The following is a 71,906-nucleotide window of genomic DNA, read 5'->3' on the forward strand; positions in this document are numbered from 1 at the left end:
AGCGATCGCCTTTGGCGTTACAAAGATGTAGCGTGCAAAAATGAGACAATGCGTCACTCAGTACTTATCCAAAGAGGGATAAGTTGTAAAGCACAGAATATATGTCGTCTTAGTGGGAGCTAAGATGGTCCATCATGTTTAAAAGGATCGTGCATGTTTACCCACAATCCATATAGTCTGTGGTTTAGTCAGATACAATATCCTCTTTGGCGCTTTGAATAGCGAGCAAATGGAGGGACTTGGGTTAGGTGTTGAGATAACGACTAGAATAAGATCTATACTGTGTACTGAGATTAGATATACGCTCTTTCTTGTTGAAAATATAACTCCACCGTAACATGTATTTCATACTACATGTACTTTTGTGACCAACTGTAAAGGTGAGTGAATGAATCCCTGCTTCCTCACCGTGTGAGACCTGTAGGTGATAATTGATGATCTTAATTTATTTATGCCCTTAGATAAGGGTGTACACCGATGGTTTCAATGTCGGTTTCGACGCAAAACCAAGACCCCATCGACGTCTGCCATGAGAGCTTAGCACCGGCCAAAACCGCTCGATTGAGGAGAGAAAACCGATATTATCAGTCTCGACGTGGTATGGTTCGGTTCTTCAGTTTGCCGTCGGTGTCTCTGTGACGAAGGGATGCCACGTCCATTGTCGAGTGAGAGTAGAAGCTTAGGGTTTAGAGTTGCAGAGGAAGGAGAAGATGCGGGAGGAAGAAGAAGACGCAAGGAAGAAGGAGAAGAGGGGATTAATGAAACCTAATTCAAAACAGCGTCGTTTGGTTTAAAGAAAAACGATGCCATTCTATATGTATATTTTTTTAACTTCCACTTTTAAAAACGATGTCGTTTCACTCATTTAAGTGAAACGACGCTATTTTATATACATATATTCAAACAAAAGAAAGGATCGGCCGGTTTAGTGGTTTCTCAGGGGTTCAAATTGCCGACATCGATTTTCCTTGAAATTCTCTCGATCGCTGACCAATTCTTCACCGGTTTCGGCCGGTTCCTGAATCCGGAAGCCAGTTCGCGTCAGAGACGGTCAGTCTGGCTGGTTCTTGTACAACCCTACCCTTAGGAGACCTTTGACTATATCTCGAGGTTGATGTTTAAATGTCTGCTATTTTGGCATGTTATCTTTGGCCATGAATGATACGGTCTAAAAAGAAATTGCTAAGAAAGCGACTAGACTAAAACTGAATTACATGAGAGCAAAGCAAAAACTATTTGGTAACACATCGATAATGGTGTGTACTCATTACTGGCAAGTTGTGTTGTTTCTTGCGAGTTGCGACATAGCTGTGAGTACATTATGTTTTATGGAGATTAAGCATTTCTCTGAGTCATTTGGACTTGAGAGGGATTTGGAATGCTTAGTCTGATGTGACCAAATTAGTTGAGGCATAATGAGACACTTTTAGGTATGTTGCTATGCTAGTCTTCTCTTAGAGAGATTTTATATAATGCTCCAATATTTCTTTTACAGCTGTGTTCGATTGTCGCACAACATATTTGCCAATATGAACAGGATGAAGAATATATTGAGAGATGCAGACCTTGGGTCTTACTCACTATGTTCGAGTGGGAGATGTAAGAATGGGACACCCATAGGGGACACCCATAGTGGACACCCCTTCTCCTTCTCTTGGGAGTTATGAAGGTCTTAAGCTATTTCATTAACCTTGATGGCTGGTCCTTAATGGCCAGCTGGAGGTTACACTTAGATGAGGCACTTGCATCATAAACAAGTTCTCTATCTCAAATAGTTCTCTCTAGTTCCGGCATTTAGGATGTGGGATTTGTGAGTGTTGCTCTACTCTTATCGCGTAGCACACTTTACCATCAATACGGGAGATTACGGATGAACAACAACGATGTCGGAAAATCCGTGGAACAACTGCACTCGATCCAAGATATTTCCGACGAGGTAATATCGCTTTTGTTGTGTACTTTAATCTGGTATTTCTAACATCTTCCAATCATGGGCACTCAGATCCAATGTACATAGTATATTGTAGAAAGGTAGTGAACAAGATTTGAGGATTTTTTGTTCTTTCACTTCAAATTAGTGGACCTAATTTTGGAGCAATGATTCATACGGTTAGTTTTGAGTTGACTGTACTATTTACTTTTCTTCAAAGATATATGGACTTCCCTTAAACACAACACATGGACTTCGATGTTCTTTCAAAGGTACTTACTGCTAGCTTCCTAGTTGTCTATAGTTTGTTGCACATGCAGTGTATTCATCTTCTTGTACTATAATCAAAATAGTCATTCAAGATTTCGAAAAGCTTAAAAAAAAAAAAAAAAAGGACAAAACCCTTTGTTTCCGGCTTGCTTACATTATTGGGCTTATTGTTTTATAATGATCATGCATTAAGGGTTGTTTATGGAATAACGTTGGAAAGCTTGCTTGAGTAATATAACTCCTTATTCTTGATTTTATCAGTCTTAGTCATACGGTCGCTCATTATGTCAACATATATATATATATATATTACTGAAGATAACAAAATTAAAGATGAAGAATAACATTTCTCGAAGCCTTTATTTTTATATGAATGTGAGCGACTAGACAAGCCCGTGAGGATGTCTGCAACAATGCATCAATATTGAAAGAAATGGACCTGTATGAGAAGCATCGAACACCAGTACTGAACCAGAATAATCTTATTGGAATGCTTTTAATTATTGGGATGCTATTCTTATCTTCAGAGTGCATGAAAAACCTTTTCCCAACTTGAACTGTCTCGTTTGTTCTAGAAAGGAAAACAACACAAGATATATATATATATATATATACACACCGGGGATAGAGATCAATGCGAGTAGTGTGGGATGTGTTTGGGATCAAAATCAAACCCAACCTTGCTTGTAGCGGCGGAAGAGGTCCTCTGTTTGGGCATTCTTGAAGGCACTGCAGGCAATGAGATAGACCCATATCAGCACCACCACTGCCACAATAAGAACTACATTGGCTTTCCTCCATTCTTTTCGTAGGTTCCCCAACAGACCAGCCCTGCATGAGTTACAATTGTAGCACAGCACACTCTGGTCATTGTTCCACAACAGGCAGTCTGGGTCACCCATTGGATTCACTGGGTTTAACCAAAATGTTGGGTTGACATAATTGTACCCACAAACTGTTGGAGGTTTACAACAACCTGACTGCAACATGAAAATAACCAAAACTCAGTTAAAAAAAAAAAAAAAAACAGTATAATTATAGTGATAGAAAAATGCTATTTGTACTTAACAAAAACTTACTTCTCTACGTGTCAGTTATTGATATGCTGAAAATGAATCTTGTAAGTTAAAATATAAGTAAAAATTGCAAATACATGTAACACTACTCGTAACAACAAAGAACGGCACCCTCACACCAAACCATAACAACCTTTTCTTTTTTAATCTTATGCAGTCAAGACAAAAGCCATGCCTCAATTATTGTAGGTTGATTATTAGTTTAATGTGTGTCTGTATTGCATTATTACTCATAAAAGTGTGCTGGAAAGATAACTGTCTATTGGCACAAACTCTAATGGGTATGATTTTTCCTTGCTTTAGAAGCATGGGGAGGACCCCATAGAGCATATGCTGATTAAAAAGTAGCCAGCTAATTTTGTGGACCACTTTGGGCTACTTGAACACTATATCAAATAATAACATCAATGGGTCCTCTTTTACTTTTTTTTTTTTTTTTTTCAAAGTAAAATTGGGTTTATTAGAGTAAGGCTGGATTCAAGTCTAATCCTCAGTGCAAGCATTTTTATTTTTATTTTTTAAAAAAAGAATTTTTTTAAGTGGGTACCTGTTTTTACTAGTAATTAGTATTTTAATACTTCAACTCTTATTTGATTAAGAATATAAGTAAAATAAGAAAACTTAACTATCACATCTTAGATAAGTCTTCAAAATTTTATGCACCCACCAAAGACTAACGGATTGTTTGGGAAACACATCACATCTCATCTCATCTTATTTCAAATTTCTCATAATTTCCTTTTCAATAATCATTCAAACACAAACATTTTTCAATTTCAAATATTCAATTTTTTTTATCGAATCACTACCTAATCATTACAATTTTACCAAACTTACAAATAAAATACAAAAAATAATTTAATTTTTTTAAAATTTTAAAATAAAAATTATATTATTATAATAATATAATTTTCAATTTTATAATATTTTTATTCGATTTTTATTCTAAAGTTCCATAAAACATTTAAGCGTAAAGTTGACACTGATGAGACGGAGAAGCAGAGACAAATGTCATGGGACTAGAAAGTCCTTGCGGCAACAGTTGACCATTTTAGTAAAGTGAAAAGGCTAAGACAGTGTCTGGATCAACCAAATCGACATTCTCGTATGCACAGGAGAATGCTGCTCGTGTTGTGTTCATCTAATAAACACTAACAGCACAAAAAATAAAAAATAGAAAGCTCCATAAAAGCAATGAAAAAGGGTATCTTTCCTGGAATTCCTTCTCTATAAAATTTATAATTGACCAGGGAAAAAATGTTTCTGCAAATTGCAACGCAAAATTCAAGGAAAACTTGCCTGAAGAGGAGAGATATGAGCGGCGAAAAACTGATCAGAGGTGATGTAATTTTGGGTAAGCTTAGCACAAACGTCGGAATCGGCCAAACAGGTCCGAATCTTACCCCAGTTCCCAGAGTTGGTGACGTGGTCCCTGAGCCAGGCGGAGAAGCCGTCAAGCCGGTACTCCCTGTACCCTGTGCTGGGGACGGAGTAGCTGCCATCAGGGCGGGTGACGATGAAGGCGAAGACGAGAAGGATGAGGAGGAGGGCGATGAGGACAGCCATACAGAAGAGGTAAAAGGCAAGGAGGCCTTGACGGTTCCAGTAGGCGCCGACGAAGCCGGCCAAGGAGACGAGGAGGATGAGGACGCCGAGGATGACCACCGGCCAACGGAAGTAGTGGATGCACTCGTTGTCGGGCTTAGAGGCGAGCCAGATGCCTGCCCCGATTATGGGGATGGAGGCGAGGAGGGCAACGAAGTTGAGGATAGCTGTTATGTTGTTGCTGACTCCCATGGCTTCCAAAGAAAAAAAAAGATATGAATCGGAGAAATTGAGGTAGAAAGAAAGTAACTGAAAGATAACTGAGAGTGAGAGACGAGGATGATATCTGGTGGTGACAACTTGAGTTATGACTGATGGGTGAGCTCCAACATCTATTCTTTCTCCAAATTCTTACAATATTAAACCAAACTAGCATAAGGTATTAAGGCTGACTCTTTCAACTATCTTCAACTGTACTAAACTATGCGGATTGGATAATTTTCCACCGTGTAAGTACTTCCTGTTGTTGGATTGTCATCAAATGATAAAGAGAAATTTTAATTACAGTACTTATTTAGAGATTATATGTGTAAATTTTTTATTAAATAGAAAAAAAATATTATTTTAATAAGAATATTATTATAATTTAAAAAATATTAAAGATAAAATTAATTAAACTTATAATATAATTCCTATTTAGAAATTGTACGTAGTATTGCTCAATGATAAATGATATTTATATAATATTAAAAAGTGTAAATCTCATAAATTTTTTTATTAAAAATAAATATAAAATTCATATAAAAAATTATTTTTTTAACACTAAACTTTAATGTGCACAAAACTTTAGACATTTTAAAACTTTACCTAACATTATTCTTATTAAATAGAATAAAGAAAGAGTATATTTTAAATCACTTTTTATTCCAATGATTCATATAAAAATTTTAAATTTTATAATATCAATTAATAAGGTTAAAGAAATAGTACTGTTATTTTTTTAAAAAAACAAAAAAGACATATGTTGGTGTCAAATCCACGTTTGATCCAACAAACATAAGGCCTAAGGAGAAAAGAAAGGGAAAAAGAGACTCTTTTGACTTTCAATTTATGTATTAACATTAGAGTAAACTACACAATTTCTCATTGTTTACACAATCTCTACACACCATGGTCCCGCGTGACTTTTCCCATTCTCTCCTCTCCACACAACCTCTTTGTCCTCTCTCTCTTTCTCTGTGTATATCCCACTTCCATAGCAATCAAAGCGGCAATGTCTTTCATAGGGGTAAGCTTAAGCCATCACTGCAAGTCTGCAACCTTCTCTTCTTGTTCATTTCACTTCATTTCGATCAAACCATTTCCTTTAGATCTAATGTTTGGTTCCCCTTTATTTCTTTTTTTTTTAAATATATATATTGGGCGTGCATCTAAATATGATATAGATCTTAATTTCTTGTAATTCAGAGTAACTCTCTTTAAATTCTGGGATTTTATTTGATGGAGCTTTTACTGGAAAAATTCGAATATATATTTGCCTTACTGATTTTCCCTTTTTATTGTTTCGAAATTCTAATTCTTATCAAAAAAAGAAATAAAGAAATAAAGGGGAACCAAACATTAGATCTAAAGGAAACGGTTTCAGGATCAAAACGAAGTGAAATGAACATGAAGAGAAGGTTGCAGACTTGTAGTGATGGGAAAAGCCACGTGGACTGGTGGCGTGTGGAGGTTGTGTGAACAGTGAGAGGTTGTGTAGCTTTACTCCTGAAGGAAGGGGAGTGATGGATTTTGAGGGAAGAACCGGTAGAAGGGAGAAAACCGGGTTTGCCACGTGAGTGTGTAGTGTGTGCTAGTGAACCGGGGGCTAAGTAGAGTTTTTCTTAACATTAAGGCCCCGTTTATATACAGAAATAGTTTTATATTATCTCATCATTATAACTTTCTCAAATTACCACATAAAATATAATAAACAATTCAACTTTTCAAATCTTAAAACAATAATAATATTAAAAAATAATATTATAATAATATTTTATTCAATTTTCATTTAAAATCATCTCATCTCATCTTACTATCCAAACGAGGCCTAATGCTTACACATAAAGTTAGGTTGGATGATGTTGTTCATAGATAAATATGAGTAATATTAGATACAGTTGTGAGTTGTATAAGTGTTGTACACTCATTTTAAAAAAGAGTAGAGCCAATTATGAAAAAATTAATTTTTTTATATAAATCTCATATTTACTTACTTTTTAAAAATAAGTACATGATATTTGTATATTCGATAACTGTAAATATAATTTATTTTTTATAAAAAAAAAATGATAAGATAAATGGCCTTGAAATGAGGTGTGCATGTGAACGCGGCTTATTCTATTGATGAATGACGGAATAGATGGCAGATAGTGCGGCTTTTGACTTTACTTCTTACCGCAAAGGCTAGCTTTTTTTTCTTCTTTCTTTTTATTTATAAGAGATATTCATTAATAAAATGTCAAGAGAGTTACTTAGCATCAACTAATAGATTGATATCATGTTAAGAAAGAACTAATACATTGAAATATGCATTTTGCATAATTAACTACGAAATAAAATGTCACCAAACTTTTGTGGGTATGAGTTTGTCTCATGTATAAGTTATAACGGGTTCAGTTTCAATGGGATCGAACTAGATGGGTTAGACCCAAGTCAAATCCCACTTTTATGTCTTTAACCATTTGAGAAATATTCTATTTCAATCTAGATTTTCTTATTTCTTATCATATTTTTTAAAAATGAATATCTATTTAAATTGTTGGCATATCAAACCAATTAAATATGATAAAATTTAAGATAAAAAACAACTTTGTTATGATCAATGCATTGTCTTCTTAGATAACTTCATAGCAACTAAACATCTAACCATATAGTGTATTAATTGCCTATCAAAGGCGTACGTCTTGATAATTTTGGAGAAGAATGATTAATTACTTTAATCATCCCAATGAGTCTCTCACAATTACAATGTCAATTATCCTAATATTGCAACAAAAAATACTAAATATTATACCTTCATCCTACTTTTATCTTACTATGATTAGTTAACATAACCCATCAACCTTTGAACATTTTATTTTTTAAATAAAGAACCATTTAAAAAAAAAAGTGATGGAAAGTGTCACATTTACATAATGGAAGAAACTCAAGATAGAAGTATAGTATATAACATTAATCGTTTGCAACACATACGTACACAAATGACTACTTTGTTTGTGAGGCGTGGACATTTTTTACCCCACCCCACCTCTACCGCCTCCTCTCCCTGCTTGTATTGATGAGTAGGAGGGTGGATTACCAAAGTCACTATCCTAGATTTGCTCATTCCAAATTGAAACACACTCTAAGACCATGTTTGGATACTAAAAATGTTTGAAAATATTTGATGATTCTGAAAATTTGTTTGAGATTAGGTTTTGAAAATTGAGAGATCAAAATTTGCACGTCCTCTTGCTTATAGATATGAGATACTTAATCTAAATTATCATCCCAATCAAGGCGCAAAGTTGGCTCAAGCCGTAGGACCTTTTGCTAAAATAATAAAGGAACCGGTACCCCCTACACTCTCTCTTAGGCTTGTGAGGTCACAAATATGTTCGCAAGAGCCAACTTGATCATCTTTCCCAAGGATCTCACGTTCTGATTTTCACATTCTTTTTCGGCAATCTCCTTGCCTACTTTATACTGTATGGAGCCACCGTCGAGCATAGTATTGCAGTGAATGGCGCTTAGGCCTAATAGAGGTCATCACTCCTCGTCCTAAACACCAACATGCCCCATGGCTGCATTTAGAAAACAATATGGTCTACTCATCATCGCATGTTGTGGTAATCTCTGATGTATTGAGCTATGAAGACAAGAAGACAATGGTTGCCTTAAGAAGCTATTGGATTCATGGAGGCTATTTTTTAAAATAAGTATTGTATTGAAATTTGTGAAATTGGATAGATAAAGTTAAAAAGTTGTATTTATTGTTGTGTTTGATTAATGATTAGGTAATGATTAAATGAAAATTTGAGAATTTGAAATAAAATATTTTGTGTTTGGGTAATGTTTGAAAATGACCTTATAAGAATAGTAGAGAAATGTTGATTTTTTTTTAAATTCTTTGTTTACCAAACATGGCCTTAAGACTAAAAATTGCCTCACATCCAAATCTATGATTATAAGCACCAACATAGGTATGTGTGAGAATATGTGTGTCGAAACCTAAAATGAGAGAGAAAGAAAGAAGTAGAGAAATGATAGAAAGAAGATAAGGAAGAACAATGGAGGAAAAGATGAAACGCAATATTGATTGAAGATTTTTGCTTATATATAGTTTATTTGCTTAGCTCGTTGGGCAAATAGGTTGCCTGCCTATTGACAAAAGATGTGGAGAGGATTAGAGGTGATTGGGTCTACTTATGGCTCCAGCCATATAAGTAGTTGTAAGCCTTGGAAGGGGCCGTAATACCAAGGTACAAGCTTTAGATTCCTTCGAAGTGTAACTGACAGCTGCCTATATGGCTGGAGCCGTAAGTTGACCCAGTCACCAATGTTATACTCTTGTTCCTTCCTCTCTAGGTCTGCATACCTCTTCATCCAATCTTGTGCTTTGTGGAAACTGTGCTTCAAAATCTATAGAATTTGATCTCTAGGCCGAAGGACTTTCTATCGACTTTACTTTGGATGTTCTAGGAATATAGGTGAGAGGGAGAGGGGGTAAGTATACATATAAGGCCTTGAATGGGGTCAGTTTTGTGGAACTAATTTTGTGTAACCCACTAAGACTAGTCTTTTGGCTAGTCTCTAGCGAAGCACTTGAGATAGTTCTCTAAACTCTTGTTGACTACCTTTGACTGACTATTTGATTGAGGATGATAGGCAATAAAGTTATTTGTACTCTCTATAGTTTAAAGAGTTTGCAGAAACCTACTAGTAAAAGAACTATCATGGTATGTGTGACACCCCAACCCATGCTTGGAATTTAGCGGTGATTGAAGCGTCGTGACATGCAATACAAGGTTACGTACGCCTCATACATGATAGTTAACATGCAATGCACCTAGCATGTTTCTAATAGTATGAAAATATCGTATTGAAAAAATAAAATTTGCAAAGGAATGAGCAATATATCATGGTACCAAAACATGTTCTATTAATCCCAAATATGTAGATTTTAACATCCATACAAAAGTAGAGTCCTAAAACTTTGATCCTTTATGTTTAAATGTAGTCTTGTGCAACATAGTTAAAAGCATTATCCTTTCTTTTCTAAGATCTCCTGGATATCCTTAATTGACTTCAAAACATCTTTTATGAACTTCTCAGCTTCTTATAGATGACTCGATTGTAGGACTCTCTTTGACTATTGGGGCTCATAGTGCTTATGTTTCACCATCGTGCTCATTATCTTCTAACCTTGCCACAACTTCTACCATTTTGGGGTAACATATAGAAATAAGTTATGTCAAGAACAAATATAGAAATAACATAAGCATGCATAAGGTAAACATGAACACGGATGCATGAGCATGAATGTGCAATTTCATAAAATCATATTTTTCTCCCATCTAGATTACTCTTTATAGAAAAATATTTGTTATCTGTTAATGATAAAGCTTCATGTACAATATTACCATTACAGATTCAATTGCATATAATCATAATAAGTACAAACAATGATGGATATCTCACGGTCACCCATATAAATCGTGTGCATCTGCTAGTTACTGCACCACATCGTTTCGACCAGCTGTGAATACGTCATAAGAGACACCCAGGAAGAATGACACGCTTTCACTATGAGTTATCTTAAACCCTTGGCAGATCGACACGCCTTCACCAAAAGCTCATAATTGGTACAGCAGCTCGTAACGCCTTCATCATATTTACCATATGTTGCACTCAATAGTGTTAGACACCATTATTTCGTTCTAAAAACCTTGTGGTCTCATTCAAAATCTGTTGGCGGTACTTCGTCAACCCAGGGCTAACACTCTACTTTTAGTCACTACAGAGTGAACATGAGAGTTCTATTAAGGCTTTTCCCTCATCCAAGCATTGGGTCGTGTCAAAAATTACTTTAATGCACAACCTGTAGACTTTGTATGGCATGTGAATATAACATGTAATCATAGCATGGCACCGAGTGTACAGGCCATGTTTATGTGATATATTTTCCTTGCTATGCTGCCATGATACGACCATATGAGCACAACTTATAACAATCCAACATGACCCTTAAGCAAGAATTGCAATAACCGAACATGTTACATAGGCATGATTCCAACAAGCACAAGATTCGAACATAGCATGTCAAATCGAGTACACACATGATTCAACATGGCAAGGAACAGAATATGTGACGTAGTAATCAAGGACTCAACAATCATAGATAGACACAAGTAATACATATGCAACGTTTATGCAAAAACATGATCACATTATCCAAGAGTCAGTTAGAGGCTAACTTATAAAACTTTTGATTTAATAAGAATGTCGAAGAATCAAGCAAGCTGAAAATATAGGTTCTAAGCGTTAGAATTTGTTTTAAATGAAGTTCCTGAACTTACACAATAACCCGTGCACTAGAGGATTCAAAATCTACTTACTAGCAACTCTCAACCCTAATCAGCCTTAGGGTCTACCCACCCTTCCAACCTCTTCTTTTAAATCAAAGATTACACACAAACACGCACCACAAAACCCTAGGTAGGCCGAATGACAATTATTTTGTCACCAAGCTTCACCTTCATGGCAAAAACCCTAAGAGATCGAGTAACACTAAATTTGTAACAAGCCTTTTCACTTGCATGGACAAAACTCCAGCTAACCAAATGGCATTTTGCTCATCCAAGAGGGTTCCCTCAACCACTTCAGTTCCTAGAATTTGGTATTAAAAACCCATAAACCATGCACATGAACTGATTCAAACATGGCTTATGTCTCCATGCTCGAGATTCATAAACATCACGGACACTCCTTTATCTCTTCTTTCTAGCTTTATAAATCCGGATTACAAAGTCACGAAAACAACATTTCTCCTACAAGTCGAGACCTCTAGGTTCACCCAACCCATGATATTTTTGTGACAAGAAACATAGAGGAGAGAATGAGTAGAGTTAGAGCTTTCTTACTGAGTGATGGCCTTCTCAGATAGGTGCTCCCCCAAATTCTTCATGTGGTTGTATGTGGAAGAGTGTTTGGAAAGAAATAAAATGAATGGGGTTTTATTCTAGAGGTGGGCAAGAAAGAGAGGAGGAGAGGAAATTAGAATAAACAAAAGTGACTATTCAGTTTCCCTCTCTCTAGTGTGTATCCCACTGGCCATTAATGGCTTGGTTTAAATACCCCCTCGTTTTCCCACACTTCTCTCTCTTATTATTACTCTACTTATACTATAAGAAGTCCACAAACTAACTCACGCATTGATGCTAAGTGGCACCCTTTTCTTGCCCATGCCAAAATCCCCTTATTCCATTTATCATTGCTCCTTCTCAGACTACTCACCAAAATCTCTCTTGCATGTACACCAAGTGGCCCTTCTCACAACAACTGAGACCTCTCTCTCTTTCCTCGTCATTGGTCTACTCGGAAGTCTAAGAGACTTACCATGCATGAGTGCCAATTGGCATAGCTGGATGCCTCTCTCCCTTCTTCATCCTATAGGCATCTTGGAACCCCAAGAGACACTCCATGCATGAGTCGCAAGTGGCCTCTTCTTGCCAAGGCCGATTACCCCTTTCTCCTCTGTCATCATTGGGCATCTCAAAAACCTAAGAGGCTCATCCGCATAGATGCCAAGTGGAAACATGGAAGGTGGCAGCCATGTGGGTGACATGTGCCCTCTGTGCGCCCCTTCCTTTCCACTCAAACTTGCCTCCACTTTTCAGACATCATTAAATTCTTGACCAAGCCTATTTCGATTGGCTCCCTAGGTCACACGTGGATCTCCTTCACTCAACCTTATCATTAGTCCATTGGAACTCTATGGGATAGGTTGCATGTGTGCCAAATGGCATAGCCCTATCCAATATTGTGTATCCATTCATCTTCCTTATAGATGCTTCCAAAAACCCTAAAAGACTTCCACTTATGGATGCCAAATGTCATTCTTGGACAAAAACCAAAAATCAAAAGGCCCTAAAGGGCTTGGGCAGCTATCCATTTCAAAGTGTAAGGAATATTCTCAAAAAGCTTTTAACAAGAAATCTCTAATAGTCACTGGCCCCATGGTCCACTAATTCTTAGCATTACTTAGGCCTAAATAAATGCTTACAGGACCTTAAAGTCCTAGCTTTTAATAAGGCATCATCGTATGAAACTATGGAGATGGGAAGGCCATGTAGTTGAAGATATGTTTGAGAAATAACTCAACTATAGTTTTGGCTATGAATGGATGGGATAAGGGGTGAAGTGATTGTATTTTGTGAGTCGGTCTATAGCTACCCAAAGGTGGTTTTTGTGCATGTAAATGGGGAAGGCCTTCAATGAAGTCCATGGTAAGATAAGATCATGGTTGAGAGGGGATAAGTAGGGGTTGGAGCAATCCCTTAGGAATGGTATTTTCTGCCAAGCCTTCACACTCTGACATACATCACATCCCAAATAAAAATTAACGTGCGCCTTAAGACCTAGCCAAAAGAAGTTCCTCCTTGCTTGATACAAGGTTTGATCATACCCTAAGCTCCGTTTGGATACAAAAACACTTTCAACTCATCTCATCTTATCTCATCATTATAATTTTTCTAAATTCTTATACAAAATATAATAAATAATTTAACTTTTTTAAATTCTAAAATAATAATAATATTAAAAAATAATATTTTATTCAACTCATCTAAAATTATCTTATCTCATCATTTAAATGAGTCCTAAGTGTTCTCCAAAGGGATACTATGTAATAGCTCTAAAAAGTTAGTTTTAAATGTCTCATCTCGAGGGATATAAAGTCTCTTGCAAAAAAGTAGGCCATCTCGAGAGGTACAGTGGGAGGGAAGAGAATTTTCTATTAGATTGGACAGGAGTTGGTGCACTCAGTTTGTAACATACGAAAATAATAATAATAAAATTAGGCCAATAAACAATTTAAATTTAGTTTAATTATTATTAGACATTTTTTTAATAATACTATTATTTTATTTTTTATAGATAAACGTACACAAATCTTTAATTAGAAATCTTCTTCATTCTAAATTATCAGTTTAGATTTTATTAAGTTGAATCCAAATCCACTGAGCGAATTGAGCGAGTTTCTCTTGATATTTACCACCGACTTTTATCTAAAACTCTCCCGCTTATTAAAATTTAGTCATTGATCGGATATAATTTACAAATCTATTTTAATGTTTCATCCCCAAATTTCCATTGACAGATCGTGTTATTAAATAATAATAATCAGCCAATCGACCGCACATAGTCCTCTTCAATTACAACCTCATCAAGTCAGTTCCTTCCTTCTGCATATTAAACATCAAACTCCCAAACTAATCAAACACGCCGAACACTTCTCCATCCTCAAATTCCTACACTTTGGCAATCCTAAATACGCAACAATATTTTCAAATCACAGTTAGTGATCGATTTCGAGTTGAACACGTTCAACACTTTCCTCTGTCCTTATGTATTCTCGATCATCTGCAAATTCTTGACAAAATCTTTATTCTCTGCCATAACGTAAGCAACTACTGACTCACCCAGTGTCGATCACACAAACCATAATTCTATCACACCCAAATGTTACGATCTCACATCGACTAAGTATGAGATTGGTTGATGGTTTATAAGCCTCTAGGCTCCCTTCTATTGTTTGCTAGTTTTCAAGGGTGAGTTCTACCTAATGGATTTATAACAAATAATATCAGAGCCACCCACATCTGAGGCCATATTACGATGATTGCAATCGTGCGGCACGGGGGGTGATGCCGACATGATAGTATTCGCTCGGAGTTAGGAAAAAGACCTAGCGCACAACCAGCCTGTGTGAGCGCCGGGACCGCCGTGGACGTCGGTTGCAGAGCGTGGTGGTTGTTATGATCCCATATCGACTACGTATGAGATTGATTGATAATTTATAAGCCCTTAGATACCCTTCCCTTATAAGCTAGTTTTCAAGGATGAGTTCTATATAGTTGGTTCATAACACCAAACCACTCCGAAGCACTGTAGCCCTTCCACAAACTGAAACAGCCATAAAATCTTCCAACCAAACCCATTCGTAGGAAATAGCCAGGAAACGTTGCCAGTAGCTCAGCCTCCATTCGTGCCCCTCCGTCAACGCCTCGCCGTAGTCCAAGCCCCAACGTCGTAACACACTCCTCTACTCTCTGTTGCATGGTTTTAACCTCTCGGTGAGCCATCCCTCGATTTCTTCTTGTTTCCTCCCACTTTTCTATCTCACAATCATAGCATCGACCTCTGTACTCCATCTGCTTGCTTCCTTTTGCTTTCTGTGAAGTCCCGATTTGAATCTAGCCACTTTTCTATTTTCTGGGACAGTGAGTTTAGATAAAAATTAAAAATTAAATAAAATATTATTTTTTAATATTATTATTTTAAATTTTAAAAAAATAAATTATTTATTATATTTTATATAAAAGTTTTAAAAAATTATAATTATTAAGTAAGATGAATCGAACTAAATTAAAAGAATTTTTATATTCCAACCGACCATTTTCCTCTCCCTCGATAATTTATTGGTTTGTTCCCTTGTCAGATGCGTACACTAGCAAACAAAGATGGTGGCTTTTCCTTTTCCAATAAAGTAAATTTTTTAACTATAGGTCACTTTTAAATGTTGTGTCATTGCGTTATTGCCATTTGCCCTTCCTTCTAAATCATGGAAGCATGTAATTTCTTTTAAGTGAGTTTTGACTTTACGTTAACTTGTTCGAGTTTGGACTCTTTTTTATACGAATGAGACGTATTTTATGAAAGTTAAAATTATATTATTAAGTATTAAATAAAATTAGATTATAGTAATAATTTACAAGAGTTTTAAGTATTATTAAGTTTATTTATGATCGCTAAAAAAAAAAATTTATTTATGATCGAGTATGTTTCAAGATAAACTACATTATAAGTTTTAAATAAAATTAGTAATTATTAGATTTAGTGTATGGCGGAATAATTATTAAATTGCTCCAGGTAGTGTGAATTTAATTAAATAAAATTTATGATGAGCTCTTCTAGAAAATTTAGTGATGTACGGTACTTCGTATAGGTGACAAGCCATGAAGTAAAAAGTTGAAAGCGGTATTATGAGATAAGTAGTTTGATCATAAATTATGATTAGTATATGTCAGCCAGTTATATATATATATATATATATATATATATATTATTAAAGTTGGTTCTTTGGAAGCTAATGTTTATGTACCACACATGTCTTGATATTTGCAAGCATGATATTTATCATGTTTTATTCTGCATATTATAGCTATATATGTATTATACATCTCATATTGCATAAGACATGTAAGATTTTATAAGACCAAGTGTAAAATAAAAATCAGATTAAGTAGATGGCCATTAAGATGCATGGTATCAATGCAGATAGTGTGGATGTGCAAGTCACAGACTCAAGCATGATTCACCATAGTATTTTATCAAATCAAATCAGCAGTTCCCCTTGTGGCCACAAGATGTGAGACCGATGCACAACCTTATACATAAGATTAAGTGTGTTGGCCAGTCAGACAAGTTAGTAAATCTAGATAATTCAGAAAAATCAATATACCATAAATATTTTCAAGTCATGCATGTCATCAGAATATTTATGAACAATTATGATTTTAATTCTCAACATAAAATATTTTATGAAAAATCTTATATTAAGTACGTTTATGTTATTATGAGTTTCTTATTAAGTCATCAACTCATTAGTTTGTTTTTATTTTTTTAACCACCTAGGTGAGTATGATAAGTACGAGTGGGCCAGTTGGGCTTAGAATGAGTAGTTTGATTTAATTCCAGACTTTTTAGTTAATTTTATTCAGACTTCGGTTATATTTTTCAAAACATGTTTTATTCAATAATTATCTTTATAAATTAAATAATTATTTTATTTTGTTATGAAAGTCTCTTGTCGGATTATTTTTATAAAAATACGTGACATCTCTAGCCTGCTGAACGGGGTATTACAGAGTTATCATTAGCATAAGTTCTTTTCAGTTCCTCAATCCAATCCACCGAGGGAGAAGAAATTAAGCACAAGACACTTCTTCATCAACAGATTTTTGGCCATCAACTACTAGGTTTTCCTTCCCCTTCTTGTATTCCACCACAAAGTCTACTCAAGTAACTTGGATATCTATTTATGTTGCATGGAACTACCAATCTTCTCAAGTATTTCAAGCTTTCTTGGTCATTTTAACCATGAAAAAACTGACCAAGCATGTAGAGGCGCCGCTTATGAACCGTCCACACCAAGGCAAATGGTTGCTTTTCGCAAGTCTACCTTAGCAACCATGGTTGGCGACATGTCTACGTCCCTAAGTAAGAGGTTGCCCATAATCACACACTGATCAATAGCCTTGATGTTGCCAATCCTCCATTGACGCTGCACATCTTTCGTCTCCAGTGAACCCTACGTTTCCTTCATCTCTTATCATTGCAACTCTTGTAAAGTTCAAATCAAGGGTAAATCCAAGCTATGGTTTTTTTTTTTTTTTTTTTTAAGCCCTAAAGAATTGGTGCCTGATTCCTTTGCCACCATGTTGTTTTTCTTAAGAATTTGCCTAGAATTTGAATACTACTCTACATGATGCTGTTGTTAGCATGTTGTAGAAGAATTTGTACTTGATTCCTTGCCAACATTTATTTTCTTATGAATTTGAATACTTTGCATATATGCTATTTGTTAGCATGTTGTAGACAAATTTCTCCCCCTTTTGGCATCATTAAAAAGGATCGTAATAACCAGTGCATAGACATAATTTATGACATTATTTTGTAGTGGCCTAGACATAGATGGTAGATATTTTGAAACTTTGTGATTGATGAAGCCGATTTAGGTTGCTAAATATACGAGCATGAAATTGATTTTGTATATATTTTCATGCTTTGTGCCTGAAAATGTAATTGTTGGACATGTTTTATGTATTTTAAAGTATTGGTTGCGAGAATTTATGAAAATGGAAATAAAAGAATATTTAAAAATACAAAATAAATAAAATTAAAATATAGACAAAGAATAAATAAAAATAAAAATATTATACTACTATAAAGAACTAGATAAGTAATCTAATACGAGATTAAGGCTTTAGGTAGGTTGATGTGAAAAGTAACATATTGGCCAAAATAATGTTTAAAATTTGAGTAATACTAGATATAAATCTTAGTGCGTAAGAATTGTGCATTCATTTTGAAAAAAATAACTTTATCATTAAGAAATAAGTTTTTTAATATGGTCTTAGATTTTTTTTTTTTAAAAGAAGTGTACCGGATTTGCATACCTTAAGCTGTACAAATTATTTTTCTAAATGTTTTTGCGTAACTCGTATGATTGCTCTAATTACAAAGAGAAATACTCTAATCATAAATGAATTATATAAAAATAATCTTATAAATTGATGTGATTTATTATATTATAAAGTTACTTTTATTGTAAAATAGATATAACAGATTATATGAAGACATGTCAGTTTGTGAGATTCAAGAAAAAATCTATTCATCATTTATTTTTTTACCATCATCTCATGATGTAGCATTAGATGATAGGTTCATAAGTGAATATAATAAATAGTTTCCAATCAAATAATGTTATATCATAAAATGATAAGAATTGAGATAATGAGCAGCATTACTCTTTTTTTTTCAAAGAAAATGATTTTTTGTCCACTTAATTTGCCTACTCATTTTGACACCTCATGTATTTTAATTTTTTTATTTAATAGTTAAGGAAATCATTATTAGTGTATTGATATTTTTTTCATATTTTTTAAAAATATCTTAAAATGATAAAAAAATCTGAATAAAAATAAATATATAAATAAATAAAATGTTTTTAACGTAACGGTAAGCTTGAGCGTTCACTTGAGCGGCAGAGAAGCACCGCTCTTTCCCCCAAAAAACCCTTCCCGCGTTTTCTCCTTCCAAACCCCAGTTCCTTTAGCCGAGAGGAAGAGAGCAAAAATGGAGTCATGGGTACCTCTCTTCGAGATCTTCCTGAAATCTCCGGTACCTGAAACCGAGGCATCTCGATGGTTACGCCAGGCTTTCAATGCGTCATCGTCTGCAACCCCAGTTACCACAAGCTCTTTCCTCTCGTTGCTTACAAAACCCTCCGACGCCATTGTGGGCGAGGGCTCTTCGTCTCCTACGCCTTCCTCGCCTCCTCGTACCAAGCGGTAGCTTACACCGACACAGCTATCTCCATTTTTTTTTTTTAAATTTTTCGCGTGATGTTGTGTTGTTAGACTTGTTTTGTTTGATCAACAGGGTCATGTTCATAGAGACTTTACCGACTATGGTCCAGGCTCGGGTTCTCTCTTTTCTGGCTTATGAGCGTCAGAGGTTTTGCGTGCTTGACTTATCAAGGCTGGCCCGGGACGTTTTGAGTTTGGACCTGGAACTCGATTTCTGGGTCAGGAGAGCTGCCCACAATCTGCTTGAGGTTTTGTCTGATACGAAGTATGAGTGGATTTCTGGTTTGAGTTTGGATTCTGGGGAAGAAGGCGTGGATGAAGAGTTCGAATCTGTACCAGGTTGGCTCAAGGAGGCGGCGGGTGCCAATGATGTGTTTCTCCCTTGGCTTCCTATTTCTCCCGACAAACTGAATGCAAAAACATTTCTTGGCACCAGTGAAGATAGTCTGGATTTTTCGAAGCACGATGGAGACGATGGAGATGAAGAGTTGAATGCTGTCATGGAGCAAATGGAGGTTGATCGTCCCACAAATGTTCCTGTTGGATCTGAAATTCAAGAAAAGGCTAGTTCTTTGAAAGCTAGGACTCTGAACTTCGAATCTTCTTCAAAAACTGTTGGTTTAGCTAATGAAATTCGCCAACTTTGCTTGGACAAGGGTAGGGATTCTTTTGTGGTTTTGGGTCTCATTGAACCTTGGCTGGCAGATGATGAAACTGCTTCAGTTTTAATTTCACATCTCACGAATGGAAGCGAAGAAGAACTTATTTGGCCGAGCCAGGTTCTATGCTCAGTCATCCTTCCCAAGTTCTTATCTCTTGAAGAACCAGCTTCTCGTGTGCTTGTGGCTGCAATAACAGAGTATTGCAAGCTTCATCAGAAAGCAGCCGTGTATGCTTTCTTGTTTCCGTTGGTTCTCAAAAGAGAAGGAATCAACAACCCCATCTGCGATGTGATTGCGAGGATCATTAGGGAATGTTTGCACCCAGTTCATGTTTCTGCTTTTTGTCAAAAGATATTGTGTGGAGATAAAGATGAAAGGAGGGTTATCTGTCTTCCCTGCCACCAACATTTAATATCTAATGAGTTGGTATGGACAGAATCATTGTTTAACCTGTTCCAAATCATCTTAAATCATAATGTTCATTTAACTCAAGATTCGGCTGATCATATTGTTTACCAGGTTCAGCAATTGGCTGTACATTTTTCCAAATCTCTAAAATTTGGGAACTTTTTGTTGTGCTTGGTCACCAAATGCTCTCCATTATTGAACTCTCATAAGCTCTCATTGGTTGATGCTGTTGAGCAGACTAGTACTCTAGTGACCAAATCTATATTATCTAAGCTGGCGCATTTGTAGATATTGAATGATAATCTCTGGATTCTTGTTGTTGCTATGAACTTCAGCCATTCTCGTTGCATACAATTAGATCAAGTTCTTCTAAAACCTTTTTTTTTTTTTTTTTCGTTTTTGTGATCTAAATGTATTAGCTAGGACCATTTTGGGGACTCTGTATGATCATTTGGTTAATATTGTTTTGCACTGTTATATAGGTTCCATTGTTTTGAGTATGCAATTCTTTATCAGGAGAGTTGAAAGCTGCTTACCAGTGCAACATTATTGGTTTGATAATGGTAACAATCCATAAGAAACAGACTGGGCTGGACTAAACAAAATGGGGTGGGCTGAAGGGATGAGCCATCATATCTTCCATATTCCCTCTACAAGAATGGGAAAACATTAACATTTTTGCTAGCAGGACAAAAAACAACAAAGAAAATGTGACACCCATTAGTATCATGGATGTATATTTCCAGTGCTAGGTACTTAGGTATGTCTAGCCAATGACACGATGTTGACCATTAGCCATACAATAAATAGAAGTGTTTTTACTTTTGACCCTTGCAACAATTGGGAGTGAAGATAGGAAGGAAATGGCTAGCTGACATTGATATTGAACAAGAGCAATGCTCATTAACCACTAATGCTTCTGTAATTAAAAGTCATAATAGAATAATTAGTTATGCCTTATTATTAATTATCTAAGTTTGGATATAGAAATCATCTCAACTCATCTCATCATTACAACATTCTCAAATTTTCACACAAAATATAATAAATAATTCAACTTTTTCAAATGATATAATTCAAGAGAATACAAAAAGTACACATTAAGAAAACTAAAGGTCTTTTAATTTTAAATAAAATTAATATTTAATCAAGCATATTAATTTTCATTTCATAATTCTAAATAAAATTTATGATTTTATTTGACAGATCATTTTTAATTTTGTAAGTTTAACTTAATTATATATGCATATTATATAATAATAACACAAATGAGATCAAATGGATGATATAACTTATGATTAATATGCCATATTAATCAGGTAATTATAAGGTTCATATAATTTACATGATCTATATGAGGGAATTGTTATCAAATTAAAAGAGACAGGATCTACCCTAAAAATCTCGATGAAAGGGATTCGATCTCCCTGATCTCATCTCTTAATACATTTGTACATGTTTTTTTTTTCCTCCTTTTTATGAGGAAAGCAACTTGGGGATCATATATAGCACACAGAAAGTCACATGATATGATGTGGAGATCGTAGAAAGTGATGCTTGAATTTATATTATATGACATTAATAATGCGCATTCGATGCAGCAATATATTATATATATATATATATATATGAAAAGATAAGCACCTAATTAATTAACGTCCATACTTACAGAGTAAATTTTATATCTTTGATGCTTGCAACTACAAATATATTAATCAATTCAAACTCTTCTAATCTCTTCAATCAATAGAGTAATGGGGATTTGTCACCTTTTATATGAATGCACTTAAATGTCGTTTGATGCAAGTTAAGCATGTATTAAATTAACTAATTAACAACCCCTTTTTTTTTTTAAATGTAAGCTTTAGGTCAAGTCCATTCTATGAACATATCACATTACCATACACATTTTATGAAGTACGCACCAAGGATTATGATTTTAGAGACAATGAATACTATGAATATCTTGAAAAATAAATCCAGTTGTTTGATTGAAAAGATTGATGTCATATGGAAAAATTTATGAGTTTGGACTATGGCTTAGTCAATGCATTTTGTAGTGGTGTGTTTGAAGCTAGGTTGTAACACAGAAGAACCGTCAACTGGGCTTGTTTGTTTTCATAATCATTCTCATAACATTTCATCTCATCTAATATAATCATTATAATTTTTTTAAATTTTTATATAAAATAAAATAAACAATTCAATTTTTTTCAAATTTTAAAATAAAATTAATATTAAAAAAATATATTTCAATAATATTTTATTAAATTTTTAACTTTTCTTTCAAGTCATCTCATTTCATTTGCGAAAACAAACTAATCTAATTTAATTTAACAAATTGGCAGCTAGAACTAATCTTTCACGAAAATTGCACTTTACCTATGTATCTTTGAACAAATTTTAATTGAAAGTAGGTTTTGAGAGGTTTGGGTGAAGTAGATTGATTGATTGATTGACCCAATAAAAAGTCAGTTTAAGTTGGAATATAATAAATGTTTAATAATGATGACGATGATTCTGTTGTATATAATTTTAGGAAAACTCAATATACAACCGCTTTGCATCACTGCCGCAGCATCGGTGCCCATGTGGCAAAACGAAAACAGTGTCGTTTTCGTTTTGCCTGTAATCTCCCTTCTTTCCTTCTTTCCCCCCTTTTCCCTCTCTGCTTTTTGGTTTCCTTCTATTTCTTCCCTCACTTTTCTTCTCCGAAACCTCATTTCCCTTCCAAACCTCTGACCCCTTCAATTCCTTCCCACAAAATCGACATTCATCTTCCTCAAGCACGGCTACCAGGTTCAACCGTTATTCGTCTTCCTCCACCCCCACCCCCACATAGTGCAGTGCCGCCTATTGCATCTTAAGACCGCTCGAGCGTAGTCCATTATTCCCAAGCTCGGTGCTGCCCATCTCGTGTTCCTCGACTCACAGTAAGTCTATCATCTTCACTCATTCCACTTCCATTTCGCACATTGTTAGAAATTAGGGGTTTGTAATTTGAAGGGTTGGGGAAGTTTGGGTATTTCGATTTTTCATCAAACGCTGAGAAATACAAGCATATTCGGGACTGAAATTTATGTTCTTGCATGTGTACATTGTCCTTGTACACGGGCTACAAAGCTGACATGCTTTCACTGATTGGTTAGAACTGTGTTAGAGTGAGACAGAGTTTTGCAAGGAATGAGGCTTTAGAAGACCATAATCTACTGCAAAATTAGCTTTTTCCGAGTGCTTTTTTGTGCCATCTATCTCGTATTAGCTCTAGAGATCCTGAGTTACTTTTGTATCCTAGTATATGGAGTTGTCACTTTAGAACCATAAGTTCATGCCCTTAAATTTAAATTATCTTGAGAGTTAATAATGATTCAACTTTAAATTATCTTTAGATAAAATTTGGGTTCAAGGAAATTATTTATATTTGGATACAGATTAGACTTTAATCTCGAAAATAAACAAGATGCTTTCAAGCGTGCAGTTTATATTGAAAAACATTATATAGAGCAAACACTTTTTTTTTTATTTTTCCACTTTTGTGCTTATTTTGTTAAATATATTTTGTTTCTATTTTTACTTTTAAGCATGCTCTCTGCAATGGTCATTGGTGTTGCACTAGTTAAGTGTGTCCACGCATGCACATACATATCATCCTCAGCTGGTATATTTTTTCTTCAGCTTCCATGCATTTTCATTTTCTCTTGTGTTTTTGTCTCTATGAATATGGAATAAGCATTGGCATCTGTTATAAACATAGGATAAAAGGTTGATGTAGATAACTAAATATTATGAGTGCAAGCACAGGAATGTGTCTCTCAATCTAGAAATTTGCCCATTGTTGCATGGACAGTCCACTTGGAATAAATGTGATTCTAGATTTCACAACCAACTTGTCCTCCTTGGGAGTTCATGGCTATGTCAGTGGATCTTTGGGCCTTATTTGGCTAAAGTGAACTGGTGGATTATGTGCATTTTAGAATAGCATAGTTTATGTGGATGCTTGCTAAAACCTGCATTCAATGGAGTAGACTGTAACATTTAATGGAGTAAGTGTCTTATTCTGCCGGTACTTGCAAGCCACATACTTAAGGAATGAAATGCATTTCTAGTTCCAGGATTCATAATGTCAATAAGTTCTTTTTTTGAATTTTTATCTCATCCTTTATATTTTCTAGACAAGTTATTTTCCAATATACATATATGCATCTACAAATATTTCCTCAATTGATAAACTGTGTTTGCTGTCATTATTGGATTTGTTTATTTGTGTACATACCTTATGGACCATGTCTGGTCCTTCCTTGGAGTGAGTTGTGAGAGATGAGTTTCTCAGTGTAGTTTGCTACTTGTAATTTTAGGCTACGTCTTACGTTTTATTGTCCTATCAAATTGACATTAATTTACATTAATTTACATTAATTTCTATTTTGCTTTATTAATTTACCTCAATGTCTAATTTGCTTTATTATGCCTACAGACAAACATCATGCGACGTGTATGATGCCGACCAACTCCTTCTGCTCCCGACCAATCAGTGTTCCATAATGCTTGGGCTCGATAACTATACACTGGAATTTTTTCCAAGCGCACTCTCATTATTGAGCCTAAGGTCAATCTAGGTGAGCTTCAGGAGACTATACTGTCACATATCTTTCAGTCTTGCCAGTGGGTATCATTAACCACTAGTCTCCCCCTCCGTCTATGGAGTTGATCTGGGAGTTTTACTCCAATATTCATGCCATCTCACCCGATAGTTCCTTTGACATCACTCTCCGGAACATCCAAATCCGAGTCAGTCCGAACAAGTTAACTGATTTGCTTAACACCCCTCATGTTACCGAAGCCCGATATCCATAAGCCAGCACCTCTGGTCCTAGAAACCCTGCTATCTACACCCACTTGTGTGAATATGAGGAGGCTTGGGATGGTCGGACACTCATTCCTACCAATAAGTTCTCCCCTGACTATCTCCTTCTTAGTAGGGTCGTCCTTACTAACCTTTACCTAACCAACCATCACAGTGATGTCGACCATGACAGAGCCACCTTGCTTTATGCACTGATCGATGACGTTCCCATCGATCTGGGAAGTCATCTTTAGAAGTTTATTTTAGAGGCTCATCAGTCCAACAAAATTCAGACCAAATTGCCTTTTACAAGTCTTGTCACTCACATTGCTCTGTTTCACTCTGTTCCTATTCCAGAGATAGAGCCTAAAATCCCTCTGAAGGCTCCAATTGGTCGTCAGACCATTTAGCTCAATCGTGCACACATTCGTCGATTCCTTTTTTATGATGAGGATCCTGCACCCAATTCGTAGCCATCCCGTGCAACGCCATCAGGTTCTTAGCCATCTAACTCAAGATCATTCACCCTTGCACCATATCCAAATCAGTCAGGAATACGGCTTGATTATTTGAGCCGCATCCAGACTCGTCTTGACCACATCGATAGTCGCATGAATAGTCATATTGATCACATCGTTGCTGGTCTTGAGCACATCGATACTCGGCTTGATAATTTGAAGGCTATCTATATCGCATTGAGGATCATCTAGATACTTGCACTGATAGCGTGGATGCTCATGTAAATGGCTTACATACTCATCTTGAACGCATGGATACTTGATGTGAGAGTTTGGTATATCGTTTCAATATCATTGGTGGTCGATTTGATATGCTCCAAAACACAGTCCTACGACGCTTGAACAAAATGGATGAAACATTACTAACAGACTGTTCAAAGGATGATGATGGGAATGTGAGTACCGTTGGGCACGCTACGCAACCTCCTCCATATGTTGGTCATTGATACTTTTTTTTTTTTTTTTTTTTTATCTATCATAGGATACAGGGGGGGGGGATATGTTGTAAAGGAAAAACATGAAATTTCCTGGGGCACAAATGATTTTTTTGATTAATTGTTTCAAGTAATAAATTGTACAGGTCATGAAAATTGTATTTTATCAAACTCAAAGTATTTTATTTTTCTTTTTACTATTTTCTATGTAAGTACCCCTTAAAGAACTTCAAGTTATTTAGATCTGTAAAATCATTATCACCTTTTGATTGACTAGAAAATAGAAATTTATAAGTTATTCCTCATAAAAAATTATGCCATGTTATTTTGCTGCTCAGATACACTTATTTATTATGACATGTCATTCTCATGTCTATTTTGGTTAATCACTGCAATAGTATCATGCAACAGCTTTTTAATCATGTGAGAGTGAGCTCATTTTGTCCTAAATTATTGTATTTTTTCAAGTAGTGAAATCTAGTGGCAGATAATGCATATAGTTATGCAGACTTCCTCTTTTTCAATTAGCCTCCACAAGCCCCTGCCCCTTCTGAAGAATCTAATAATAATGGTAATTGTAAAGTTAACTATGATAGTAGAAAGAAAAAACACATAATATAAATGAAAAGAAACAACACATATTGGGGAGGGAGATAGTTATCTTAACCATCAAAAAGATATTTTTGCTTACTAGGATAATTACACACATGAACATGGAGATCACAAAGTTAGAGAGGTTCGCTCGAAGGTAGCTCGGGTCAGCTCGAGCTACCTTCGAGCGAACCAATTCAAGTTCGAGCAAATATCAAGTGTCCAAGTTCTCCATGTTCTCAGATATGAGCTGAACATGGAGAACACCGAGTCATAGAGGTTTGCTCGAAGGTTAGCTTGAGCTACCTTCGAGCGAACCAATTCAAGCTTGAGCGAAGCTCGAGTGAATATCGAGCGAAGCTCGAGTGAATATCGAGCGTCCAAGTTCTCCATGTTCTCAGATCGAGCTGAACATGGAGGACACCAAGTCAAAGAGGTTCGCTCGAAGGTGAGCTCGAGCTACTTTTGAGCGAACCACTTCAAGCTCGAGCGAAGCTCGATCTAAGACCAAAACTCCAACCTACTAAAAAAAGTCTCATTTGCTAGAAAAATAAAATCTCATTCAATTACACAAAACTCCAACCTGCTATATATATGGCCATTCAACATAAGCATTCCCATATCTAACAGTCTCATTTGTTAAAAATAGTCTCATTCAATTGGACAAAACTCCAACCACTCAAAGCACACACACTTATAGTCATTCCCATTTGGTCCAAAATAACGAACAAATCAACCTACTATATATATATGGCCATTCAACATAAGCATTCCCATTTGCTTCAAAGACTGCCACAATTCTACATACATTAGAATATAACTCATATACATAGCCATAATTCTTGAAAGTTTTGATACATATTGGTATCCTCCAAACAGCTTCTAACTCCCAGCTGTACGAGACTTCAGAAATACAATCATTCTCAAATTTGCTTGTAACTCCAAGAATGATAGCATTAGTTTTCATAATTTCTATCAAGCCAAAGCCAAATTAGACTGTCGTTCCAAGTAATATAAATATTTTCGACAAAATTGAATATTTCGAAAATTGCTTGGAATGACCTTTCCAAAACTTTTTTTTATTAATTACTAAAACATACCCACTATAATCATATTATTGACGTGGTTGTGAGCCATCAAACTCAACATGCAATGGTTGTGATCCATCCAACCCAAATTGCATATGTAAAAAATATTAACTCATATATCAATGTCATGTCGACTAATGTCATTAAAATACCGATAAATTTTGGATCCACTTACACTTTCTTCACTTTGAATTATTGTTTCTTAGAGCTGAGTTCCACTAATGTCAGCCGCTTGTATGCTTTTTGGAATAGCCAAATGATAAATACTTGTAAAAGACACAACAATAATCATAACTCAAATATAAATTAAATATATACTTATTATATTACCTGCACATGTCTAACATTGGAGATGTCCAAATTGGAAGGATCAAATAGCCTCCTGCAAGTATCCATGACTGATGTATTTTCTCCATCTCGCTAATAAAATGGTAACCAATTGGTCAGATAGAATTTATAAAACTTAAATAAAGAAGGTAATATTACAAATCTACACAAGTTTGTGTTTTCCCTTTCATTGCACTTTCTTCGTCTTCTCCTTAAATTTGTGCAGGTCTCTCTCAATTCTGGATGCTCTCCTCAGAGATGGGAGGTCTGACTTTCCCTCGCACAACACGTGTACTGAGTACTTGCGTTAAACTACCAATTATAGTTGTGTCCTTTGTCGTGCCATCAACATTTAAACATTTTTGAGTCATCAATGAGGGTTCTTGGTTCACATAATACAGATCAATTATTGCATTCAACTTAGTCGTTGCATCCTCAGTATGCTTCTTCAAATCCACTACACAAGTAATCATTTTATAACAGATATTTAACAAACTTGAATATCTATTAGCATCTTCCCGCTGATCCCCTGCGTCATAACTGCTGTGGATTAACGTGTATTTTCTTTTGATGTCCTTCCTCCATCAATCCAAAATGTATCTATCTAGCATTGTCTTAATCCCGTTACATTTGAACACTGTGAAAATGTGCCGGCACACTATCCCCTTCATTTCAAATAAACCAAAAAAACATTTGGCGACTGCATCTTCCTTACTAAAATCCACTGAATGTATAACTAGCTTAGTGAAATCTTCTTCACGAACTTCATCCTCTACCAGATAGGTCTTTATTGTAGCATCCACCTTAAGCAAAATAGGGTCCAAGTCGATAATGCTGGTAAGTTGGTGCTGAACTTCTCTGAATTTAACATTTGTGTACAAATCTTGATATCTCTTTTCAATTGGAGATCTAGAGATGCAGGGAATTGTAACATTAAATGAGTAAAATTCTGCGCAATTTTCGTTCTCAATTTTCTTTTTGAAGGCATTATCATACTGATTGAAAAACTCTTTTAAGTTTGTCTTAACATGAACATAACTATCAAAAAAGGCATTCATGCTCTCGCTCTACTGCGTTGTACTCATTCCAGATAAAAAAAAATCTTTCAAGAAGGCTAATACCCAATGCTCACACTCAGTGTATAAACTCTGCAACCAAAAATTCTCATGCAAGTTGTACGTACTGATCAACTACATTTTTCAAACTCTTCTAGTGTTTGGGTATCATACACACATTTCATCAGTACAATTTTCATTCTATTTTTGTAGAAACCATAACAGCCAAGTTTTTCAGGGACTTTCTTCAGGATATGTCACAGACAAAATCTATGTCGATTTTCTGGAAAAATAATTGCAATTACATTTTTCATGGCTCTATCTTGGTTAGTGATAATAGCCTTCGGCGCTATACCATCCATACACTGCAACCAAGTTTGGAATAATCACACGAAGGTCTCAGTATCATCAAAGGAAATCAAGCCAGCTTCTAACAAAATTGACTGCCTATGGTGATTTACACCAACAAATGGTGCAAAGGGCATCTCATATCGGTTCGTCAAGTATGTGATGTCGAAAGTTATCACATCTCCGAAATATTGGTAGGCTGCTCTATTATGGGGGTTTGCCCAGAATACATTCTTTAACCTTTCGTCATCATCCAAGTCCATTAGTGCAAAGAATCCCGGATTTTTGTATTGCATCCGTAAAAAGTAGTCTCGAAGCACTCTAGCACTACCTGCGCCCAATCGTAGATGTCGTGCATTGTCGATGTAGTTACGACAATCATCTTCCAAAAACAGGAGGTTCTTAGAATCACTTGTGTTAACAACAAGAGATCCAAAATTCTTATTCATTCGGATGCCAGACAAATCATTTGTATCTAGGACTCTTTTAACGGATTCACTCACTTCTCTATTACATCGAAAGAAGAGGGATTTCTTTGGACTGAAGCTGTGATTATGGATATTGTAAACTATAGTTAGCCAAAAGTTTCCATCATTAACTTTTAAGGCATTAATTTTTGCCTTACATTCCGTCTTTCTTGTCGGACATGGGTTGGCGACATTCAAAATTCTATTTCGGGCCTTCCCACCAAGGGCACAAGCAATGGTGACATATCTAATAGTCTCATCCTCTCCCCTCTCACTTTTTTTTGTCATCACCCAAACCTGCATTTCTTATCATATTCCTTATAATAACTCATTAAATCTTCTAGGGAATTAAACTTCATCCCCAACTTTGGCTCATCATCATCATGCATTTGCATTTTCTCAGATGTTCTGGCATTGCCATACTCAGTTTCCTGTGCATCTGGTCTATCAGGATTGATTTCTTCAACTGTAGAAGATGTACGTGGCGATTCGGTTTCCCCAACATCAGGTCTATTGTCCTCCATACCAAGAAATCTACTTGAAACGGAGGTATTATTGAGAGACAACTGGCCTTCCATGCCATGTTGAAATGGGTAACTATCATTCTGGCAAAAAGAAAAAAAAAATGCAATTAGACTCTTGAAAAAAACCAACTTATTAAAACTAAAAGAAGATAACATGACATTACCACCTGTAGGAAGCTTGGATATTGGTTGGTCGCAGGATATGGCAGAAATCCCAGTGACCACGTAAGCACTAGTCCATAGTAACTGTGCATTGAGATATTTGGAAAAGTTGACGGTATGTTCTAAAATGTTATTGGATAAATTATTGATGTATTTTGAAAATAAATATCAACTAATCTCGAATCTAATGTTATTGATATATTAAATAAAATAGCATACCGTGGATGGAGGATTTAAGCTAGATGGTCTTAAGGTAGATGAATGTTCTTTTCCTTTTTTCATACTGAGAGTGAGACAAATGCATATTGTCAATAGCAATATCATATAACTCAAACCACATTAAAATCTATGAACTGGTACAATGGATCTCATTTCAAATAAATGTTTAATATGTCAAAGGCATTTTGGGCCACCAATCACCAATCCATTAGTATTCTCTTCTGGGGGTATAGAATTTTGTCATTTATGCAGTAAATGGAAGCGCCAAAATATAACAATTTTGGGCCACAATAACCCAAAACAAAAACTATAGATACAAATCAGACAACTCAAACATTCAAAAGCCACAAAATATAATAGATGGTCAAGAGGCTAGTCTAGGACTAATCCAAGCATGATGAGTTTAACAAACTTGAAATTGAAGAAAAAAATCATGTTCTGAGTATAAGATATATTTTTATGCATTAAGATGGACATAATGCATCCATATGAAGAAAATAGTAATCTCTTCCAGTAATTATGGGGATGTTTTGTTGCCGAGAAAATTCATCGAAGAGTATAAATGAACGATTTTTATAGATAATTTCCGTTGGTTATGGAATAAAAATACATTCTTTGATTAAAGTGAAATTTGGTTTAGATTATTTTGGTGCATTATGTTGGTGAACTTATACAAATTTCCAGGAACGTTTTGTTGAAATTGCAATGTTTGTTGATGTTTTGGTGGGAAAAAATTGTTATAAATGGTCAATTTTATAGATTTTCTTGTACAGCAATGACTAATTACTAAAGGGAGTGTGAATTAGAGTTGTAACTCACAAGGATGTTAGAGTTATGCTGAAGAAAAAGTTTCTTTTTCTTTATATTATGAAGCAAATTCAGAGTTTCAACTTCTTTTTAATACCTCTATTTCTTGTTTGCAATCAACAAGATTTTCCTGTCAACAAGATGGAGAGGGAGACATGACTAGAAAAAATAAGCCAATGTTTGGGACTCAACAAACATTTTGGACCATGTAGCAATATTGACCATATATATGATAATCAATATTGAATGCAATTAACTAGGTAATTTCAAGTTACAATTAACTTTATGTAGTGATGGTACATATGCAAGACAGAAAATACAAAAAATCCATAACAACGTTAAGATTCGCATTGCCTTGTGGCTCCAAAACAGGGATTGTGACAATTTTAAACAACCACATCTCACATAGCAACAAGAAAATGTGTAGAAACTAATGGGAACAAGAAGATGACTAGATGTGGTCTAAAAAATCGGTTGTAAGTAGATTTTTTGTAGACAAAAATAGTGCTTTACAGCATTGATATTTGCCAAAAGATGTCGCATTTCGCCTTTTTCAATTGATGTGGTTGTGCAAGCAAAATAAGAATAAGAACAACTTTCAAAGAAGAGAATGTGTGAAGAACAACAGAAAATCAAGTCCAAAAGAAGAGAAAGAAATACTAGAAGAACTATGGCAGTGGAAGAAAAAGAGTCACGACTACTCAAATATGGAAATCAAGCCCAACCCACGTCGATGGCAGCTCAGATCTGGAATGTGTGATGAACGGCGACTGCAACAACCGGTTCGGTCCATGGCAGGGACCACAAACGGTTCTTAGTTCAGAGAGTGAGAGTCTCTGGTTCGTTCAGCTCAAGCATTTCTTTTCTTCTTTTAGTTTCTCTCCCTTTTCCTGCATATTTCAATCGTTTTCTTCTTCTTCTTTTTCTTTTTAATAAAATATTAGTTGATGTCCACGTCAGACGGTTTTGCGTCGGTTCTGCGCAGGCGGTTGCATATAAAAGAATTGATAATTCTATTTATTACAAATATAATAAAATTGATATATTTTTTATTAATTTAAATTTTTGAATTTACTATGCCATCCTGATTAAATGGCTATGTAACGACAGTTGTGGTCTTTGGAACTTACAAGATATTTGGGAGGAGGTTGTTGTGTTTTTTATTAGGTTTTCTTACAAGATAAAACATGTTTTCAGATAAAGGAATGCTGTGGCGGATGGTTTGGCAAAGTTGGGGGCTAATGGTCATTCATGCTTGTGGATCTTCTATTCCATCATAGATTAGGGGCCTTTAGTGAATTGATAAAGCAGGTTTACCTAATATGCGGTTGTAGTTTTTATTTTGGGTATTTATTCTTTTGTTATTTGATTTGTGTTATTCTTTTGGTCCATGTAACCATCACTGTATTTCTCCATCAAAAGTGAAGACTTTTCAATAAAGCTCGAAGGTACTGTCCTCCTTCGAAAAAAAAAAAAGTAGAAATCTTAAATTTAAATTTTGACTCTACACTCTATCACATTTAATGAAATATTCTATGTGTTGAATCCACTCATTGATAGAAAGATTGACTCACATGTAAGGAGAATATTAAAAATATAATACAAATAATAAAATCTATATATTTTCATTAACTTAGGCCTCGTTTGCCTTGTAAGGAGAATATTAAAAATATAATACAAATAATAAAATCTATATCGGCCTCGTTTAAGGAGCAAAATCCAAAATTTTGAAAACCTCTCATCTCATCTCATCATTATAATTTTCTCAAATTCTCATATAAAATAAAATAAATAATTCAAAATTTTAAAATAAAAATAATATTAAAAAATATATTCTAATAATATTTTATTTTATTTTTTAATTTTAATTTCAACCGATCTTATTTCATCTTATTTTCAAAACCAAACCAGGAAAACTTTTGAAACAAGAAATTGAATCAGATATGAAAATTAATGAATGAGATCTACTATACATATAAAAAGGAAGAGCAGTACAAAAGGTTTCAAGTCCAACACATCAAGCAGGCGAATATGAAACAAAACACGCGGTGGTTGAGGTAAAGAAAAAAAACATCCATTGATAATTAATTAGACGTAGGTACAGTGTAGTTTAAAGGTCACTATTAATATTATCTGTAAGTGTTCACTCACGTGTTATTCTCTTTTGTGGTACCAAATCATTTCAGCTATTAAGTACAATTATGAATTTTATAAGTGCCATATATATATATTTTTTAAAAATAGAATTTATTATTAAAAAATTAATTTTTTTATATCAATTTCATATTTATTATTATTTTTTTAAAAATGAGTATACAACGCTTATAGTATATTTTTTAACTGTAAATATTATTTTTCTAAAAAGTCATAGGGTAAGTGATGTAATTATTTGGAAATAAAAGAATCTATTTTTTGAATAATTTTTTAAGCATTTTCTTTACCCATGCATATTAAGTACTAATGTCTTACATTTTCTAATTTAATTATATTACAATTATTCAAACAATTTTGATTTCTTACATGAGTTTTGTTACTTCTCACTTTATTTTATGTAAATGACCTTAAAAAAAAATTTATTTGGGCTCCTATTCTCAAAAGATTCTTCAATTTCTACTTATCAAAATAAATGACAATAAATTCAAAATATATAATTTTAAAGGTTAGAAACACTTCACCTTCTTTCATATTTATACATTAATTTTGTCTTCTTTGGGTTATAAGACATCAATATCCATTCATGTATTAAATGAGAATAAATTTAAATAATTTGAAAGGACATGAAATCTTAAAGGTGATCTAAAATACCGTCTATGACATTTTTATTTTTTTTCTATATATAATTTACGAAGCAACAATTTTGTTCACGTTAAGTCATGCCATCAATTATCCATGTGTTAATTAAAGGGTCATATAAGAGCTAAAATAATCCTAAAGTTAACAACGCTTGATCATCTTCTTTTATCTATAAAACCTATCTAATCTTCTTTCATTTACATATATTTCATTAAAGTTGATAATAAAAATGTCATATTCAAACAATTTTACAATCAAAAGTTATTTATTTTTTAAAATAAAATATAATTGAAAATTAACAATATTCACCCGCACAATACACGGGTGGCTTGGGCATGGGCAACTAGCTCAAATTTATTTATTTTTTCAAAGGAAGACTAATATATATAAAAGGAACAAGCAAATCCTTCAAACACCAGTGAGGGTGGTGACTCAGTGGTCCATAAGTATGGCAGTGGGCACTAGATCTTGGGGTCGAATTCTGTAACGGAAAGCACTCAAGATTATTGGTGACTCATTGACTCATGGACCATTGATGTCCTCGTGGGGCTGGGGTCAGGCTATGGCTCAAGTTTGACTTGTAGGAAGCGCCTGCGGTTCTCGTCGTCTATGCCCCTCCAATCTGGCTCTCCAGCGGGTTGGGTGCTATTATGGTCACGTCCTGCTAGGGAAGCTATCTTTGGTCGTCCCCTCCAACCATTTTCCTTAAGAAAAAAAATCCCTTTCAAACGTTTAAAATGCCAAGAAAATAAGTTTAAATGTTGGTTTGGATTCAGAAATGAGATGTGATGGTTTTAAATGAAAGATGAAAGTTAAAAAAATATTGTTAGAATATTATTTTTTAATATTATTATTGTTTAGAGATTTAAAAAAGTTGAATTATTTATTATATTTTGTGTGAGAATTTAGAAAAATTGTAATGATGAGATAAAATAAATAATTTACTAATTTAAATGGGGCCTAATTGTTTGTACCCTTATCCTCTTATTCTTCTTCTTCTTTTTTTTTTTTTTTTTGGTAACCTGTAATATCATGTTTCTAAGGGTTATATTTGGGTGCTTAGGTTATATATTTCGGATGATTTGTAAATAATAGTGAACAAATAGTAAATAATAGTAAAAAAGTAGTAAATAGTTAGTTTATGAATAGTAATTTACTGTTTGTGAATTCACTTACAGACTACTTCACTTACCAAACAAAGTGTAGTATGAGACTAATTTACTACTATTCACTATTTTTCACTATGTACTTTTTTATTATTATTTACAGATGATCATCTCAACATCCAAACATAGCCAAAAGTCCACTTGGTGTACGTAGCTATATATCATATATATTATTACTAGCAATCTAGATAACAAGAGAATGACATGCACAAAAAGACGAAGATCAGTAGAATGAATGAATGATTAATGCATGGTTATTACCTGCTGAAATTGCAGATCTTCTTCACATGCGTATCTTGTCTGTTTGTGTCGATGACAAATTGATTTATGCAGAAAGGTACATTCATACACGTTCACATTGTTGGTGCCCTCCCCGGCCCACTCAAAGAAATGGTCCCTCTTTCTGCTCAAAAAGTTCCCCACAAAACTCCAAATGGTGTAAAAATGAATGCATGGCACCAAAGCAAGTAGTACTAGTTCCGTCCTCAAGCTAAGGTCCCCAGCGTCCACGTTCCTAGCTAGCTAGCTCACTTTTCCACACCATTCTAGCATGCAGTACTTCTTAATTGTTAGAAAGTTGTGGATATATTGATCATCTTGAAAGATTTTACTTACAAACTTATCTTTTACACGCCCAGCTAGCACATGATGACAATGTACTGAAGTACTAGTGATTCCCACCAGGCTTGCAAGTAGCAAAATTCAATCATTCGGCACGTCAAACTACATCATCTTCTAGCTAGGCTCCCAGGGATTCCTACTTTGATGGTCCAAGCCTACGGATCTTACTTCATCCTTAACATTAATTAAACAACTTAAGACATTAATTTTTTAGTACTCAAGTCGATCTTAATTAGCTCTTGTATCCCATCATTTTCAGATATGAAACACATGTTTGAGTTTTTTTACTGTAGAAAATGCCGGTACTAGGGACCAGCTCACAGTTGGAAATCATGTAGTCATCCCAGTAACAATGGTTGATATAGAAGTTGCACTTTTGTCTTGGAAGATCATCGTCTCCAGCTAGCCTGATGCGACGTCATTGACGACATGAACATTTTTCAACGTGGCAGCAAAAGAAGAATTAATTAAACACGTTTACCTGTACCATTTCTGATATATCGTCAGTGCAGGTTTGTGTGTCTGTGTATATATATATATATATATATATATATATATGTATATATTATATTATAATATAATATATACATATATATATATATATATATTCTGATCTTTTGTTTCAAAAAATGCATGTGTCAGCAGTGGACTGAGAAATAGGATCGATGATCAAGATCTCAGCTAGCATTATTGATTCATGAACTGGTGTTAAATTAACTGCAGTTCTTATCTTCATGCACTTAATTAGTTGGGGCTCACATTCAAAGAGCCATCTATATACGTCCAATTGATCTATACTGATCATCAATTGGCTTTGATACTTCCACATGACATCAATTTTTTCCCCTCTTTTCTCACTTGTTGCTGTACTAAAATGTTAGTTTAACTTGTCGGAGAACCTGTAATCTAATTACTAAAACTTCAAAACAACTCTTAAAACACATATAAACAGAAAAGGAAACGAAGAAAGAAAAACAAACGAGTTTGATGATGATGATGATAAGGATGATGACAAGGTCAAAAAAAGAAGAAGGCTAGGATAAATTCGAATTTCATGACCCAGATGGAACAAAGCTACATCCTCCACACAAATCCTGTGAACATTGAAGTAGATATACAAGTAACTTGAGAGGAATAAAGATCCAAAAAATAAGATGACACCTCAGCAGATAGATACAGGTAGTAAAGAAAGACGTACAGTGTCAGTTGAAGAGTCACTGTTTCTTAAAAGTGGTCATAAATGGGACAAATCGTATCCATACGAAATCTACTTACAAACAGTACGTACTGTCACAGATCAAACAAAAGCCATGCAATTCTAGAAAAGCGTAGAATACCGATCGACCAGTTTTGTTTTTGTCGACGCGCGCACACTATTATTATATATTGAGAAAAATCTCTTTGCCCGAGCCCACGCGGCCTCATGATGATGCAGTTTCTTCAGATTTTAGAGTTAAACATGATGCAGTAGTACTACCCAGCTAGCATTTTTTGTTGTTCATATTAATTTTTGACTAATATTAAATAAATATTATAAAACTGGTATCTATCTTTTTGTTCACTTGAACCCTTAAATTCTTATCCGATTTTGAGTACAAAACTGGAGATCGAAGAGAATATCTTCTTTCTCCAGCCTCCAAAATCCTAGCCAACTAAACTCGAGTACACGCTTCATCTCTTCATTATCTTGGTGTATATATAGCCAGCAGTTTACCTTGTGTCTTATTATCGTTTTTGGATTCCTGTCGGTACTAATTCCATATTATGCAGTTCTGCAACTTGATATATATCAAGAGTGTGTGTGTGTGCCTTTTCTTTTCTTTTTTTCTTCTTTTGTGGGATGTGCATGCATCAGGGATGGTCGTGGGGAAGAAGATACCTCAGTTCAAGATATATATAATCTGTCCACAGACCAAAAAATCTTGAAATGTTTTCAAATTATTTCTTGGAAATATTTAATTATTTCCATTGATTGAACTTTTAATTAAAGCATTCAATCTTGAAAGAAGTAGTACAGTATTCTGAAGGTATTCAAGATCTATTAATAATGATTGCTGCAAGTAGTACTGCATTCCCGGCCAGTCATTAAGATCATACGATGACCAATTTCCTGATCATTATATCAATCTTATCCCCAAAAGTGGGTTCTGATACCCATGTGTTTCTGTCAGTGGAAGGCAACGAGTTTAATTTTGGCTGTAGGGTTGTGAAGCAAGTGAAGGCCTTATTTCAACTTTGGCTGCACAATCATTTTGTCATTACAAAAAGTAGGACAAAACACTAGAATATGCCTCGATTCAGATTCATTGCTCTGGCTAAGCTTCAAGCTAAAGAAAAACTAATGATATGGCTTTCATTGTGTTATCAACATTTGACTCTAAATTTGGAGTGAAAAAGAGGCATGAACAAGTAAATAGAGCTCCAAAAATCATGAAAGATCAGGAGCAGAGAGTAGTATAAAATGCTAGCTGGAGCTAAAATCCAGAATTCCAGATTTTAGAGCAATGATATATAAAGTTTGAGATTAGAGACAAACATTCCAAGTACTCCCAAGTACTATTAATTAAGATGCCAACTTTCCATTCCCCTTCTCCCCCAATATTCTAAAGAGCACTATCATTTTATATTTAAAAGTGGGCATCCCAAAGAACCTTTGTTCTCAACTCACTTTGGTTCTTCGATCCCCGCAGCTGTCGCTGTTAAATATTACTAAGACACTTCAAGTGATCGAAAGTTTGAGACTTTTAACAAAATTACTTAGGCAGCAGTTTAATATAATAGACTTAGCCAAAAGACACAAAAGTGGTTAGGTACTGATGTCAATAATTACATGGGGTTCCGTAGCTAGTGCATGGCGGTGAGGAAAGGGCCATTTCTTCTTTCTTTTTTTTTTTTTTTAATGGCTACACCAAGATATTTGAGATACCGAGAAATTTTATGTATTAGTCATTATTTATTTTCACATTTCATAACTATAATTTTTTCATAGAGTGAAGTATTTTTCATAAGATATAGAAGTGTTTTTCATAAAGTGCTAAGTGATAAATTAATAGCTGATGAGAATAATTTTTCATCTCAAAATGAGTTGAACTAATTCCAAGGGATAGACGCAATGACTTGTAAACAACATATATCTATATGAACAATATAAGAGATGCTTGTGTGTTTGAGCCTGTTATAACTAGAATGAATGAAACCACTTAAAAGTCCATTAGAGGACAATAGAAATCTCTAGTATCAACTGTTTTGGCTACTTTTCAGAGTAAGCATATATAATAGATCATTTATTCAGAGAAGAGGAGAGAAAAAATTCCCATTTAAGATTTACCATTATACTAATAATACCACCTAAAATATGTAACATATTATTTGATATTCTTCTGCTAGAGGTTGACATGCATCATCAATATAATAATTTCCATGGTTTATCCATGAATTTGTACGCTGATGGGGCCGAGAACAAGGGGTTCTGGGGATGATTTATTCTGTTCCAAAGGCCTTGGGGCGGCAAGGGTGAGCTCTAGATTAGGTGCTGCATTGGAGGAACTGGGTTTTGCTGCATTTGAAGCGTTCAGCCGGGAATCAAGTAATCCATATAGCCAAACGGGTACGGCCTGATTGCGTGAAGCTAATTGAAGACGGTCAATTTCTTGGTTCTCTGATTTGACATGTTCGGAGGAAGTGAGACCTTGCAGATCAGGAAGATTGCTATCTTTGTGAAGTTTATGCTGATCAGGGTTATATTGAGTACGAACTGGATGATCACTTGGCTTGGAATTAGAACTTTTAGCAGGCTGACCACACATGTTGCTGCGCCCAACCTTTTATGTTCATTCCAGGGAAAAAGAAAAGAAAAGAAACTATTACTCAATTGATAAAGCTAGAGGGTGTGCAAATCAAAGGGTGCAAGGAAAATCTAATTTATACTAGCTAAAGAGGGAGCACGTACCATGTCAAAGAGGCTTGAACGCCGCTTCTTCTTGTCAAGGCTTGCTTGTCTCAGAAAATACTTCTGAGCATGGCTTGCAACTTGGGTTGGGGTTCTTGTTGTCACATAGTTTCTAGATATGCCTCTCCAGTCACCCTTTCCTAGCTTCTCAAGCCCAATCAGAAATGTCCGGTGCTCGTCTTCTGTCCATGGAACTCCTGAAGTACGTCCATAGGGATATCTATATTCGTTAACTTGATGCAAGACCAAATTTGTTTCCGCTAGGAACTACTTAGCCAAAAAATAACAATAATAATAATAATAAACTGAAGAAGAAAAGGTTGCTCAAAGATTCTTGTTCAGAAGTTGAAACAGTTCCATTGTAAAGAACAGAAAAAAAAAATGTCATTTTGCAGGGAAGTTACTAACCCTTCTTCCTCTCTTGGGGTCGACCAATGAGACCATCAGAAAGATAACCAATGGTGGTTTTATCAGAGTTTTCATCGATGGAAATTCCGGAGGAAAATGAAGAAGATGGGGAGGGAGATGAGTACAAGCAATCCATGCTGAAACTCTTCTTCATGGCAACAGAAGATGAGGATAAATCAAGCTGCACTCCAAAGAGCCTAAGACCAGCAGAAGAATTCCCTCTGTAAGTTGTGCAGGTCCTTGAATTATGGCCTATGTTTCCACAATGTGAGCACTTTCTGCCCATGTTCACCCGGACAAGCTCAAACTCAGATTAACGACCAGCACCCCCACAATACCAAACGCAGAGCGAGAGAGAGAGAGAGAGAGAGAGAGAGAGAGAGCACAAATAACTAATATGTTTGGTAGTATATAACATGATGGGGGAGGGGTGGGGCTCATGAAAATGGATGCACACTAAGAGAAGATGATTGGATGGACATTGTTTATTGTAGGATATTTTTTTTTTCAACTTGGGTTCTAAAACAAAAGCAAATTATAAGTACTCCTCTCTCCCTCTCTTTCTCTCTAGAAAAGCTTATCTTAATGGGATTAGTTTTGTCCTCAGGAGCAATACAGGGTATATTTTGTCCTCTGGAGTTTTGTAGCCATACTACTACTACTCTGTTGATGGGGACGCTTTGAATTCGTTTTCATCCATTTGGCATATAGTTTCGGAAACTCACAAAATAACGTAGTTTGATGTGATACGTCATATTGTAAAATTATTTTTATTATAAAGTAAATCTAACGGATTCTACGAAACTGCATCAATTTGTAACTTTATTTTGTATAATTTCTGTCTCTCCATGGTATCAATGGAGAGAGAGAGAGAGAGTAGGTAGATGACTCGAGACTTGAGACTTGAGACTCGAGAAGAAACATCACCGAAAATGAGAACTTTGAAAAGTGATTCTGATCAGCCTACACCAATTCATGGGAAATTTACTACAATTATATCCATGGTTTATTATAAGTAGGAAAGATGACTGGGAAAGAAAATAGCTTTGAATTGAATTCACATTAGTTCTACCAAAAAAAAAAAAGACTTGGGAAGTCAGATTCTTCATTTATCTTCTTGTTGTAAGTCAATAAAAATACTTAAAACGTGATGTAGAAGATTATGAGTACCCACCAAGTTTTTGTAAACACAAGTTTCCAATAAGTCTTGTCAACTCCAATAAAAAAGCTAAATTCTCGAAGGCAAAGACTGATGTACACCGTTTGATCAAAATGGTTGAAAAATGAAGAGGTAGAGACAAAAAAAAAAAAAAAAATATATTAAATAAATAATAAAATTTATCTCTTCTTATCAGCTTAAAATTTTGGAATAAGTATTGATTTTATATAATATCAGAGCAGAAGTTATAAATTCAAATCTTGATTCTACATTTTATCATATTTTATTAAATATTTCACGTGTTAAGCTATTCACTAAGGAGAGTCTGGCTCACACGTGAGAGAGAATGTTAAAATATAAAATAAATAATAAAATCTATCTCTTCTTATCAGTTTAAACTTTTGAGATAAGTGATAATTTTACACGATAATCCATTATTTATTCCTTCCACACAGGGAGGGCGGCGATGGCTGCAACGGATATAGCAAAAAATAAGTAAAAGACGTAGAATATGTACTAATGTTCTAATGTAGTGATCCTCATTATATTATAGTGTATAAAATTGACATGTCAAGATTTTATTGGTTGCTGATCTAGTCGGTACCGTTCCAAAGCGAAACTGTTTGATTAAACCCTTACTAGGTTAAAATCATGATTCATTTAATAATATAGAATAACTTAACACCATGGTTATACGTAATGCCAAGATATTTTTATCTAACTTATTAGTTGACCTGGCCTTGCCGTTCACATGATGTATGCATACCTTGATTCGAACTATTAGGTGTCTAACCAGTAACCATTGATTCAAAACCTCTATATTTGTTTAATATCAATTTAATTAGATCTTTTTAACCTTAAGAGATAACATTGAAATCAAAGATATCATGTATTTCCCTCATAAATAATGTAAAATAATGCCCTTTTTTTAAGTTTTTATTTTTGTATGAAAAAACTCTCAGTACTTATGATGGGAAGGCCGAGATTCTGGCCGCCACATGGTGGGAGGCCAACCCGAACAAAGGAGGGAATCTTTTTTCCTCTACATTTAATATTTTTAAATATTAAATTTAGAAAACTTCAAAAAAAAATTTAGAAACAAAATTAATGATTCTCCTTGCGTCGGTCGAGCGGGTGTACGGCTAGTTTTACTTCATTTATGAACGAATATTTAGATGAGAAATTTTATTTATCATTCTTTATATCACACATCAACATATGATTTATTATTTTTATTTTTTTATTTAAACATCTATATTTAAATATTAAATAAATATATATATAAGTTACATATAAAAACATCAATTTTACACATATGATGTGGTATTATTTAGACTACACATCTTCCTAAATGAGTGTTGGAAATAATCAACTAGAAGTAGTCACGTAGTGAGTGTAAAGTATACACTGCTATAATAAATTATCTCTAACATTACTCTTAAATATTTAGATAGATGTTTTTTTATTTCCTTATTCACAAGAACAATGTTAGGTACAGTCTCTAAATGGAGACTGCAATGCAAGTCTAGATTATTTTAATTTTAAAATTTTTTAAAATTATAAAATTATCCCTCCTAAAATAATATTTTTTCTCATTTAATAATATGCGTGCACATATAATTTCTATTTAAAAATTACAAATAGAATTTCTTTATTCACAATACCCATAATTCTTTCTGGTTTTAAAAGCTAATGAGATTTTCCCAAGAAACACAAGATTTGGATTGTTTGACTTCTCACATAATCCATGATACTGTTATAACTATTCAAATTGATTATTATGGTACTTGGCTGAACATCATAGTCATAAACAGTATGCTGTGGGGATGATAATAGAGTGAGAACAGGATATTCTGTTTCCTTGTGTGGGAAAATAACATATACTTCAATAATTCATGCAAGATGGGGATTGAAATGCAATATATTTGTAGATACCTCACCCAACTAGCTTTTGTCTTTCTTAATCATATGTTTGTTATAATATTGATTAGCTGTTGAGTATGGGTCTTCTCATGTCATTGCATCTGGAACCCAATTTCAGGGATTTTTTTTTAGCCATTTTCACTGTCTGGACCAGCAAGCACCCCCATTAGGTCAATTATTCCAGGCTCTTAATTTGGCATTAAAAAATTAAAGTAAACTGCACCCATTGAAAGAAATGAAAAAAAAAAAAAAAACAATTTCTTTAGTTTTATAAACCTTGTGATCAAACCTCGAGTGTTGATCACTTGCTTATTCTTTTGTTGAATATAATTCATATGCTGTATTTAGTTATGAGTAGTGTTATATGTACTTATATTTTTATTTATAATTTTATTTTTAAGATTTATTTTGTTATTTTTTTTTTAATTTTAAATTTCATAATTTTCAGTATATCAATAACTAACACATGAATAAATAAGTTTTTTTATAAAAAAATTTTAAGTACATTTAATATTTTTTATTTAGTTAGAAAACGTACCAGTTTGAACATTTGGAAGAAATCAACATAAGCTCAATAACTATGAGATCATCAGCTGAGAAAAAAAAAACTATGAGATCATCAAGGGAATTGAATATATTAATCATGACCAAACTCATTAGACTAATTTGACAAGTTTCAACAAATTTACCGTGTCAAGGTCTTTGTTTAAGTGTTTTTTATGAAACTTTTTTTCTGGGTTTTACTGTTGTTATCCAGATAATTCATGTATTTGCAGCACAGACTCTGAATCTGGAGTCTGAATCTGGCTCTGCATTCAATTCCCAAGTTGGCATATTTGTCGGCTACTTGATATTTTCCTGGACAGTTTGAAGATGTCTTATTCTGCAACTTGGATGAGACTTGCAGATATCACGTTTCCATACCAGTACTGTGTACTTAATTTATACAAAAGAATAAATATATATAAAAGTTATTATTAGAAGTATTTATTTTATATATATGATGTGATATTATTTAAATTATACATCTCTTTAAGTGAGTGTTGAGAATAATTAGCTAGAAATAGTCACTCAATGAGTATAAAGTATGCACTGCTATAATGATTTCTCTTTAACATTATTCTTTTTTTAAAAAAAAATAAATACAAATTTACATAAACAAATTAATTTTTTAATAATAAATTTTACTTTTTTTTCAAAATAATTATGTGTATGTGTCACGTATAAAAAAAATAAGTAAATAAAAAATTAATTTTTGAATAATAAATTTTATTATTTTTTAAAATAATTATAAGATATTTACGTATTTAACGTCTTGAACATTACTTCTTTCTTTCTTCCTTTCTTTCTTTCTTTTATTTATTTATTTATTTTGTTCACAGTTGCTTCCACACATGCCTAAAAGTTATCAACTTTAAGAGAAGCAATGCGCAGAAGTGTACCATTAATTAGCTGAAGTAAAAAAGTAGTGCTTCTAAAAGCAGTTCCGGATCATTTCCACAATTTCAAAGAACAAGACAGACCACTTTGTACAAAGTACTACACTAATGCTTTTGCAGTTTAAAACATTTCCAACCCATTTCCAACCAGCCCCACACCTCCTGTTACTGTTGACTGCATATATATATATATATATATATATATATATATATATATATTTATATATATATATATATATCGAATTACAGAAAGGTTTAAATCACACGTGACTCCATATATATCAATTAGGATAGCTTGTAATTGTGGTTTGACATGTACTAGTTTCTGAGTTCAAATCTGAATATAGATTCACTTTAAACTATTAGTATTAAGGCAGGTTTGGTAACCAAAACAAAATATAAAATTCTCATCTTATCTCATCTCATTATTACATTTTTTTCAAATCTCTATATAAAATATAGTAAACAATTCAACTTTTTCAAATTTCAATACACTTTTTTCAAATTTCAAAACAATAATAATATTAAAACATAATATTTTAAACTTCAAAACAAAACATAAAATTCTTATCTCACCCCCCAAACTTACCCTTAGTCATTTCAACATTCATTGAATTTCCTAATTATAAGATAACCTATGCTCTCAACCTGACTTGAGCGAGTGTCTATGACTTCTCATCGTTTAGATCTCATCTATCAAGTTCTTAGTAGGTCGGGTGCCACTATGGTCACACCCAGATAGTGAAATCGTCTCTTATTTTCTCGTTTTACTTTTTTTGCCCATAAAAAAAGAAAAAAAAAATTCTTAAAATTTATTATAAAAGGCAATAACTTCTCATTTTCAAATAGCGCGCGATGTCATTCACCATCTTTTTTTTTATACACAATTCGAATTAATAAATCTCCCCCTTCGAAGATCTCTCACCAAGTTGCATAAAATAAAGAATACTTTCCGAAACCTACTAAAATATTAGCAACCACGTATTGCAAGTCTTTTGGTTAACACGTAAAGGAAGCAAATGAATTCAAGGTTTGGATAAAGAAAAGGTAAAGAACGGGCAAGGTTGCTGCATGGGTCATATTCAAGTTAAGGATCTCTGACACTGATTGATAATAGGAACCTTTCATTGGATTTGGCCTCATATTTTCTCCTTTTGCATTATCATATCATATTATATTATATTATATTATATTATATTATATTTATGGGCTACTTAATTAGCATCAACTGTTCCACCAATATTATAAACAAAGATTACATCACAGATCACAATCCAGAATTAGAATATATACAATCTTGCGGAATGTCCAATGTACCGGCACTTTGCTTCTTTCTTTTTCTTTTTTTTTCTTTTTTTTTTTGTTTATTTATAAAATTATATCATTATCTTTGATCTTCCACAGGAAAATATGGTTTATTTATTTGTTTTTAATGGGAAAACTACAGTCTTTGCTGATATTTATTGATTATATATATAATTATCTCCTTCCTTGTTGTGTCCATTAGCCATATAAAATACTAAAAATATATACCATAATATCATGCAACTAGTTCCTTTTTTTCGTATCCTACATTAATTAATTGAATTGTGGAGTAACTATTGTAAGTGTCATATTCGTCTTTGGCTTATGAATGTCCTGTCATCTTTCTTTTGTACGAATTCCAAATAGATTGTAAGGAGATTTTCTCTTTTACTCATAAGTCCACTAAGCGCTCAGCCGAGAGTAATGAGTTTCGCTCTCATATTCGGCCCTAAAACCCAAACTTGCCAACAAAACAACTCGCCTGCAAGAGAAAGTAAACAATGATGGCTGATGAGACAGACAGGCCCGACACCACTCAGCCACATCCCATTAATGGAGACTCATACAGGACAGAATGGGAAAGATAGAGAACTTTTAATTTTCTAATAAAGGAACATAGATGTGCCACCGAAGATACCGGCAGAGTAAAGTAAATCGAAAAATCACATTGTATTAATAGCACCACTACCCGAGCAACACGCCACATTAATGGCGTCATCGCAGAGGCACGCCACATTTAAAAGACTCTGACAAAAGGAACAGTAAAAAGGACATGGATTTCACGGGAGTAGACACGATCTGTCCCACCAGACTCATAATATAAATAGAAAATTTTACGTACAAAAAAAGCTCTAGACTCTCTTATTATTTACAAACTTTCAAAATACACTATTTGATTTTGGCATCAGAGACTTCCCAACCCCAAGGCCGCCCTCTCTTAGCTTCTTTCTTCTTTGTTTTCGCAGGCCCAGCTTTAAAGACCTGAATTGCTGAAACTTAATTCAAAAGCATACGAAACATGACGTTAACAGACAAGTTCCGCACAATTCTTTTCTAAAAAAGTGGATCACACTATAAAAAAAATATAAAAAAATCTATTTTTTGTTAATGGGATCCATTTTTTTATGGGAGATTTGCATTTAGTATTATTGATCATATTATCATGTTTAATTGCCCAAAAGTTTTTTATGGTCAAGATAAATTCATTACTAAAGAAAAAAAAATGCATAAGGAGGAATGGGGCCCAACAAATACCTCAAAACATTAGAGATACAGTGTAGATATTAAACGGCAAAAAAGTTTGTAGTATGAGTAATTCATTGGTTGGTGAACATGTGTACCCACTTAATATGAACGGGAAGACCCATTTTGTAATAATTTAACCTTTTTGGTTGCATCTAAATTCAAAGGAATTATTTGGAGGATAGGGATATCTTCTTCTTCTTCTTCTTCTTATTATTATTATTATAAAAATAACAATAATACTTCATTACACAAAGAATTGACTTTCTGATTCGACAAAGAGGTATCATTCCAAGTCATGATCACTTATTTAGGTCAAAAGGAAAACAGAAAAATTTAAGGAAATAAGAATTCTTAAGAAGATGATAAAACTTGCTGTGTTAGACAATCTGGACTGACTCTCTAGATATTCAGAAGAATCTTTTGCAGAGGAAACCCCTGTGCTATTCTATCATACATATAACCAGTAATGTTATGACCATGGGAGCTTATGTTCTCCCATCCAACCGTTGCTCTCTCAATACGTAAGATGATCCCATTAAAATTTCCAAAGCACCAATTTGCAGTCAAAGCCACTGAGAGATTAAAAAATTGGCAGTGTCTTGGTTGTGTCTGTATGTCTTTTAAGGACCTCAGAGTTGGGTTTTGGCAATGAACAATCAATCCAAGGAGGTAACCCAAAAATCTTGAGGGCCAATACAACAAAAACAAATAAACAGTGCATATGCTACATAAGTGTAAGATCTTCCATGATTTTGCTTTCAGGAAAGCAAAAAATCTAGCATGGCTTGTCAAATAGATCAGTCAAGGAACGCAAAAAGAAGGCTCAGTGTAGTATTGGAAAAGTAAAAACACGATCCTAATCCAATATGCAGAACAAGCAAAATCACAAGAGTCACACGAAATACATATGCTTTGGCATAATTCATATCGTTACATTGCTTTCTTCTGTTCTAATCCGATTCTACCTAATATATTTGCATCACCAACTTCCCTCTCCATATTACAGCCTCAACTAATACAAACATTCTTCTAAAAGATAAGCTGAATGGCGACCAATTTAACCTTTATAACAACATCAGCCAAAAGAATTGTTTAAACTACAAAATAACTTAGACTAGGTTTAGGACTATGAAAGTTCTCCTGCACCATTGGGAAGGGACCGAAGAAGAAACCATAACTCGCTACAGCATGCTTTCAAGAGCCACTCCAATGTCTGAACTTGCATATTCCGCGTCGACTTTCTGCAAGAGAGTCACGAATAGACCGCACCATGGAACAAACAGCAGGAATACGAGACAAGTCCTCATGCTGCTCCTGCAAAATGATTTTGCTCAGTATTAAATGCAAGCTTTGAGAGAGAGAGAGAGAGAGAGCAAATACCACTTCAGCAAGACGCTCTTCAAAACCATTTGACTTTGCATCGATAGGCATGAATATCTTTCGATAAGCCATTCTCAGGCTATTTATCTAAATCATTTTCCAAAAGGAATAAATCAGCTCTTTTCAAACAAACACATAAGCAATATCTACTCATAACTTTAAACCCTGAATTGTAATGCTACTTTAAGGGAACCTCTGTAACTGTGAATCCACGACGCCGAAGACCCTCCAGATTTAAGCCACGAAGCTCAGCTCTTTCACCAGCAACCATCACATACTTCGGGACATCTTGGGAAACCTTTAGGCATATAAGATACAGACATTAGTCTTCCATGGATGGCACACGATAGAAGTAAAGAAAACTCTCACTTCAGCTTTTCTTAGAGTTTTAGACACATCAACAGTTATATTATAGACACTCTTCCTGGAAGTGACACCAGTGTCACAGTTTAGTTTGCCTTAAAGCATGCCCAATGCCTCAAGTCCATTTTATACACGGACACCCATATTAGATTCCTTGTAATTAAACAGAAAGGGCATGAGGACAACTCAAGGCCTATAATGAGGAGGATGATCATTACCACAGAACCCCCACCAATAAAAGAGAAAGAACCAACACTGCAGAATTGATGAACAACGATGGCACCAGCAGTGTGAACATAGTCCTACATTTGGAGCTCTTGAATTAGATTATAATCGGATGAAATGCATAAGAAATAACATCATGAAAAGATAAAATATGCAAAGCACGCAAAGGACTTACTTCCACCACAACATGGCCTGCAAGGAGAGTATTATTTGCAAAGATGTTGTTGTTACCAATCTTGCAATCATGGGCAATATGACAGGATCCCATAATAAGATTGTTATCACCAATTACCTGATTATATCATGATGATCAGAATATAAAGTAATCTAAATTTAATACACTAGTTTCTAACTTCATATATAAAAAATTAAAGCATATATCAGCCTCAGCCACCCCATACCGTTTGATCACTTGACATTGAAGATCGATGAATTGAGGTATGCTCTCTGATGTCATTGTTGTCCCCAATATCAAGGAAACACTCATCCCCTGACTAAAAGATAGACATACAAATAAGAGTGGTAATCCTGTCCACAAAACAGCCACACGTATATTTATGTTGCAACTGTAATACCGATTTATCAAGTAAATATGCAATAAATATCAGGGCATTTTTATTAATTCCATCAATCTTTTCTTGAAAACCAAGCAGAGTGCATGAGTTGTATTAGTGACAAGTCCACGGCAATAGTAAAAATCACCTACCAAAATATGCGCCACACATTATCGATTAGTTTGTAAAAACTAATTCTAATGTAACCACTCAGAGACAGTTTTTCATTTCAAACAAACTAGTAACAATCATAAGTTATATTCAAGGAAAGCAATTAATCAAGTTGATGATACAAATTTCCCAGATGGCGTACATCTACTTACCATTACAAGCCAAAGCAGATAAGTTTAACATCAATGCCAGTGAAAGCTCACCTTGTACTTCAAGTCTTGGCACTTAATACCAACCACGGCATGATGCCCTATAATGTTATTGCATCCAATGACTGTACGTCCTGGAAAATCATCACCAACCACAGCACCACTGCCTGACAAATTTAAGCAAGTAATATAATTTAAAGTACAGAAAAACAAGAAGTATGCATCACCCCAGTAAAATCCCAAACCGGTAAAACCATCATCTGAACTTACGTCATTAAGATGCAACGCTCCCCCAATTCCGAGTTACCCGATATATGGCTCCCGGGATATAATTCGCAGCCATTTCCAAGCCTTGCAGAGGATCCAACGGTACAGAAAGGACCAATTGAAACACCCTGCATCATTAAACAGTAGTTTTCTGAACCCTATATGAATCAATAAGCAAGTAAACAGCTAGCCAATCTGATTGCTAGAATTTCATAACTTCAGAGCAGACTTTGCACTTATATCAACTAACTCAAACTAAGAAACTAAGCAGAAACCTAAATAAGAACTGATTTAGTCAAAGTTCAAATTTTGACCATCATTATTACAAGCCACTGGACAAGTTGTATCCTAGTTGTGATACCCCATATGATATGGATTAGAGTAGGTGGTATATGGGATCCCACATTACTTGGGAATGAGAAGTTTTTGCTCTTTATAAGTTTCCAATGGGGCTCCAATTGCATCATTGACTAGTTCTTTTGGAGTATAAACCATGTGATTTTGGCCTTCCATTGGGACATTACAAATAGTATCAGAGCCTATCTCAACCAAAAATGTGGGACTTGAGCCATGCCACCTACAATGGACAAGCCCGACAAGGACGTCGGGAATTTAAGGAAGGTAGATTGTGATACCCCATATGATATGGGTAAGGGTAGGTGGTGTATGGAATCTCACATTGCTTGGGAAGAAGGAGTTCTTGCTCTTTATAAAATTCCAATGGGACTCCAATTGTATCGTTGACTAGTCTTTTTGGAATATAGGCCATATGGTTTGAGCCTTCTATTAAGACGTTACACTAGTGGTCAAAGGGCAGCTTGGGATGAGATGTAGACGCAGATATACTGAGTTCGATTCCTCACTAAGAATTCCACTGGATCACATGATAATTTTTCCTGAGTAGGGTCGTCTATATGGGGTGTACTCCTCTTTGTGAGGTTTCACGTCGTCTATTTGTCAAACAGAGAATTGCCAATCTTTAGGAAAATAGCCAAAAGGGTATTTTTCAAACACACAATTGCAAGTGAAGCTTAGCAGCATTTTGCTTGAAAGACAAAAAACATAAAACCATCAATGTTTTAAATCTGGATGAAACTAATTCCAATCTACTCTTGCTATAACTACTTCATTCTCTAATAACAAAGAATCGAATCCCAAGTCAAGAACATTTAAGGGGGAGAGAGAGAGAGAGAAGGAAAAAAAAAGAACGAACTAAAATGAACAGAAAAAAAGGTAGTAAAAGGTACCCGTCCGATGACAGCATTGGGGTGAACAATTGCAGAAGGGTGAACGAAGCTCTCTGAAGCTTCCGCTTTCTTATCCTCCGCTACATCTTCATACAATCACTCAAAATTAATACACTCAAAATTAATACGTACAAGGAAAAAAAGATCTAAGAATTTAAAGAAACGAGAGAGAGAGGTACAGGTGAGGGTGGAAGAGAACCGCTGCAAAGAGAGTGAGGCGATGCTGAGAGAAGAGCCGAAAGGATTGCGAAGTTTCAGGAGCAAGCGCATACTTGGTGCTGTGCGCTACCCGACATCAGCGAAACTCCCTCTTCGGCCTCGGTCCGTGACTTTTTCCTCGACGTTGCTCTGCTTCTATTGGGCATACTTCCTTATATAAAGACGGTTCAGTGTACTTGTATGGCAAGGTTACTCGGTCGATCTGGACCGTCCCCGCTTTCTTTGATAATTTGCTTTATCTGGACCGTTAGCCTTCATCATGTTACGAGAATGGACGGTCCATTTTATAATTACTTCTAAATTATGATGATTACTTTATTTTGAAAAAACATTGATTGTGAAGAAATATAGTTTAAGAAAGATATTGGTTTATCTCTCAAAAAAAAAAAATTGGTTTTTTACGTTAAAAAAAAAAAAGATATTAATTTTGCAAGAAAGATATTAATTTTGCTAAGAGCCTGATAGCCTAATGATATATAACCTGATTCTCCAAATAAAAAATCTGAGTTTGAAACCATTCATTGTATTAAAAAAACAAGACATCGGTTTTATTTTTTTTAACGATTAGTTATTAGGTAGTATTAGATTACTAAAATGGTGATATTCTTATTATATCACACGATATTATATCACTAAATATTGACAATAACATAATAATATCACGTATCTTTAATAATTACTTCCTTTTTATTCTTTTAAACGAAGTAATTGTAAGATAATTGGATTTAGATAATCAAAAACGGATTGAAATCATCATCAGTTTTCTGTTTGAATTAAATGGTCCAATTCAAAAAAAGATAGAAATATTCTAGCAAAACTCACATTATTTTAAAAATAAAAAAAAAAAATCGCACGATGTGTCTAACTCTTTAAGATACCGTTTGGATAATGAGTTGAAATGAAATGAGTTGAGATGAAAATTGAAAATTAAATAAAATATTAATTTTTAATATTATTATTATTTTAATATTTAAAAAAATTGAATTATTTATTATACTTTATGTAAAAATTTTAAAAAAATTATAATGATGAGAGAAGTTGAGAGAAGTTGAGATGAAACACTTTCACTATTCAAACGGGACCAAATTAGACCGACTAATTTGGATAGAGAATTAAAGTGGATTTCCATTAAATAATAAAATAACCTCTAGGGGCAATGTCAAGGGAAGAGATATTAAAGAAAAATTATTTAATCACAAAGAGATCCCACAAACTGATGTCTCTTGATGTAGTACGTAAAATTATAAAACTACTTTTATTGTAAAGTAAATCTAACATATCGTATGAAATTATATCAATTTATGAATTTATTTTTATGAAATCTCTTCGACATTTCTGATATTAAAAGACCTTTATTTGAAAGAAATAGAGCCGAGATAAACCATAAACAAAAAAACAAAGCAACAGAGAGTGGAGTCTTAGGGCTGATTGGGAACAAGATACATTTCCTCGCAACCACCAAATAATGAATAACCACAAGGGAATTTGCTAAACCTCTACCCCAACAAAAAGAACAAAAATAGAGAAACAATGTACACTTGCTCGTATTCTCACAACTATACACCCAATATTCTCTATCTGAGTCACGTTTCAGGCTTCAGCCAATAAGAAAGGCAAAAAGGCAGTTGAAGTACTTCCATCGTGTGCATTGTTTACAAATGGTCTTTGTCTTTATACAAGAAGTCAAGAACTCCTGCTTCCTTCATTCTTTTTTAATCATTATAGGAAACATCCTAACTAATCATTGTAATGCCTCGTTCAAGATTATACTAATGTAATGCCTTTGCTTCTCTGGTCATCGGATCTTTCCCCTCCTTTGTTCAGTAGGCTGAAATGTCACTTATTGATTACAATGAACATGTCACCCCTCCAGTATTCGAAGCACCTACAAGAGGACAATGTATAAAGAAAATAAGAAAATGACGCATATCGGACAGTTGTTTGTCGGCTACGTTTGGTTGTTAAAATGATTTCAATCCATCTCAAACCAATTATTAATGAAACCCATTATTTTTCAAATTCCTATAAAAAAGTTAAATCCTTCTCAGCCTACTTCATATATTAAAACACATATTTTAACCTATTTACATTCAAACACATCCCAGTAGGACTCATAGAACACTACTATTCACAAATCTACTTGGATCATCAAAGATCACCTCAGCATCCAAACGCAACCTTAAGTGGTGGTGAGAAATACTATTTAATTAGAAGCATCTTTCAAATGAGTATATTCACATAAGCTGAATGTATGAGACCAGCTGCTACCCCATAATTTGCAGATGTAAATTTCTTACAGGTTCTTCTCTCACACAAGTTAGTACAGGTGGAGATTCATGGCTTGGTAGATAATTCTAAAAAATATTAGCAACTATTATCCACTAGTTCAAGAAATCACATCAATTTTGATACCAGGATATATATTAAAACAAATAATCAATGCACGAAGAATCATAAAATATTATGATGAGAAGTATTTTTTCAAATGTGAATTCTGAGTATCCAACCTGAGACATGCGAGGCCTTGAATGAAGGTCCCGCCGGATGCACAATGAGGCACATCGCAGCATGCGATAAACCTCATGCTCTGTGTAGCAGTTCCTTAAGCATGGGTCAAGCAGATCATGAATAGCTTGTTTTTCTAGCAATGGTCTTGCCTGCTCCAATTTGAAACATATGCAATGACAAAGGAGAAAAAAAAAACTAAAATTAGATTTACTCCTGTTTGGAAAACGTGTACACTTAGCCAGCAGGGATAAGATAAACTGGAAGACAATTTTGCATCTTAACTGTAAGGTTTTAAGTATTTTCTCAAATATTTAAATTGATACCCATTCAGTGAGGCACTGCTGGCCTTTGGGCCGGTTTATGTCAATTGCTTTCCTCCCAGTAACAAGTTCCACCAGTACCACCCCAAAGGAATACACATCAGCTTTTTCTGTGATTTGGCCACTTTGAGCATATTCTGGAGCCAAGTACCTACACAAGTCATGGTTTCTTTTGTCACCGTTTTCAAATAGCATGACCAAGAAGAAAATAACCATTGTCTGGATTTACCCAAAAGTCCCGATTACTCTTGTGTCCACCCCCATGTCTCCGTCTGGCTGCCACCTTGCCAGTCCGAAATCTCCCACCTAAAGTCCAGATATAGCCATTAAAAGCACATTGTTGATGCAGCTTATACTTTGACACTTAAGGACAATATACAACTGGTATGACATACTAATGGTTCAAAATCATGGGTGAGGAGGACATTGTTAGGCCTCATATCACGGTGGACAATACAACCAACTCTACATTCTTCATGAAGGTATCTCAACCCACGAGCTGCTCCAATTGCAATTTTTTGTCGTGCAGACCATTCTAGTGGATCTCGTTTTCTTCCTGCAATATCCGAGCACAATACTTTATTTCGTTGGTTAGAGAAGTGATGACATAAATAGTTTGTGAAAATAAAAAAATAAATTCAAACTTTGAAACTAAGGACATGTCTGGGTAATAAGATGAGATGAGAATTATGTGAATAGTGAAATGATTTGAGTTAAGATGTTTTATTGGATTTTGGAAAATGAGAAAAAAAAAAGTTGATTAAAAATATTATAAAGTTAAAATTTTGTTAGAATATATATTTTTTTAAAATTTGATAAAGTATTATTTTTTATGTTTTGTTTAGAAGTTTAGGAAAGTTGTAATGATTAGGTAATGATTAGATGAAAAAGTTGAAAATTTAAAATTTAAAATGAGTTTGTGTTTGAGTGATGTTTGGGAAGGAAATTACGAGAAGTTTTGAGATGAGATGAGATCATCTCACTTCCCAATCCACACTTATGTGAAGAAGGTAAGGATTTATTATTTGGTCTTCTTAGGCCAGTTGTGGTCCTGAAGATTTTGATCAGCTTAAACTAACATCCAGAAATAAATTTTTGAACTTCAAGTAAAGAGGAAATCTTGCATAAGACAAAGATGCTTGCTATTCACATCCACGATAGTATTACCATATTATTGAAGGTTACAAAGTTATCGATAAAATGGGGGAAGGGAAAATTACCATAAAGGTGAGAATCCAAAGACCCATTGCAAATGTATTCATATACCAGCAATCTTCTTCCATCTTCCACGCAGAAACCAATTAGCATTACAACATTACGATGCTGTGCACAGCTTAAGACTTCAACTTCTGAGCAAAATTCTAGGTCACCCTGGGAACTAGCCAATTTGTGTTGCTTAACCGCAACAACCTGGCCATCAGGTAAAACACCTCGGTGTACAGAACCAAATCCGCCTTCAGCCAAGAAATTTGCCTGTGAAAATCCACCGGTAGCAAATTCCAGTTCAGCAAAAGTGAACCATCTTGGAGGATTCCCAAATGTGGGTGCCTTGTGCTGACAAATGGAACACAATGGAGGAGGGCCGAGTGGTAGATTTCTGGATAATGAAATTGCTTCTCTCACACTTCTGCTTAAGTCCAGATCAAGCCTATACTTCAGGACTCCAATACAAGGATCCTGACCTAATTTAGACAATTTTTCCATTAAGGCTCCATACGTGGAAGTCAAAGCCTTCCCCTTATGCCTTTCTAAACCTTTCACCATATGTTTTGAATATTCACCACTAGAACTGAGAATGTTTGTCATCCATGGCTGGAAATATGAACTTGTGGAGCAAGTACTCTGTCTGTCACTATCTGTGTCAGAGTCACAATCATCAAGATTTTCATCTTCTTTAGTGGTAAATTTGAGCTTTTTCCTCCCGGAAATTCCAGAAAGGATAAATGGAGAAGCCCCAGGATCTGAGCTAGATATTGATGACGTTCCAACATCAGTTGTAGTCAATGGTGACTCATGGTCTGGACTACTTGCTGGAGTCACAGCAGGTCCTTTAATAAAATTCAATTGCTCAAACTTACTTTTTAGATGCTCTGGAGAAGTTTCTAATTCAGAAGATAAATCCAAAGTCACTTCAGATTCTATCTTCGGTAAATGTGCCAAATTTATACGAAGAATTTTTGGCTGAGATCGCTTCATAACCACAAGATTGCATTGAAGCTCTTCCATGCAGTATTTCTTTTCATTTTTCAATTGTCTATTCAAATTGCAAAATGTAGCAATGAACAAACAGAAGTAGAAGGAAGTCATATAATAGGAAAAAAAATTTAAAAGCACGTAAGATATTAGTCAACATCTTTTGTGAAATCAGCAGCCTATGTACATGCTTAATCCCCAAGGTTTAAATGGATGCCTCATGGTAACAAATAATAAAGTGTCATTCAAGGAAATCAGGTTTATATATTTCTTACTTATCCAATATAACCCAGTTTGATCTCGCTCTCTTGGCTTCAGCAGCTACCACTCCACATGGCACGCCACATACAATCTTTACCCTGACCTTTATCTGTGAAGAAAAATCAGGTGTGAAACAATTAAAACTAGACATGAAGTACATCAGAATAAATTGTAGACACGAAAATCAATGCACTGGCCACCAACCTTCTCCGTGTCATAAACATCATGGAGTTGTTGCACCATATGAGAGCATGAATCTGCGATATCATCCTTCTGATCCGAACTGGTTCCTTGAAGAGACCAGTGACGAGTGGTGCAATCACTGGTAAATCTTGAGAAGCCCCATGTCCTTTTACCTAAAAATGTACAGCCTTCTCATCAATATCAAGATATACATCCCAATATAACGAGGCAGGAAAAAAAGCCCCAAAAGAGAGAATGAACAAACGTGGCACGGACTGCAATAGAATGTTGCAGTATATCATAGCTACCATATATGAATACTCAAAAAACTGAGGATCATTTGATTTTGCAGGCCTAAACTCAACAACACTTGAGTTTTTGAAGCACCTATATTGGACACAATCTGGCTCGGGTATGACCATGAGATACAAACTTGGTGAGTCCAAGGAAGACAGGACCATATTTGCAAGCTAAGCAGAAGCTCTGTACTCTACTTTCTGAATGGGTTTATAAATTCAATGATATCGCAAGGGCCAAGATCAAAGTCGAAGAAGCTGTCCTACATAGACCCTCATTTTACTTATACGCATAGATCAAGAAAAACTGGGCACCTCAACAATTCAAGCACTCCCTACAGTCCGTGAGAGTAAATTCCTTCCATTGCCTCAGTCCTTAGATTTTTTAAGTAACCATCACGGCACCAATTCTGCTTACCCTTGAAATTCAATGCAAATGAAGCGAAAAAGGAAAACGTCCATGAAAAACAACAATGTCCTGCAACTTTCTCATGTCTCATTATAGAATCCCCAATACCCAGCTATAACTAATTGTTTCATTAAAAAAAAGGCAAAGAAAAAAGACTTTGTAGTTACAGGAGGAAACCAAAGGCAGAATAAAATATCTAAGCTAGAAATGAGCATTCAATTCTACAAAAGATGCAATTTCGAACAGAAGAAATTTTCGCACAAAGTATATCAATGAAGCACGAGCAGAGTAGCAAGATGGAGTAAAAAAGATATCCTCCAATAGAGAATAAAGCATAAATTTAAACAAAAACAAAATAAGGAACATAATTAAGCTCAAAAAACCAAACAAAGAAACGGATCATAAGATAATTTCATCAATTTGAGACTTCTTCTAAAAATATGAAAGACAATGGAAGTTACTTGAGGAGAGGACAGGAATGACCACCAGCAGCTTAATGCAATCACCAGGTTGAACAACATGAGTCAAAGCCCACAACAAAGCAGTCTTTGGAATTTCCTTTGATGCTTTAACAGCAACCACCACCACCTTCCCACCCACATCTGAAGAACCATTTCCCTTACCACCCTTCTCTTTCATATTCAGCCCACCCAACCAAATTCCAAACCTCACCTGTCTTCACCACACCCTCTGGCTCAAACCCACGAAAGACCTCTTTTTTATTTTTTGGTCTTTTAAACCCACATGAAATTTTATCAATCAGATGCCACAAAGTTCAACGAAAAAAATACAAACTTTAAACAGCAAAAGTTGCATTATCACTGCAATGACTAGTAGGTCAGAGACAAGTGTCACGGAAACCAAGAACTTTTTGGTACACCACATGAAACTTGAAAGGTTGAAGTTAACAAAAGGTATAGAAGAAGACGCACACTTCAAGGTACGTACTTTTACCGACTTGATCGCTCCCTAACCTCAAGTTAAAAGTAAAAGGGAAAACGTTAAACTGTAAAAGCATTCGACTCGGAAAAAAAAAAAACCACAGCAACAATTTTTACAAGCACGAGAATTTTTTTACATTTTTCATAGAAATTGAAACCTACCCATATCATAAGGAATGAATGAGTTCTAGAAAAACGAATCAGGGTGAGGTAGTGGCAGTAGCTTACGAGATTCTTATCCAGCTTGTGCAAAACTACAAGAAAGAACCGCCAAAGAAGAAAGCCAAAACGTGACGAAGAAACAGACAGTTTTAGGTAGAATTGCCATTAGTGAGAGAAATCGGATCGATGATTGGATCTCTCTCTCATTGTTAACCCATTAATTGCTTGTTATAAAGTCATAAAGCAGTATTTGGACCCACGGCATCTTTCCCCAAAAGAAAGAAACGTTGCGAGAGAGGAAACTGGACTGTCAATCTACTTATTAAAGAGAAATTTTACGACCATTTTTTTTATCATAATTTGTTTATTATCATTAAATAATTATAAAATTATTTATCACTCATTATTTATTATCCAATAGTCAAATAAAAGATGACAAAAAAATAATAATTAAAAAATTATGGATAAAATCTTTTCTATTAAAACAAGTGAAAGGGCAGAGGATGAGCCAAATTATTTTATACGTACTAAACAGTGCAATATTGTTTTTAATATTAATTTTTGTTATTTATAATGATATTGGCTAATATGTTACATTTTAAATAGCTTATCTTTTAATTATTTGATTTATAAAATCACTTAAAATATATTATATCAGTCGATGTAAGTGAAAATGATAAAAATAAGATGAAAGGCAACATCTAAATTGATCTTCAATTTTTAAAAATAAAAATCGATCAAAAGATTAATGGTATAATAATAGAATATACATTATAATAAAGTAATATTTTGATAGTGCTCTTAAAGGATTCAATTTAGTTTAATTATGATGGTAGATTAGTTGTAATATAAACTTTTAAAAAAGAGGATTCGACAAAGGATTTACTCCTAATAAAAAGGAAAGATGATATACATATAATTATGTATATAATGATATTTTAAATGGAGGTATTTTTATAAAATAACTTATAAAAATAATATAATTTTAAAAAAATATATTTAATTGAAAACATGATCATATAAAATATAGTAAAAATAATTTTATGTTTACCATTAATTAAATAGTGCTGCTAGGGTGCAGTCTAGAAATGACCGTTGGGCGTACCTTTAGATAAAATTCATTTTTTTAATTTTTTTTATTCATAGTTTTTAATATTTTTTTAAAAATATAAAAAATATTAATATACTAATAATAACTTTCTTAATCAGTAAATAAAAAAAATACGTGAACGGTCAAAATGAAGTAAGATAATAATATTATTCTTGTATAATTAAAAGATGTGTCAAACTCTATAGCCGGATGGTGACGTGTTATTATTTGAAAAAAAAAAGAGGTGACAGGGTGTGTGTGGGGTTTTAAAATTATAAATAATATGTAGGTTTATAATTCAACCGATGCGAGCCTTTGCCATTTGGATTTCAATGCTTTCTTTGCACTATTTTGATGCAGCAAAAGAAAAAACGTGGGAAAGTTGAGAAAGCATACACTCGCATTCATAATTCATCGATCATTCATAATTCATTCATGAGACAAAACTTGAATTGGTACAACTAACAACTTTGACATTACTTGGGTGGGGGCAGAGGGCCATATATGCCCCCAAACCTCTAAATTAAAAAATTAAAAAAAATAATGGTTGGATATAAACGAAAGTTTAAAAAAAAAACAAAATCTCTTTATATCCAAAAGTTTTTGAAACTTTGCTTCTTGAAAAATGTGAAAAAACTTCCTAAAAGAGCTTGGTTATAAAACATTTAATGGGTATAAAATTTAATTTTGGGTGAAATATACAAGAAGTACTGCAGACATGCACAAAAGAATTATACAAAAATAAACTTAGATCTATACCAGTAATTGATATATGTATCAGTCCGTAGAAGAGCGAAAGGGTCACCACTCCGTAGAAGAGCGAAAGGGTCACCACTATTAAGGGCATCCTCCTAATCTTTGTATGAGAAATAATTAGTATAAGCTCTAAATAGATAAACATCAAATAGACAAGTTTCACGCAAGTTTATGTAAAAAAAAAATAGACCCCATTTTAAAAAAGTGCAAAAAAAATTATTTTTGTATAAGTGAGATTTTTTTTTTTTTTGCAAAAGGCCTATACATGATTTATCTATTTAAAACTTATACATAACATTGCTTATCATCTTATATAAGTCATCCCAAGGGTTCATCACGATTCATTGTTAATCATGTGGGTACACACTAGGCACTTAATTAATAAGTAAAATTGGCTCCTCGATCGACTCACTTCGATTCCAAAGACTTTATCCTTATAAAGCGCCGCATGCATGTTGGAGCAACACAAAACAAGTGGTTTCCCTCGTTAAAGGAGATCGAATACAACATTAACCATCATGCATGCATGGAGCTGACCAAATTAATACCTCTCGTCTATATATATACTTATTGCGATTACCTCAAATTTGTAGTACTGAGCTTTCATGTCTTGAATGAACATGAACATGTACAGATCATAAAAATGCATGCAGACAAAAAAAATCTGAAAAAAATATTCGATTCTTCAAACAACAACTGGACTAGCGAGCTTCTCATGATCACTTACCACCACCTTGGACAAACCCAAAATAAATAAAATGGCAGCTTATAGGTTTGAAAAATGGAAAACTATAAACTTTGGCGCGCACCTATATATGAACTTTCTTTTTTGTGCAGTAGTAAGAGTTACATTTGGGAAAGAAAAAAGGAAAAAAATGAAATTGAAACGTCACTGGCCGCCTGCATGCGCGCATCATGCAAGCAGCAGTAGCAGCTTGAAAATAATGCATCAATCCCTGCTGGAAGCCATACACATGAGAGATGAAACACAAAGACGCAAAATTCATGGTTATGGGGTACCACCATGAAAATAATTCAACTCCCTTTTGGCTACGTGACAAGGAAAAACCCTATTTAGTTGTTAAGCTAACTTGGGTGGGACCTAAACTCATGTGTGATATATTGACCAATACAATACGTCTACTGCAGCTTGTTTCTTTATCTATCTCTGGCATGGTACGTCTTTAAACACCAACCGAACATAAAGCTAACCAGCAAGCGATCGAGCGACTTTTGAAATTTTTTTTTACCTCATTTCACGTCAATATTCATGCAGACAGATTCCTGTAAGTGTATTGTCTGTAATCCATTTTCTTGGATTCTTGCTAGCCATCTGCCTCCTTGTATTCACTGCTAACAGACATTGCTACTACATTCATCAGAAATGGTCGGTTTCAGAGACACTGACCCTTGAGCAGACAATGGCAACCAAAATGTCTGAGGGCATGCTGCCAAAAGCACCCAAATTATATAAACTCATGCATGTATGCTCTCAAAATTACAGTACTATATTCCAGCAAAATAGTACGTACTCTTTATTCGTCTGTTTTGTGCATGATATCTATATTCACGTTAGTTTGTAAATTTATTTTTTAGAAATTTTTTTATAATTAAAATATTTTTCACCTTTTAAATAATTGTGGATTAACTAAAATATATTACATCACCAAGTATAGTTAAGGACGATAATATTTAGAATAAAGAGCAGCGTTGTTTTATCTTCAAATGTAAGATAATTTGAAGATATATATAGACACCGTAGGATCTATCATATTTATTAAGCATTTAACAAATACTTGAATAATCAATATGAACAACAATAAATGTTTGATGACTCATTTTATATATATATGTGACCAAAACTTTAACATTTTTTAGAAAGAAAACCATGACAAAATGAGTATTAACAACAATAGCTGCACAGAGTATGGTAGAATTCCTCGGTATAGTCATTCGGGAAGTCCCTCCAAGGACGACTCCCATGCAATTCTTGCGAGAGCTGGAGCGAAGCAACTAGGCTCGCTCGCCTCAACAAGTGAAGCTGCATCTCGTAGGAAAGAGTCCTGTAGGCCCTTCGGGAAAGATAGCTAAAAGAGAACTGATGCTTATGATTATAAAGAAAGGTTGCCTAGGATTAAGGGCTCGCCCATCTGCCTGCCCCTGCCTCCGCCCGTCAGATGCGAGCTACGGGGCATCCATCTACATGTTGATGACTTCCGAGGATGGGGCACGAGTTGGGCCCCCGTTTGCCACGAATATACCTCGTCCGGCCCACATATATATATATATATATATATATATATATCTTCCTAATACTTAAAAGCGTGTATAAGATGAACAGTAGTGAATAGTAGCAGTAACAGCCTTTTCTTTTTCTCGTTGCTTCTTCTGATTGCATTCTGAAATTCAGTTCAGATTTTAGTCATCTTCTTCGTTCAGTTAGCATGTAAAATATCTGATACATGTAAAATATCTAATCTTTACATATATAACAGATGAAATATCTGATCTACACTTAGATCTCAAATTTACAGAACATTTCTCAAACTCAACTCAACGAAGAAAAAAATTTCCCGTACTCTTCAGATTTCTTCCAGCCGTTGGTAGCATTTCTCTTCTAATCTCACATTTAACTTCTCGATTTTGTTTTTTTTTTTTTTCCCTGTTCCTCGCATATTTTTTTCTTCTTTCTCCGTGTGCGTTTCCGTGGGGGAGACGGAGAGCTGCGCGTGGGGGACTCCGAAGGTGGGTGCGATGGTCGCCTCCTTGAAGGGGACTCGTCGGTGGTGGTCGTGAGGTTCGGTGGCCACGTACGGCAGCGTAACATGAAACAAATAGGTGAAACCCATTTCCGTTCGGTCTCCGTGGGGGAGACGGAGGGCTGCGCGTGGCCGACTTCGAAGGTGGCTGGGATGGTCGCTGCCTTGAGGGGGACTCATCCGTCGTGGTCGTGACCTTCGGTGTCCGCGTACGGCGGCGGAAACTCACAAAAATCGAAGAAACCCATTTCGGTTCTCCTTCCACGGAGGAGATCCATGGCTGCGCGTGGGGAAGATTGGTAGTGCCAGGGATGCTCGTCGGCGTGAGGAGAACACGCCGATGTTGGCGGTGACGATGGCCTGGACTCGGCGGCGCCGGGCAACGCTGGAGGAGAACCAACCGTGCTCCGGAATCGCCTAGGAGAGAGAGAGAGAGTTTAGGAAAAAATAATTTTGCTACAAATACAGTTAAATAACTATTTATATGTCCTATTATTCTACAATTTGCCATCTGAAAATGTTAAATAATAATAATTTTTTTTTTCTTTTCTTTACAACTTTACTTTTGTTCTTACTATAATATTACATTGTTGAATTTTTTACATAAGTTGAACTCTGTGAAGTTGAAAGTGGAAACAAGATATCCCAACAACTAGCTACTTATAAAAATATCAAAAGTATGGATCCTTTAACTTTTTAATTTCATACTGTAAATTAATAATTGAAATAACTTATTTTGCTTCACTGATTTTAGAATTTTTTAAGTCAATTATTTAATGTCATTTATTCAATATTTATTCTGCATGAACTTTGAACTGTTTCAAATTATAATTTCGAATTAGTTTAAAAATTATTTGAAGGTTTTTACACTATACATTATTTATATGACATAATTTAATTTAAAAAATAAATTTTTAAAATTTAAATCTTATGTATTCAAGATAATATAACTAGCAGCAAAAATTATATTAAAAATTGTAACACAGTCAATCACCTTAATAAAATGTACAAATAATACATAAAAGTGGCTACATATAGAATTTTTATATAGGAAAACTTTATCAACAAATTTATTTCTATATGTAAATACTTATATCAATATTTACAGTTTTATCTATATAATTATACAGAATCAATTATTGAAATATTAAAAATTTTAAAAATTGAAATTTAAATTAAAGAATTTGATAAAATAGAGTACTTACTTATTAAAAATAGAGAAATTCTATTTGCAGTCCTGAAGTGGGGACTGTATGTGCAGGCACATGCTTAAATGAGAGAAAATATTATTTTAGGAGGGATAATTTTGTAATTTTACAAAATTTTAAAATTAAAATAGCTTAGGCCTGCACATGCAGTCCCCACTTGGGGACTGTACCTAGCATTGCTCTTAAAAATAATATTGTATATAAACTTATACTCTAAAAGATGCTTGAAAAATAAAATAAAATAATAATTTTGTGAATATTAATAAGTTGAAAATGGAAACAAGATATCTCAACAACTAACTATTTATAAAAGTATCTCATACTGTAAATTAATAACTGAAATAATTTATTTTGCTTCACAGATTTTAGAATTTTTTAAGTCAATTATTTAATGTCATTTATTCAATATTTATTCTGCATGAACTTTGAACTGTTTCAAATTATAATTTCGAATTAGTTTAAAAATTATTTGAAGGTTTTTACACTATATATTATTTATATGACATAATTTAATTTAAAAAATAAATTTTTAAAATTTAAATCTTATGTATTCAAGATAATATAACTAGCAGCAAAAATTATATTAAAAATTGTAACACAGTCAATCACCTTAATAAAATGTACAAATAATACATAAAAGTGGCTACATATAGAATTTTTATATAGGAAAACTTTATCAACAAATTTATTTCTATATATAAATACTTATATCAATATTTACAGTTTTATCTATATAATTATACAGAATCAATTATTGAAATATTAAAAATTTTAAAAATTTAAATTTAAATTAAAGAATTTGATAAAATAGAGTACGTACTTATTAAAAATAATATTGTATATAAACTTATACTCTAAAAGATGCTTGAAAAATAAAATAAAATAATAATTTTGTGAATATTAATAAGTTGAAAGTGGAAACAAGATATCTCAACAACTAACTATTTATAAAAGTATCTCATACTGTAAATTAATAATTGAAATAATTTATTTTGCTTCAATGATTTTAGAATTTTTTAAGTCAATTATTTAATGTCATTTATTCAATATTTATTCTGCATGAACTTTGAACTGTTTCAAATTATAATTTCGAATTAGTTTAAAAATTATTTGAAGGTTTTTACACTATATATTATTTATATGACATAATTTAATTTAAAAAATAAATTTTTAAAATTTAAATCTTATGTATTCAAGATAATATAACTAGCAGCAAAGACTATATTAAAAATTGTAACACAGTCAATCACATTAATAAAATGTACAAATAATACATAAAAATGGCTACATATAGAATTTTAATATAGGAAAATTTTATCAACAAATTTAGTTCTATATGTAAATACTTATATCAATATTTACAGTTTTATCTATATGATTATTCATAATCAATTATTAAAATGTTGAAATTTTCAATCAAAATACATTTGATATTCGAAAAATTACATCAATATTTACAGTTTTACCTATATAATTATACATAATCAATTATTAAAATATTAAAAATTTTAAAGATTGAAATTTAAATTAAAGAATTTGATAAAATAGAGTACATACTTATTAAAAATAATATTGTATATAAACTTATACTCTAAAAGATGCTTGAAAAATAAAATAAAATAATAATTTTGTGAATATTAATAAGAAAGTTTGTAAATAATAGAAATGTAGTTTTAGATTAAATACTTATTGGATTTTAAAAAATGAGACATAACAGTTGAATAAAAAATATTATAAGGTTAAAATACTTTTAAATTATAATTATGTAATTATACCTCTTTTACTATTATTTTACTACTAAGCAATTTTTTTTTCCTTTTGCTATTTATATCTAAATTAAAAATCTCAGAATTTATTCTGATTACATAATATATAATAAAACTAATTGAATTAATCAATATAATCATATAATTTAATTACATTTCGACATAATCAAATGTTATATCTTATTAGTTATATATGCATGTTTATAGAAAAAAAAATTTTAAAAATTGCTATAAAATTGCTCATAAAATTTTACCGACAAATTTAATTCTATATGTAAATACTTACATCAATATTTACAGTTTTACCCATATAATTATACATAATCTATTACTAAAATGTTGAAATTATTAAAAATCGAAAATTTAATTAAAGAATTTGATAAAAACTTGAGACAAGAAATATATATAAAAACTTGCAAATAAAATATATCATTCTCATGAATTTCAAAATTTGTTGTTTCCTTTTATTTGTTTAAATATTTAATTTAATTGTAAGTTTTTTATTTCTACTTTCTTCATCTGCAATTCATGCTATAACAGTTATATAATTTCTATATCTATTGGTGGTTCATTTCTAATTTTCATTATCCATTTTTTACAGCTTCGTTAAAATTGCTGAGTTGATTGAGTTTTTTTAGTCTTTTTTCAAAACTACCAAGGTAACCAACGATGTTATAAATATATCTTTTTCAATAAGTGGTTTTATTCTGTTGGAATACATACTTAGATTAAAAAAGTTTTTGAATTTGCATCATTATGAGTTTCTCTTTTATCCAGTTATCAACAAGAATTATTTCATTCCATGTATAAATGAAAAGTGGTAAGTTTATATTAATAAATTAGTACAAATTTATCATTATATGATTAATTAGTTCTTTGATATTCTTATAATTTTGATTTTTGTTTAAAATGATTCCCAAAGTACTACAAAACATCTTAAGATAAACAATTTATATGAGACTCTTTCTTTAGAAAAAAGAGAACATATACGACAAAAAAAGAAAGAAAGATATCTGCAACAAAGGAATTCTACGAATGATACTACTCAACATGAAGAACAATTTTTCTCCCAACCAATTGTTCACGATGAAACAAATGTGTTGGGAGATCATATAGAATCCATACACAATAATGAAGAAGTCAGGCCATATTGTACAAAAAGACAACGCACTTTTCGTGCCGAAGCTGGAACCAGTGATATATTTTCCGTTGAACAATTTGAATATAGTTCTAATATTGGTAGTTCTGGAGCACTCTATCAGGAAATAAATACAGTTGAAATTACGTCAACAAAATCTCTCTTTAGGGGTAAGAAAGATGTATAAAATTAAATCGTATTTATTTTCCTTCTTTTCCTTTCTTATATACAACTTCATTCAATGATACCACTATTAGAAACTATAGCAACTTTAAGAATTTACCTCATCTTTATGATTCATTTTTCCTCCATAGGAAATCAACATCAACAATCAGCTGGTCATAGGAAAATATTACAAACAGTGCCATTTGAGGCAACTCTCTTACCATCAGTACCATTCTGTAGATTTTGTGAAGCAAAAAGATTTCAACATGAAACGAAGGGTTTTTGTTGTGCCGATGGAACAATCTCTTTAACTACAAATGATGTTCCAGAACAACTTTACCATTTGTTTACTTCTAACACAGTTGAATCTATCAACTTTCTTACGTATGTTCGCACATACAACAACAAATTTACTTTCACATCATTTGGAGTTAAATTTGATAGAGATTTGTGTAGAAGGAACAGAGGTATTTACACATTTCGAGCTCAAGGTCAAATTTATCATTACATTAATGACTTAGTTCCTTTGAATGAACATCCTTCATATCTACAACTATATTTTTATGATACCGAACATGAATTGAACAATCATGTTTATGACATTGGAAGATTGGATTCATCAACTGTTGCTCAACTTATGGATATTCTTCATGTTAATCCATACTCAACATTCTTTCGAACTCTTGGAGATTCGCCCAATTTGGAAAATCACAAAATTCATATATTAGATCAGATGTGGGTTTGGATCAGCGTGTTTTTAACACTCCGTCAGCTTCTCAAGTAGCAGTCATTTGGATTAAAGATGATGACTCAGAACATTTGAGAGGACGAAATATTGTGGTATTCAATCATGCAGGTGGAAGTCATATAGTCCAATACTATTTTGGCTGTTATGATGCACTGCAATATCCATTGTTATTTCCTTTTGGTGATACTGGTTGGCACCAAGGAATATTAAGAATAAAGAAAGGTGATAGACTACCACAACAAGTAACAAGAGTATCAGTCAACCCTCAACAATCAGTATCAGCAGAACAACTGCTTATAAAGGAACAAGAAAGTTAAAATAATTATTCTTCTTTTAACTTTTAATTGTTCTAATATAACAATGTTATATTTCTAATTTATTAAATTTATTATCTTACAGTGCTGAAAAAAAAATAGAAAACAACAGGTTGTCTCATGTCGCGAGTACTATTGCTACAAACTTCAAATTAGGAAAAATACAAAATCTATTTTACTATTCTCGGGCCGTTTACTGCAGCAGTTTGTTGTTGATATGTACGTAAAAATTGAGACGTCAAGATTGGATTATTTTCGTAATAAGTAACAAGAGATTCGATCTAAAGTATATCAAGGAATAGTTGACAGTCTATCAATTGGACAAAGCAATGCTTCTAAAGTTGGTAAACGCATCATTTTGCCTTCTTCTTTTATTGGAGGTCCAAGAGATATGCGCAAAAAATATATGGAAGCAATGGCTTTAGTCCAACGCTTTGGAAAACCGGACATCTTTTTAACCATGACATGCAACCCAAGTTGGAAAGAAATCTTAGATAAATTGGGTCCACAAGAAAAAACATAAAATCGTCCTGATTTGATTGCACGTATCTTTAAAGTAAAATTAGAAGAACTGAAGGATGAATTATTCAAACGGGAGATATTTGGAAAAGTTTCAGCATATGTATATGTCATTGAACATCAAAAAAGAGGACTACCACATGCACATTTCTTGATCATACTACAAAGAGATTGGAAAATCTATGCTCCAGAATCTTTTGATGAAATTGTATCAGCAGAAATACCTGACAGAGAAAGAAATCTACATTTGCACAAGACAGTAAAAAGACATATGATGCATGGCCCCTGTGGAGTACTGAATCCGAACAATGTGTGTATGAAAGCAAATGGCAGTTGTAAAAACCACTTTCCAAAAGGTTTTGTACCTAACACAACCGTTGGAATCGATTGTTTCCCACAGTACAAACGTTGTGATAATGGAATGACTGTCAAAGTCAGAGGTAAAGATTTAGATAACCGTTGGGTTGTTCCACATAATCCATATCTCCTCGCAAAATTTGATTGTCACTTGAATGTAGAAATTTGCTCAACAATCAAAGCAGTCAAATACCTTTATAAGTACATTTATAAAGGTCATGATCGTGTTGCTTTCAACTTGATTCCTGGACAAAACATCCAAGATATAGATGAAATCCAACAATTTCAATCAGCCAGATGGATTGCTCCACCAGAAGCTATGTGGAGAATATATGGTTTTATTCTTAATGAAATGCATCCATCAGTTTACAGTTTACATCTACATCTTGAAGATCAACATCTGGTAGCTTTTCATGCACATGACAACCTTAACAATGTTCTGAGATCTGATTTTACGGCAAAATCAATGTTGACTGAATTCTTTTCAACAAATCAAGCTAATGAAAATGCACGAAACCTACTGTACAAAGAATTTCCTGAAGCTTTTGTTTGGAACCAGCAACACAAAATATGGACTCCAAGAAAGAAGAAAATTATTATAGGCCGCATTGTTACAGCAAGTCCATTCGAAAGTGAAAGGTATTACTTACGGATATTGTTAAATCATATAAGAGGCCCTTTATCATTTGACCACATCAAAACAGTTGGCAATGTCACTGCACCAACCTTTCGTGAAGCAGCTACATTACATGGTTTGTTACAAAGAGATACCAGTTTACAAGATTGTATGCAAGAGGCTTCCTTATACCAAATACCACACAGTTTAAGACGGTTATTTGCAACAATTTTAGTATACTGGAATCCAACAAATCCTAGAGAACTTTGGGAATATTTTGAACAAGATATGTCAAGTGATTTCCAAACAAGTGTTGCAACATCAGCAGATATTAGGACAAAAGTCTTACGAAGCATCTCTTCTACACTTGAATCGATGGGAAAAGACATAAACATGTTTCATTTAATAGAACATGATGTCTCTTTTGATCAGAACGAAACTGAAGTTAGAGAAATAAATGATGAATTTACAGTTCTGATGCCAGAAGAAGATCTTATGGCTTCGATGAGTCTTAATTCTGAACAACAACACACATATGAATCAATTTTGCAGAAAGTACTTCTAAATGAATCTGCTGCATTTTTCATTGATGGTCCGGGTGGAACAGGGAAAACATTCTTATATAAAGCACTTCTCGCTACAGTAAGATCAAGAAACTTAATTGCTCTTGCAACTGCATCGTCTGGTGTTGCTGCATCTATTTTACCTGGGGGTTGAACAGCCCATTCACGCTTCAAAATTCCATTAGATTTTGACAAAAATAGTACTTGTTGTGTAAGCAAACAATGTGCTCTTGCCAAATTGTTACGTCTTGCAAAGTTAATCATATGGGATGAAGCACCTATGTCTAGAAAAGAATGTATGCAAGCATTGGATAAAATGTTACGAGACATAACTGATTCAAGATTACCATTTGGTGGAAAAATTATCGTATTCGGTGGAGATTT

At 33.9% G+C, this 71,906-nt stretch overlaps 7 protein-coding genes across 9 annotated transcripts; 2 read left to right on the top strand and 5 right to left on the bottom strand.

The window, feature by feature from the left end:
• Positions 1–2,644: 2,644 nt before the first annotated feature.
• LOC109009763 (tetraspanin-2) lies at positions 2,645–5,267 on the bottom strand. The gene is made up of 2 exons (XM_018990379.2): positions 4,576–5,267; positions 2,645–3,180 (listed from the first exon to the last, which is right to left on the bottom strand). Exons 1-2 carry the CDS (start codon positions 5,071–5,073, stop codon positions 2,869–2,871), a joined length of 810 nt encoding a protein of 269 aa, XP_018845924.1. The 5' UTR covers positions 5,074–5,267; the 3' UTR covers positions 2,645–2,868.
• Positions 5,268–18,894: 13,627 nt separating this feature from the next.
• LOC109009777 lies at positions 18,895–20,647 on the top strand. The gene is made up of 2 exons (XM_018990395.2): positions 18,895–19,196; positions 19,288–20,647. The coding sequence occupies exons 1-2, from the start codon at positions 18,982–18,984 to the stop codon at positions 20,570–20,572; spliced, it is 1,500 nt and encodes a 499-aa protein (XP_018845940.1). The 5' UTR covers positions 18,895–18,981; the 3' UTR covers positions 20,573–20,647.
• Positions 20,648–29,526: 8,879 nt separating this feature from the next.
• LOC109009200 (protein FAR1-RELATED SEQUENCE 5-like) lies at positions 29,527–30,533 on the bottom strand. The gene is made up of 2 exons (XM_018989597.1): positions 30,253–30,533; positions 29,527–30,034 (listed from the first exon to the last, which is right to left on the bottom strand). The coding sequence occupies exons 1-2, from the start codon at positions 30,531–30,533 to the stop codon at positions 29,527–29,529; spliced, it is 789 nt and encodes a 262-aa protein (XP_018845142.1).
• Positions 30,534–39,513: 8,980 nt separating this feature from the next.
• LOC109009824 (transcription factor MYBS3-like) lies at positions 39,514–41,006 on the bottom strand. Its single transcript, XM_018990452.2, has 3 exons — positions 40,605–41,006; positions 40,197–40,393; positions 39,514–40,068 (listed from the first exon to the last, which is right to left on the bottom strand). Exons 1-3 carry the CDS (start codon positions 40,888–40,890, stop codon positions 39,673–39,675), a joined length of 879 nt encoding a protein of 292 aa, XP_018845997.1. The 5' UTR covers positions 40,891–41,006; the 3' UTR covers positions 39,514–39,672.
• Positions 41,007–48,566: 7,560 nt separating this feature from the next.
• LOC109009805 (probable acyl-[acyl-carrier-protein]--UDP-N-acetylglucosamine O-acyltransferase, mitochondrial) lies at positions 48,567–52,376 on the bottom strand. 2 transcript variants are annotated; one of them, XM_018990424.2, is made up of 10 exons: positions 52,211–52,374; positions 52,032–52,117; positions 50,788–50,912; positions 50,572–50,680; positions 50,045–50,137; positions 49,819–49,935; positions 49,637–49,720; positions 49,249–49,353; positions 49,056–49,142; positions 48,567–48,989 (listed from the first exon to the last, which is right to left on the bottom strand). In XM_018990424.2, the coding sequence occupies exons 1-10, from the start codon at positions 52,299–52,301 to the stop codon at positions 48,870–48,872; spliced, it is 1,017 nt and encodes a 338-aa protein (XP_018845969.1). In that variant the 5' UTR covers positions 52,302–52,374; the 3' UTR covers positions 48,567–48,869. The 2 variants fall into 2 exon arrangements, 1 of the variants encoding a protein (XP_018845969.1); XR_004801726.1 differs by having other exon boundaries at positions 49,056–49,353; positions 50,572–50,684; positions 52,211–52,376.
• A 1,229-nt stretch (positions 52,377–53,605) lies between these two features.
• LOC109009789 (inactive protein kinase SELMODRAFT_444075-like) lies at positions 53,606–59,388 on the bottom strand. 2 transcript variants are annotated; one of them, XM_018990406.2, is made up of 9 exons: positions 58,882–59,388; positions 57,737–57,888; positions 57,547–57,641; positions 56,299–57,332; positions 55,474–55,655; positions 55,308–55,384; positions 55,082–55,229; positions 54,758–54,907; positions 53,606–54,135 (listed from the first exon to the last, which is right to left on the bottom strand). In XM_018990406.2, the coding sequence occupies exons 1-9, from the start codon at positions 59,057–59,059 to the stop codon at positions 54,112–54,114; spliced, it is 2,040 nt and encodes a 679-aa protein (XP_018845951.1). In that variant the 5' UTR covers positions 59,060–59,388; the 3' UTR covers positions 53,606–54,111. The 2 variants fall into 2 exon arrangements, with proteins under 2 accessions (XP_018845951.1, XP_018845959.1); XM_018990414.2 differs by having other exon boundaries at positions 55,474–55,634; positions 58,882–59,377.
• Positions 59,389–70,407: 11,019 nt separating this feature from the next.
• LOC109009210 lies at positions 70,408–71,676 on the top strand. Its single transcript, XM_018989609.2, has one exon. The coding sequence runs from the start codon at positions 70,408–70,410 to the stop codon at positions 71,674–71,676; it is 1,269 nt and encodes a 422-aa protein (XP_018845154.2).
• The last annotated feature ends 230 nt before the right edge of the window (positions 71,677–71,906 follow it).

The sequence above is a fragment of the Juglans regia genome, chromosome 1 (genome assembly GCF_001411555.2).
Source record: "Juglans regia cultivar Chandler chromosome 1, Walnut 2.0, whole genome shotgun sequence".
Lineage (NCBI taxonomy): Eukaryota > Viridiplantae > Streptophyta > Magnoliopsida > Fagales > Juglandaceae > Juglans > Juglans regia.

What these genes read in the sequence shown, in the direction of transcription:
- LOC109009824 (XM_018990452.2), bottom strand. Translation starts at nt 40,890, where the DNA reads ATGGGCAGAAAGTGCTCACATTGTGGAAACATAGGCCATAATTCAAGG. An exon ending in ACCCCAAGAGAGGAAGAAGG is followed by an intron (nt 40,394 to 40,604) that starts GTTAGTAACTTC and finishes GACGTACTTCAG; the next exon opens with GAGTTCCATGGACAGAAGAC. An exon ending in GTTCAAGCCTCTTTGACATG is followed by an intron (nt 40,069 to 40,196) that starts GTACGTGCTCCC and finishes TGAACATAAAAG; the next exon opens with GTTGGGCGCAGCAACATGTG.
- LOC109009200 (XM_018989597.1), bottom strand. Translation starts at nt 30,533, where the DNA reads ATGGAAGGCCAGTTGTCTCTCAATAATACCTCCGTTTCAAGTAGATTT. An exon ending in GAATATGATAAGAAATGCAG is followed by an intron (nt 30,035 to 30,252) that starts GTTTGGGTGATG and finishes CCATAATCACAG; the next exon opens with CTTCAGTCCAAAGAAATCCC.
- LOC109009777 (XM_018990395.2), top strand. Translation starts at nt 18,982, where the DNA reads ATGGAGTCATGGGTACCTCTCTTCGAGATCTTCCTGAAATCTCCGGTA. An exon ending in TCGCCTCCTCGTACCAAGCG is followed by an intron (nt 19,197 to 19,287) that starts GTAGCTTACACC and finishes TTTGATCAACAG; the next exon opens with GGTCATGTTCATAGAGACTT.
- LOC109009789 (XM_018990406.2), bottom strand. Translation starts at nt 59,059, where the DNA reads ATGAAAGAGAAGGGTGGTAAGGGAAATGGTTCTTCAGATGTGGGTGGG. An exon ending in CCCATGATTTTGAACCATTA is followed by an intron (nt 55,385 to 55,473) that starts GTATGTCATACC and finishes TCTGGACTTTAG; the next exon opens with GTGGGAGATTTCGGACTGGC. An exon ending in AGCAGTGCCTCACTGAATGG is followed by an intron (nt 54,908 to 55,081) that starts GTATCAATTTAA and finishes AAATTGGAGCAG; the next exon opens with GCAAGACCATTGCTAGAAAA.
- LOC109009805 (XM_018990424.2), bottom strand. Translation starts at nt 52,301, where the DNA reads ATGCGCTTGCTCCTGAAACTTCGCAATCCTTTCGGCTCTTCTCTCAGC. An exon ending in CCAATGCTGTCATCGGACGG is followed by an intron (nt 50,913 to 52,031) that starts GTACCTTTTACT and finishes TTAATGATGCAG; the next exon opens with GGTGTTTCAATTGGTCCTTT. An exon ending in TTATTGGTGGGGGTTCTGTG is followed by an intron (nt 49,354 to 49,636) that starts GTAATGATCATC and finishes ATATGCCTAAAG; the next exon opens with GTTTCCCAAGATGTCCCGAA.
- LOC109009210 (XM_018989609.2), top strand. Translation starts at nt 70,408, where the DNA reads ATGACTGTCAAAGTCAGAGGTAAAGATTTAGATAACCGTTGGGTTGTT.
- LOC109009763 (XM_018990379.2), bottom strand. Translation starts at nt 5,073, where the DNA reads ATGGGAGTCAGCAACAACATAACAGCTATCCTCAACTTCGTTGCCCTC. An exon ending in CTCATATCTCTCCTCTTCAG is followed by an intron (nt 3,181 to 4,575) that starts GCAAGTTTTCCT and finishes TTCATGTTGCAG; the next exon opens with TCAGGTTGTTGTAAACCTCC.